The sequence below is a fragment of the Lissotriton helveticus genome, chromosome 1_1 (assembly GCF_964261635.1).
Source record: "Lissotriton helveticus chromosome 1_1, aLisHel1.1, whole genome shotgun sequence".
Classification (NCBI taxonomy): Eukaryota; Metazoa; Chordata; class Amphibia; order Caudata; family Salamandridae; genus Lissotriton; species Lissotriton helveticus.
Genome location: NC_136057.1, coordinates 271824393 through 271896481, shown reverse-complemented (window position 1 = coordinate 271896481; position 72089 = coordinate 271824393). Strand labels below are relative to the sequence as shown.

Sequence of the window (72089 nt, the reverse complement as noted above, 5' to 3'; positions counted from 1 at the left end):
TGGGAATTACTTTGAGGACCTTTTTTGAACTCCCTCTGTTTACCCTTGTCCCCCCCCCGCTCTTCTGCTGGGGACCCTGCCCACCTTTGGCGGAGTATCTCACAAGACCCTTATGGACCCTGGTACTGACCCAGCGGTCCGCCTCTACAGCAAGCTTTCTAGGATTAGTCAACTTGCTATCAATAAGGTGCTGGCATAGCTCTGGAAAACAAATAGCAGACAAGTGCTCCCTAGCATTTAAATCATAGAGCGCTTGCAAATTATCAACATTGCTACCCCTCACCCAACCATCCATAGCTCTGCAAAAGAAAGACACATAGTCTACCCAAGTGGTTCCCTCCAGTTTCTTACAATTCCTGAACCTGTCTATAGAGCTCTGGAGTTAACCCATACCTTGTCATCAGTGCTTCCTTCATGTGGGAATAAGACATTCTATGAGTACTGGGCAAGTCTAACAAAGTATCCCTACCTTCAGTTAAAAAGCTGCCCCACAACCCCGATCCCCAATCCTTCTCAGGGACCCGGTGGGCCAAAATAGCTATCTCATAGGCTGCAAACCACTGCCCAATATCTTCACCTTTGTGAAAATCTTTGATGATATCCTTGGAAATATGTATGCTGCCTTCTTAAGGCACAGATGGTGTGCTGCCACCAGATGAATTGATCTCTAAGCCCTTGGCCTTGATCTCTAACTCCCTCAACATTCTCTCATGCTCCATTCTCATTTTCTCCCTTTCCCAGGACAACCTATTACTCACAGTTTCCCTCTGACTCTCCATTTTAAGCTCAGCCAACTCCAGCTTCAGTGCCCTATTTCTCTCCCTATCTTCCAGTTGTCTGGGGGACAGGTCTTTGGAAGAGATGCTGCTGCCAGGTGGGGACGGCATCCCTCCCCTGGTTGGAAACACTGACCCATCAATTTGCCCATCTGCATCCCCAACAGGCTCCATCACAAGATCAGGGACATTTCTGGCTTCTACCCAGGCCCTCAGCGCCTTTTGGTAGTCTTCCTTTTTTAGAAATGCCTGGTGTAGAAACTTTCAAATTTCTGCAGAGATACTTAAGCTGTTTCTCAGTGTAGGTTTCCAACCTCTCTTCCTCAAAATCAAGATCCATAGATACAACAGATGCTGGTTTACTCATGGTAGTATTGGGAGTTTTCAGGAAAAACTAACAGTCCATGGGAAAAGGATTCTAAAACAAAGTATGTGGTCGTGTTTATTCTGCACTCACTAGTAGTGCACACCAATGACTGTATATGAAACACAAAAGCAAAGTCCAAATCCCACCGCTGCTACCAATATTAGATCTGGGGGTCTCTAGTTGGCAATGGTATTCACCTTTGTCCAAATAGGGACCCTCACTTTTAAGTCAGGATAAGGGGATTACACTCCTTAATAACCCCTGCTCACCGCCTTGGTAGTTTGGCACGAGCAGACAGGCTTATCTCAGAGGCAGTGTGTTAAGCATTTGTGAATATACACAGCAATACAGTGAAAACACTACAGATGGACACAACACAGGTTTTATAAAAATAAGTATTCTTTATATAGACTTAAACACAAGACCACAAACAACAAAAATCCACAATACTACACTTAAGATTACTTAAAAGGTGATTAAAGTCTCTTAGTTCAAGTTGTTGGGAAATGCGACAAAGTTCTCAACAAATTACATGGATGCGTAACGCAAAGTGAACAAAAGTCTTGCAAAAGGGGAGATGCTTCGGTTACGTGACCCGGGGGAACAGTTGCGTCCTTCCTCAATGCTTGCACAGAGTAGGGGACTCGTCGTGAGCCTTACCGGTACGGAGGTGATGCATAGATTCTCGGCCTGCGGGCCCGTTGCGATGCGCAAGATGGCGCCTTGATGCGATGCGATGATCCGGTTGCGATGCGAGAAGCTGGCGCCCTTGATGCGGCGATGCGATGGGGATGCGATGACACCCTGGCAGCCTTGCGACGACTCTGTACTTTGGAGCCGCGACAGGCCCTGCGACATGCTTCTCCGGTGATGCGGTGGCGACTCTCTTGATGTTGCCACGCTTCTCCGGTGATGCGATGGTGACTCTCTTGATGTTGCCACGCTTCTCCTGTGATGCAACAGCAGGCAGCTTTGATGAACACACACTTCCAGGGAGATGCGACAAGGGCTCGCTTCTCCGGCGTTGCGATGATTTCAGCTGCGGCGGCGACACGGTTCTTCTCGATGTGTCGCGCTCCAGCTTTCAGCGGCATGCAAGTGACTGGAGTCAGAATTCCCAGCAAGGAAATTCAGGAGGGAGCTGGAGGTGGAGTCCTTTGTCCCTGAGACTTCAGCAGAAGTCAAGCACAGTTCAAGCCCTAGGAGAATATTCTGTAGATGAAAGTCCTTACATAGTTCCTCCTCCTTTCCCTTGGCAATGAAGCAACCACTGCAGTCCAACCCAGCAAACAGCACACTGGCAGAGGGGCAGTACAACTCCTGCAGCTTCCTTGGTTCTTCTCCTTGGCAGGAAGGTTTCTTGTTCCAGAAGTGATCTAATTTCTTGGGATCAGGCTCCTAATATTTATACCCCAAAATCCTTTGTTCTCTGAAGGCAGAGAGGCCTCTGCCTAGTTCAAACCAGTTCCTGAGCACTTTGTTTACATGACTCTCTTCTTCCTTTCACTGTGCAGGGCAGAGACATCAGCCGCCCCACAGGAGGTGGAGCCAGCACAGGGGAGGGAAGATACAGCTCTGGAGCACTCTGTTGACATGATTCCTCCTCTCCTTTCACAGTGCAGGGCAGAGACATCAGACAAGCCACAGGGGGTGGAGCCAGCATTGTAGGGGGAAGGCCCAGCCCTATTCAGGTCCCAGGTGCAACTCCTCCCTCCCATCGTAATGCAGATCTTTCTATTCACCACTGGGGTGCCCCAGCCTGTCTCCTGGAATCCCCCAGCCCTGTGACTCACAAACCCAGACAAGGAATACACAACCCAGCAGAGGCAGGCTGGAATGGTTAGGCAAGCAAATACCTACTTTTTAAAAGTGGTATTTGCAAACACAGAATATTAAAATAAACTTTACTGAAAGATGTATTTTATTATTCTGAGTTCGGGCATACTAAATTCGAATGTTTACCATGTTCCCTGAGGCAGTTAGGATTATAAGCATGTAATAATCTAACTGCCCATTTTGGCCTATGAGAACAGGTAGCCTTCAATAGTGAAAAACGAAAATGGGTGTAATTCACTATTAGAACATGCTACACACATCAGAGCATGTCCTACCTTATACTTACAATGCACCCTGCCCTTGGGCCTACAATAGGGGTGTCTAATATGAAGCAAAGGGAAGGTTTTGGGACTGGCAAGTGGGTGCACTTGGCCAAGTCGACATGGCAGTGCTAGACTGCACACAGGCCTTGCAATGGCAGGCCTGAGACACACTTTACAAGCTGCTTCTGTGGGTGGCACAACCAGTGCTGCAAGCCCACCAGCAGCATTTGATTTCCATGCCCTGGGCACACATGGTGCACTGTACTAGGGGCTGACAGATAAATCAAATAACCCAATTATGGAATAACCAATAAGTACATTATTTAACATAGGGAGCATTTGCACTGTGGCACTGATTAGCAGTGGCAGAGTGCCCAAAGCATAAAACTAGCTAAAACATATCAAAACAGAGGAGGAAAACCTGCTCAAGCATAAACCACACTCCTTATATGAATGAAGTCACAGCAAACTCCAAATTAACCTGTGCTCCACCCTCTGGTAGCTTGGCAGGCTCAGATACAATGTGTAAAGTATTTCTGTAGCACTTCATAAAGTAATAAAGTGAAAACACAACACAAGAAAAATCCAAGAATCCATTGAGTAGAACTGGAGATATGCAAGTTTAAAGATTTCAGTGAAAATAGCACCAAAAAGCACAAAGCGCCAGACTGGGACAAAGTCACAAGTTCAGGCCTACAGCACTGGAGCACGGGCCGGCTACTGGGAGGAGATGCGCTGGTTCTGCTGGATCCACTGTGGGCTGGTAAAGCAGCTTCAGGCCCACTTCCAAAGCTCCAACACTGGGATGGCACGACAGATGGCAGAGTCCAGGTGCTGGGTTCAAGGTTGTTTGAAGCCTGTTATGTCCCTGAGGCTTCTGGTCAAGAACCAAGCCAACTATCCCTTAGAATCACTCGGGGTCCTGGATTCAAAGATGCAGGTCCAGTCCTTCTTACCCAGGCAAGAGGGCAGCAGGGCAGCAGTTTTTCAGAGCAGCAGTCCAGCAGTGTAGCAGTCCTTTCAGCAGCACAGCAGTCCTTCCTCCTGGCAGAGTCCACAGGTCCAGAAGCACACTGAAGAATTGGTTCTATGGGTCCATTTGTTATACCTGGTGCCCACTTTGAAGTAGAGGAAGTGTCTAGAGGGTTCTACCCTCCTGAGGTATCAGGCTCTCTGTCCTGGCCCCAGGGGTCACACAAAAATCAGTGTGAAACCCTTTGTAAGAGTGCTCATGCCGAGCCTTTGTGATGTGCAAGTGTGGTATGTAACAGCTCCTCCCCCTTGTTAACTCAGAGTGGTCTATCCTGCCAACAACTATCTTCCCTTCGTCTCGCTACCTGGGAGTAATACACAAAGACCAACTGCCAGATACAGCTATTCATGTGCCCCAAGATTAGGCTGCAGGCACCAAATGGTTAGGACACGAAAATTCCATCTTTTTAAAAGTAGCATTTTCAGAATTGTGACTAAAATATAACGATACCATTAAAGAGGGCTTTAAATTACAATTCTTTAGATACCAAACACAACCTATCTACCTACTAACAATTGGAAGCTACATGTCATTAAATATAATAAGGTAACTCCAATCTTATCCTATTGGAGAGGTAGGCCTTGCAGTAGTCAAAAACGAATGTAAGAGTTTTTCACTACCAGGACACATAAAACTCAAAAGTACATGTCCAATATTTTAGATACAATGCACTCAGCCCTCAGGGCTGTGTAGGGTCTACCCTAGGTGTGACATATATCTGTAAAAGGAAAGTTTGGGCCTGGCAAAAGGTTTATTTTGTGAGGTCAAAATCAGAATTTAAAACTGCACACACAGGCTGCAATAGGAGGCCTGAGACATGGTTAAAAGCCTACTTAAGTGGGCGGCACAATCAGTGCTGCAAGTCCACCAGTAGCATTCAATTTAATGGCACTGGGTTCATGTAGTATCACTTTACTAGGGGCTTATAAGTAAATTAAATACGCCAATTGGGTGTAAGCCAATTTTACTACAATTACAGGAGAGAGCACAAGCACTTTAGCACTGATTAGCAGTGGTAAAGTGTGCAGTCTCCTAAAAGCCACAAAAACAGGTTCAGAAAACTGGAGGGTGAAGGCAACAAGTTTGGGGATGACCCTGCAGAAAGGGTCAAGTCCAACACCAATCTTGGAAAAATTGCAGAGATTTCAAGATGTCCCATTTTAAGTGCCAATCATGTACTCAGTCATGTGCTTACATTGTATCATATACTTTTCAGTGTGAAACGTCCGATAACAGAGACAAACGCCATCATTAACGGCGTTAAGCAGCACCCTCTTATAACTGCTGCACACACAAGGCAGGAGGGAAATCATAAAGCCCTGATTTGAACAACACAATTGTTCATCTTCTATGCTGACATGAACATGCAAGGATCTCACATACACATTAAGACCCAGATTTACTAAACTTTCATGCAGTGGCAGCTCCTCCCCCCTCTTTTCTTTGAGCAGTGCAAAAAAAATGATAATAACAAAAAGTCATCATCATTTTATTTTTTCTTGAGGGACTCGGAGTCAGGTCAGGTGGGGAGTGGCTGGGCTGAGCTAGTCAGAGTGAGGAGTGGTTTGCACTCCTTACTTGATCGGACCAAACAGTCATGTACACTTACCATGTTCTCCACCTGGTTGTGTTGCACTGCCCAGTGGAGAGCATGCCCAGGCCCCCAGGCACTGCCTGAACAGCCAAACAGGCCGCTCTGACTAATCACAACGCTGGTCATGCAGCATTGTGGTTGGCTGAGAGAGCCTTGGTGCTTCTATTCCTGCTGCAGTGCTGATTGAGGACAGAGGAGAGGAGGTGGCAACCAAAAGTACGTTTATTTAATTTATTTTTCTTCCCCCACCCCACCTTCCTGCACAAAAACTATCCTTAGAGGCATATCCCTCTTTGTATGAGTGCTGCAGATGCAGCACACATGTACAGAAGTAACAAGGAGAAATATAGATATTTCTCCTCATTACACCAAGGTTGGAAAGGTGCACAATTTTCGAGCAAACCCAGGTTTACAGACTTTAGTAAATCTGGGTTTGCATCAAAATACATGGGTGGATAAATGAGAATGCCTAGCTCCATCCATATAGTGAGCAAAGTTCTATGTGGTTGTTACTTTGCAGGTTGAAAGTGCCACAAGGTCGTGCAACTAACGATTTACATAGCTTTGTAAATCCCACTTAAGCACTTGCTTTGCCTTACGTTGACTTGCGTGATGCAGGGAAAAGTTAAGTTCTGAGAAAAACTTGTCCTAAATTCACTCTACTCTAGAATCTCGTCCCATAACGCTTTGCAGGGCCTTTGGTTGGGATTGTATTATTGCCCATAACTGTGTTTGAGGTGGTCCTAGTGGGGTGGGACAACCACTGAATCGTTCAGCATGATGTGCTCTTTGTGTTCAAGGCATCTGCTTGGTTCTCTTCCTAGGTTAGGGAGGACTCCAAAATCATCACCTCTCTCAATGCTGGCTGTATTTTTATTTTCACTTTTGTGAAATGACCATATGCATTTTAGCATGTAAAGATAGAGTTACTTGTTGTTTTACCAAAGATATGTGAGGTTTCTGCTTTATTAATTGAGATGAGTGCCAACGTTGCCCACCCTTAATATTGAGTATATAATAATCTCAGTTTATTCATCAGAGACCTTTTCATTTGACATCTTCAAGGGTCATGGGCCTCTGAGATGTGCTGATACTTTGCAGCTGAATGGGAGAATATTCTGTGCTGCAGACAATGATAAACTCTTGTTGCCTGTGGCATTGATGGAGTGAGGTGGCAAACACAACATTTTGTGTACCCCTCTTGAAATCAATGTCCCATAACATTAATATTTACTAAATGCACGTTGTATGAAAATAACCAACCATAGAATAAGTTGCACACATTGTTTTTATTATACACGGGAATACTAATTTTGCTTGCATGTTGCAATAATACTAGCTAATATGTAATGTTATTGTGTTGTGAACTAATGTGCCGCTTAGATATTAGCAAAATGCTATTTAAATGTGCTTATTGTACATGTTTTGTGCAAAGAGAGGGTCGATTATGTAAGTATAAAACGCTTATAGGTGGCTTATTTGCTAGGTAACAACTAATGGGGAACATTAGTATGGTGGGAGGTAAACAGAATGGGTTTAAATTCAATAATTAACATGAATTTGTGTTTGCTTCTATGATAGTTCCAAAAGTGGCCTCTGAGGCCTACGGGAAAAATGGCTGCTGGGGTAAACTGTGAGCAAGAGCTGAACAGCGCATGTGCAACAAAATCTGCAAGTCAGAGTGAACTGCTTGTGTTCAAGGAGGTTCAAGGCTGCCGTGGCCCGGAACCTAGGATGGGTGCCAAGCATGGACGATGTAATGCTCAGAGCCTGGGAAAGATGGTTGATGTATCTACTCGAGGAAGCGCCTAGGCCACAAACTGACTTAAACAAAGACCCTTTATAAATTTGCTGAGTTGTCATGAAAATGATGTTGTAATGGTGAGATGATGCTCACCCCCCCCGAAACTGTCCAATGAGAGATTGAATAAGAAGAGATAGCTACTTTTGGATAGATTAAGTTAGAAGAAATAGGGTATAAAAACCAGTGGTTTTGTCAGGTTGGTGTCGCTTTTCCGATTTCTAATGGAGATGCTGCCCGATTGCTGATCGATTTCTGGATGTACGATTCTAAATGATTTTCTTTACTTGTTTCTTTTGCAGGACTGTTAGGCTAAGATGAGGGTGTTAGTCAGGGATGTTAGGAGAGATTGAATTTGGAACTATCTGTTCTTTGCTAAAACTTTTGCTGAATTTCTAAATAAAATGTCTATTTCTGAGTTTTTAAATAAATGATCATTTTTCTGAAATAAAATTAAAGATTTTTACTGAATAAATAATTAATAAATGCCTAAAATGTCGGACATACTAAAAGGTTTGCTTTTGAATAAAAATTAGAGAAATGAAGAATTAAAAGCTGGTCTTTGCTTCTTCCTACGCCTAATTTTCGTTCTAGCAGATCCATTGCCATTATGGTGGTGTGTCTGAATAAAAGTGTTTTACATAAAACTATGGTAAAATGTTCTAAATTTCTAGTGTAAATATTAAATAGGTTTTAGACGCTCCACCAAATGTTACATCATTTCTCCATTGCGATTCACCAAAAGCCTTGAAGCCAAGTGTAAATGAATAGAGTAAATGCGCAGTGTTATGGGCCCCACTGATGCATGATTTTGCGTGTTTTAAGGTTTCAGGGAATTGGTGAGTATTGATTAGAAATGATTTTTGGAGCTGCTCTGTAGCAGCATAGCTAGGCCTAAAGCAGCAGGGTGGCCCGTGTTTGCCGCCTGCGGCTGCCCAATCTAAGAGCGGGGGAGGGGTGCTGGCAATTCTTATGTTATGTTATGTTATGTTATTTTAATTTATTCAGCGCACCGATACTCGGAAGTGTCCCGGCGCTAGCAGCAAAAAGAGGCAGGAGAAGCTCAGATAGCAGATTAAAACAGAAAAGTTTTGAGGGCTTTCCTGAACAGAAAAGAATCAGAGGTGGCTCTAAGGGCCAAGGGCAGCTCATTCCAGGCCAGACAAGCCTTGCGGGCAAAAGAATTCCCACCCAATCGCTGGCGCTTAAACTTCGGCGCCTGCATTAGCAGCAGCGAAGAAGAACGCAGCTGTCTCACTGGGGTGTAAAAGGCGAATCTCTTCTGTAAATAACTAGGGCCAAGACCATATAGGGCCCGTTGTACAATGGAGAGCATTTTAAATTTCAGGCGAATTTCAACCGGGAGCCAATGCAGTGACCGTAGAAGAGCCCGGGCACTATGCCTGGAAGACAGCCCTCCTAGTAGTCTGGCAGCCGAGTTTTGGACCACTTGCAGTTTCTTCACAAGATAGCCTGGGCTGCCGACAAGGAGGGCGTTGGCATAATCCAAGCATAATTCCTGTGGCCGCCGCCCCGCGATGCCCACAGGTAAGAGTGGGGGCGCCAGCCGCCTCCATCAAACGCGAGCCACCTGGGGTGGACCACCCACCTTGTCACGCCACTGCTTACTGTAGCTGGTTGGCGATTCCTGCGGCTGCTGCCTCGTGACGCCCTCAGGTAAAAGCAGAAGGCGCCAGCTGCTGCCCTCAAACTCACACGGCCTGGGGATGACCACCCATGCTTGCTACGCCACTGCCTGCCGCAGCTGGTTGGATGCTCCACAGTATTGTGTGACAGCTGCTAATATGTTGTATGACACAACCACGCTTTCTTTTCCCTGGTATTCTTTAGCAACATGGTTGGAACAACGAATGTGCCTGAAGCACATATTCCATTTATGATGTAACTCGTTGCAACAACTTGCCTTACTTAGGTGGGTGCTAGTCTTTGGAATACTATAATTTACTATTCCAATTCCAGTCCCCACAACAGTAAGGAAAGCATTGGATTTTAAAGTCCAGTGCCGATTTACCTAATGCATGTCGTTGAAACAACTATGTTGTAAATGGAGTGCATTGTTCAGACGCATTCGTTGATCCGCCTGCATTGCAAAGGCAATACATTGTTCGGCGGTCATGGTATTTGCTGTTTCCCCACAAGATGCAAAGTCAAGTGAGCATCAGTGAGAGTGAATATTGCAGTCTGATCCACGCCATGGCTCGACACCCCTTTGGTACATGTAGACAGCTTCAGTCTAGACAAGCAACAGAGCACACACACACACACATGCTGATGAGACCACTAGTGGGGCAGTGGTATCTGCCAACCAAGGCCTAGTTGTGCTATATCCATGGCAACCTTGCATTTACTCGAAGACGGACTGGGGCTTATAGCTTGTGCTGGCTCTAATGCCAGCGTGATGAGAGCACCTCAAGACATAAATAATGCACTGACAGATGAACTTGAATTGTGTGATATTGCACCTCATTGGAAGTATGCTGTGCCCAGCACTGAAATGCCACAAGGTGTGGTACTTGGCAGGGCTGGCTGGTCGGTACATGCCCTGCCTGGTTGGTGCATGCCCTGCCTGGTCGGTACGTGCCCTGCCTGGTCAGAACATTCCCTGTCTGGTCAGTACATGCTCTGCCAGGTCAGAACATGCCCTGCCTGGTCGGTACGTACCCTGCCTGGTCGGTACATGCCCTGCCTGGTCAGAACATGCCCTGCCTGGTTGGTACATACCCTGCCTGGTCGGTACATGCCCTGCGTGGTCGGTACATACCCTGCCTGGTAGGTACATGCTCTGCCTGGTCAGTACATACCCTGCCTGGTCAGTACATACCCTGCATGGTCATAACATGCCCTGCCTGGTCGGTACATGCCCTGCCTGGTCAGTACATGCTCTGCCTGGTCAGTACATACCCTGCCTGGTCAGTACATACCCTGCCTGGTCAGAACATGCCCTGCCTGGTCGGTACATAACCTGTCTGGTTGGTACATGCCCTGCCTTGTCGGCACATGCCCTGCCTGGTGGGTACATACCTAGCCTGGTCGGTACATGCCCGGTGTTAGAAATGAGGGTCTCTAGTTGGCAATGGCTGGTGTCAGTGTCAAAATAGGGATCCTTGTTCCTAAGTCAGGGCAAGTGAGCTACCCCTTTGACAACCCCTGCTCAACCCTGTGGTAAAGTAGCACGAGCAGTTAGGCCAATGTCAGAGGCAGTTTGTGAACCCTTTATGACCATGCACGATAAGGCAGTAACGACACCACAAAAGGACACAACTCAAGTAGGTATAGAAAAATAGTCTAATCTAAAGTTTAACTCAAGACTCTCAAAGCGTTTTAACAAGCTACAATGCACGTAAATCAGTAGGGACTTAACAATGCAATAACGTATTCACCAGAATGTGGCACTGACTGAGTTCAAGGCCGGGGCATACGCGACCAGTTGCGCACCAGATACCTGCCGCTGGAAGGGGACTCAACACGCAGCTTCTCGAAGAAGAAGAGACGGTGACAGTTGGACTCCCAGCGACCACAAGTCTTGGCTACAGTGGTCCGCAGCGTGCACCCACAATGATTCGGGCACTCGGGGATAGGCGGGCTCGCAGCAGCATGTGGTGGCCCGGGCTGGTGATGGCGATGACTCTTGTTGTGCAGCTTCGTGGTGGGCTCACAGCGGCAGCATGTCTCTCTTAGCTGCGGCGGCCCACGAGACGATAGCGACAATCTGCAACAATGGTGAACAAGATGTAGGCACCCAGCAGCGGCAGCTCTCCCTTAACTGCAACGGCCCACAGAACAAATGACAATGAGGTAAAGTTGGCAAAGGTGCGGGCACTCAGCGGCAGCAGCTCTCCATTAGCTGCGGCGGCCCATAGGATAAATCACGATAGTGAAAAGTTGGCTACGGTGCGGGCACTCAGCGGCAGCAGCTCTCTCTTAGCTGCGGCGGGCCACAGGACAAAACACAATGATGCACAATTGGCAAAGGTACGGGCACTCAGTGGATGCAGCTCTCTCTTAGCTGCGGCGGTCCACAGGACAGATCACGATGATGCAAAGTTGGCATAGGTGCGGGCACTCAGCGGCAGCAGCTCTCTTTCTTAGCTGCGGTGCCGCACAGGACAAATCACGATGATGTACATTTGGCAAAGGTGCGGGCACTCATCAACAGCAGCTCTCGCTTAGCTGCGGTGGCCCACAGGACAAATCACGATGATGCACAGTTAGCAAAGGTGCGGGCACTCAGCGGCAGCAGCTCTCTCTTAGCTGGGCGGCCCACAGGACAGAGGATGATCTCGACCAGGCTGGCACAACGGTGGGCACTCAGTGGCTACAGCTCTCTCTTAGCTGCAGCGGCCCACACAGATTCAGCGAAGGTTCCGAAGGTTCAAATCAAGGCGGGCTCTCAGCGGCGGCAACTCTTTTTCAGCTGCAGCGGCGCACACAGATTCAGTGAAGGTTCTGAAGGTTCAAATTAAGGCGGGCTCACAGCGGCGGCAACTCTCTCTTAGCTGCAGCAGCCTACACAAATTCAGCGAAGGTTCTGAACGTTCAAATTAAGGCGGGCTCTCAGCGGTGGCAACTCTCTCTTAGCTGCAGCGGCCCACGCACAGAGTAAACAGGGGTTACAAGTCTGCGCTCCTCACAGTAGAACTAGAGCCTCCGGATTATTTGACTGAGGCTTCACCTGCAAGTAGAATCCCTCACACAGGGATTCCGACGTCTGACAGGGTGAAGTCTAATGTCCCTGAGACTTCAGAAGGAGGCGCTCTTGATTAAGGCCCTGGGGTAGTTTCTTCAGCAAGCTTGGCGAAAGTTTGAAAGTCCTTTCTGTAGGAGAGTAGGGTCTGCTTCCTATGGTCACCCCCACTTTTTGCTGTGATTCTCTGTTTTTTCGACTTTAGTGTGGCTGTGGGCCTGCTAATCAGACCCACAACCCAGCTGTTCTCTCTCTAAATTGATACCATGTACTTTAGGTACATACCTAATTGGGGATTGTGTCACCTTTGTGAGCCCCTGTATAGTGTACCATAGGTACCCAGGGCATAGGTGCATCCACGGCCTACCAGGGGCTGCAGCATGTAATATGCCACCCCTGGCTGGCCATCCAAACTGACACCACAGGCTGATCACTCAGCTTGGGCAAGGTGGTGTAATCACCTCTTGCTTAGATATAGTATACCTATATCTACCCTTATATATAGACACATATATACCTATAAGTCACTCCTATGGCAGGCCTTGACAATCCTGAAGGCAGAGTGCTTGGATTTATGTGAGAGGGTGCCCTAGCATGAGCTGAGCCCCTCTGCAGGTTTTGGAACCATCTCCTTATAGCTGTTCTATGATATAGCCATACCATATACTCTTAAGTGCATTATAATCCTCACGGTTAATGCTAACTTTGGTTTGGCTTTATCAAAACATGCTGTGTAAGGTGTCAAACACTTTGGAATACTACCACCTCCCCCCCCCCGCCAGTCCTGGCGGTGGGGGTAGCATTCCAAACTTCTAGAGGGAGAAGACATGTAGTTACTGCTTTACCCGGTTAAAGTTAAACAGAGCCTCAGCATCACAAAATGGATGCTGCTGCCACAGACACGAGTCTGACCTCCTGCAGCTGGACGAAACTCTGGCAAGGGAGGCCTGGACATTAGGTGTCCTGTCGAAGGAGGTGCTAGCACCTCCCCAGACAGCCTGTAGTGTATTGGGGCAGGGTGGGTTCAATGGAAGCATGCTTTTCCAGACACTGCCTGGGGCACACAAGGTGCTCCATGCATAGCCCGGTTCAAACCAGTTGCTGGGGCCCTCCAGCCCCGCTCTGGCCTGAAACTGGACAAAGGGAAAGGGGTGTAACCACCCCCTTCTCAGGGCCCACCAATAGGAGGGACCTAGCAGGTAACCCAGCCCCTAAAATTGGCATAAAGATAGGAGCTTAGTCTAGAGACTTTTGATTATCCTGGACTGAAACTCTGAAACAAACCTCTTGAACCTTCGACGTTCTATACCGACTAGAAGACTGAAGACATCTCCCTTGTGGTCAAGGAGTGACCACCCTGTGCAAACAGGCACCACCAGTAACTTGCCAGTTTGCTTTGTCGACGCTCCCGCCGGAACCCGAAGACTCAGCGACTAAGGAACTGGACTTTCAGACTTCTCCGACTCCGATCCACATCCACAGCAAAGCTGAGATCCGTGGCGGACACGAGAGACGTGGGGCCAGACACCCTGGACTACCTGCACTTTGCTAACAGTGCAACGACCAAGGCACCCTCGAAGTTGTGCATTGGGGTTTGAGAAGCCCCAGACCCGAGCACCATTTGCACTGAAGCTCAGCCCTCCACACTCCACGAGTGCCACGTGGGGCCTGCTCTTGCATTTCAGCTCGATGCATCTTCCCGGTTGCTAGCCCGTTGGCTAGTTCCTTTGTGGGACAGCTTGAATCCAGCTCCTGGTTGTCGTCGATGCCTCCTGGTCCTCATGGCTGCAGAGACAAGCTTCACCTTCTTCACCTGAAACACTAAACATTGCCTAGTTCCTTCCTGGTCACTGGCTAGTGACCCAGACTCTGTCCCCTCTGCTTTCAGGTTCTTCACATCTTCGATCCACCCTTGGATCCACCCGGACACTTTTCTCCTGGTCGCCTGCAGCACTTCTTTGCAGCTCTTCATAGGAAACAGCGAGGAAACTCGACACGAAAAGACACCTATGCACCCGGCTTCCCTGGGTGAGGTAACTCGAGTACTCCGGTGCTCCCATGGGTGTTGCCTCTCGAAGTGTCCTAGTTTAAAAGGGTTTTACCGTAGTCCATCCGGAAGTGTCCTTAATTAACTACTTTGTAACTTTTACGTTCCCATTATAACTCTATGGTAACTCGCAACTGTGTTTAGACACTGCACGTGTCTCCCGTGGGCCTCCTACTTCCAATCCCTTGGTTGTCCAGTGTAGCCCCAGCGAGTCCCTAGGCTCTAGGCCTATTCACTATTCCTGAAGTGGTTCTTATACCACTTACTTAGTATATGGTTCGTGAGGCCCCTAAGGCAGAATTGTATTTGTGCAACTTATAGTATGCTTAATGAGTAACTTGTAATGTATCTCGATCTCTGACCTCATAAAGAGTTCAGAGGGGGTGTGTCAGTAATAAATACATATATATTTTATATATACCTTGTGTGGTGTCCTTTCTTTAGTACTCAAGGGATTATAATTGGTAAAACAGCTTGCTTCACATGCTCTCTGAAGTTTTAGCCTAAGACTGCTGATCCATGCTACCAGTAGGATAGCTGATCTATAAGGTTGACTTTACAACCACCATCATAAGGGTCGTTTAGACTGGTGCAAGGTGCCCACTAGAATAGTGGACAACATATGCCAGGCTAACTTCTCACACTTTCCTCTGTTCACTCAGATAGAGTTTTGTCTTCACATCCAGAAGGAACACGCTTGAACAAGGTTCCAGGGCAGCATTTTAAACGTGAAAAGTCTTTGTTCTCTAAAGTCACAAATCACTCAATCCAGCCAGAACCATTTCAGTGGGGTCGAGGAGCACTTTGTTTACGAGGCAACATCCTTTCCTTTCAGAATGAGGGGCTCTGCTATCAGACACCCAGTGGGAGGTGGAGCCATCATTCACCTTGCCAGGCACGGCCCTGCTCAGATCAAAGAGTCACCCCTTCCCATGCGCTGAATGCTGATCTCTCTCCCCAGCCAGGTCTGACCCAGCTGGCCTTGCTGCTTCAAAACCAGAGGGCAATACACATACTAGCAAAGCTTACAGGAAAGCTTAGGCAAGAAAATACTGCCTTTCCAGAAGAGGCATTTTCGAACATGGGATATTGAAAGGGTCCTTACTAAAAGGTGTAGCTCAATGTCCTGAGCTTAAACATATCAAATTTGAATTTCCTATCAGGTTCCTGCGGTCAGATAGGATTATGAAAGGTAATCCTCATCCTGCCCATTGTGGCCTATGAGAACTAATAACTTCACAATAGTAAACAGTGGAATGGAGGGTAACTCGCTATTAGAACATGCTACACAGACCTAGGCATTATGGTTATCCCAATTCATACAGTCATCTTTACACAGAGAGCATTCACGCTGTGGCACTGATTAGCAGTGGCACAGCGCCCAGAGCAACTATATCCAGCCAACATAAAAGATAGGAAGCGAACAGAGGAAGGGAGACCCACGCCAATGATGCCAGGTCTAACACCCAGCCTAGTCGGTACATGCCTTGCCTGGTTGGTACATGCCCTGCCTGGTCGGTACATGCCTACTGCCTTACTAGACGTGTCTGGATGAAAGTAACTGAGAGGAATATCCAGCTCCATCATACACCTGGTTTGGATTCAGTGGCTTTGCTCCAGTCAGGCTGTAATACAGCATGGATTACTTAGATTTCCCTTTTAATTGCCCTGCGCCAGATTATTTTGCACATTGTCCCTCCCCATGGGGGAGGGGTGCCTGCTGTTTAATGCTTCATGGTGTGAAAAGTTTTCTGAACATGACTGTGCGAGATTGTCTTTTAAATCTTTGTTTAAAATGCATAGCAAAAAAAGATGAACAAATATGGGTAAATCTGCCTTGATAGTGAGTATCAGGAGAAATGAGTTCGAAACTGCAAAAAGCAGTATGCCACTTAGCAACGTAGCACGACAACCAAAACAGTACAAAAACAACTGCAATATCACAACACGAGAGTAACACAGCAACACACAACAGCAACACCACAAGACATCAACAAAAACTAACACAAGGTAGCCAACCCTTTCGATTCTGACATTGTATGTTATAAACTATTTTAGATTTCACATGTCTCGTGCACGCTGCCCGTTCCCTGATCAATGCACCCGTGTGTGGCTTCGAGGTGGCCCTCAATGCGCCTTTGGCTGAGGTCTGAGTACCTCTTGCTGGTTTATCCCCACTCCTGACCCTAACATGACTTCTCTACAGAAACCTAGACCCAATATTGGGAGCACGAAGCCCCTATGATGTCATCTAAGGTCATGAGTGGACAGGCCGGCGACCCCTCCATCGTGATGTGCTCGTCGCCAGCAGTTATGAAAGCTGTGGTCACTGGGTGGCTGGCACTGGATGGAGATTGTGAATATGAACTGATCTGAACTGGAGATATTGACAGACGTTTGAGGTGACCGTTGTGATAAAGCCTCATCTGTCCTGGTCATCATCTTCCCACAGCCAGCCCACCGGCTGAGGACATGGTGACAGGAAATCAGGGCTCTTGTCAGATTCAGAGGGCTCTATAAAATGGCGGCGCAAAAGACTTGGGCATCCTTCTCCAGAAGGGACCACTGAGAGCGCGTCTAAGATCAAACCCCGGCCAAGCATACCAGTCAGGTAACTTATTAGAAGGCTCATCTGAAGAAAGACGACTTGCCAATTGCCACTGTAAATCTATGATCTTTTTCAAATGTTTTCTCACAGTGATGGCAGTGGATACTTGCGTGCTAGAGATGTAAAAGAATGCTATTATTTGAATGTGTCTCCCTTTTGTTATTTAAGAGCTTTGCCAGATTTTAAATTAGGATGAAAAGAGGGCTCAACAAACAAAATAGGGGAAATAAGGAAATGAGAGTAAATTAGGATGAAGAGATTTAAGAATATTTCAGAAGACAAGACAGTGAGGCTGGAAGTGTAAGATCTAATTGATAGCAAATTTTCAATAAATTATACGGAATAAAGCACACCCATATCATTTGAGATTCATGCTTTCTGAGGTTACAGTGATTCAGTGTTACAAGCAAGTGACACGAATGAGGATTTTAGTATAGCAACACAGCAATAGATTAGAAAATAAAATCAACAAGCACAGATATAGAGCATGAGCAGAGAGATTAGAATCCACTTCAGAAAATATGAAGAAACAAATTTATTGGTACTAGTTGCACTTTTTAATTCAGCGTAAACATTCAATGAGGTGGGATTAAACGTTTTGTGCTTAGTTTAGCCTTATTTGTGAAGTCATTTTTAGATCTGGTTACAGGCAGTTTGAGCTTTTTATAGACTTGTCCCTTCTACAATTCTTTTGTTTTTTAAGTACAATAAAAAGGAGTGCACGTAGAGAGAGGGCTTTGAATCAGCCATTTTCAACCATTTGCTTTCATGTGTTTTTCATGTTTTTTTGCCATGGTTTGCAAGGGCTGTCCAACAAGCCCATGGCAGTTCAAGAATGGCTACTTTGTTCAATTTACGGTCCCATTTGGATTTGATTACACATCAAGTACGGGCATATCAAGAAGGGCATTATCTCCATTTTTTTGGCTTTAAAAGCCAAAAAAGCGTAGGTAATATTATAGCCATATCTACAAGGGGATGCTAACATGCATTAGCGCATGTTAACAGCCTTTTCCCAGACGCCCCACTCTGCTTCTCTAATGAGATGCAAAGTGGGCGTCACTGGGCGTACCTCACATAGGGGGACCTGTAAAATATAGCTAAGTGCACATCGCAATATTTACAAGGTGGCCCACAGCATTTTAGCAGACGTTTGTTTTTGGCAAAAACCGCGGTTTTCGCCAAAACCTAACGTCTGCTAAAATCATGACTAATGTATGTGTAACATGGGAGGAGGATTATTGTGTCACGAACACAGGGTCGGATCATCAAGCATAACGCCGTTTTGAGATGTTCCCTGCAAAACGGCGATTTCCACGCTATCGCTGGAATTTATATCGCCATTGCGCTATGTGTTGTTAATACAGCGCAAGCATGGCGATGACAAGACAAAGCAAATCAAACTTTGTTCGATTTTTAAATAAAAATTATAAAAGTGTACAAGTCAAACACAGTTCATGCTTAATAAAAATACATCATAAGTTTATAAAAATGTATTTAGTGGCCTTTAGCAATTGCAGGATGGTTCCCCACCATTGATTAAAAGTGGGCTAGGGGGCACCGCAGGGGTCGGCGGGGGTAGGGGGCAGAGAGCCTGGTACTAGACCAGCGTTGTCACTAGACACCTACAATAAAACAATTTTGGATTCAAAAATAGGGAGTCTCCCGCCTGAAAATTATAAAAATTAAAACATTCTTTGCTCAAAAAGGCAGCTCGGTGGGTAGAGCGCCTGTTTAAGTGGTGTGGAATTAATGAAGAAGTCACATAAGGACGTTCAAAAACCTTTCACTTGTCACTGTGCATGTTTGTGTAGTAAGTAGGCCTGGGCAATATTTTGATTATAAAGGCAGAATCTCGCAAAGTATGAATTTGGAGTGAAACTAAATTTCTTACATTTCACAAAATTGTGATATGTCCCGTTAGGTAATGTAAAAATGTACCACTAACCTAGTGCCACACCTCCTAGATGACTGCAGGGCCTGGGTTTAGCTTCAGAGAGAGGTGCCTCGACCCAGACTTAAACTCTGACACCATCCTGCACTGGCACCACACTGGCACTCCCTGGCAGTAATTACCCCACATTTCAGGGTGTTTGGGCCATAGCAGGAAATGGATGCTTACATCACTTTTCTGCCTGAGGCTTTGCTGGGCACCTGCTATTAACAGAAGATGGTGGAGACCTCCAGACCCTGCAGGACCACGGTGGCGGTAAAGCAATCCCTGCAACTTCCCTTGTGTTAGGGTGGCTTTCTGACTCCACCCTGGGATCTCCAAGGGATTACCAGGCTGGCTTGGAAAGAGATATTGGGATCGGTTTCTCCCATTCCAGGGCATATGTGGCAGTCTGGGAGGTCCCTTGATTCCTATCGAGGTGGAGATAGGGGTCCACCGCCATCCAATCACAACCCTTCCCTCCTGCCAGACCATGTGAAAATAGGGTTGTGGACATTACCAAGGGATTCCTTCCTGACAATGGGTTTGGGTCACAAGACATGTTATGTTATGTTATCACTATTTATAAAGCGTGACAATTACCCAAAGGTGTCCTAGCGCTGAACCACTTTTTCTCTGAGAATAAATCAAGGGACCAGGATTTCAGTCCTCTCCGAAAGGTGGTTAGGTCCGGGGCATTTCTCAAACTGGGGGGAAGCTCATTCCAAGCTTTAGCTGCGCGTACCAAAAAGCTTCTCCCTCCCCATGAAGATTTTTTGACAAGTTGCACAGTCACCAGCTTAGCTCCTCCGGAGCATAGGGTTCTACCGGGTATATACCACTGCAATTTCCGTTTTAGGAAATCTGGGCCTTTCCTGTGGAGTGCCTTGAACACGGTACTAGCAGCCTGATTCATCATTCTCCCGTTTTGCGAGCCCCTAATAGCGATTCATAACGAATCGCTATTAAGGACTTGCAAAACGGCATTCATGTAGGAATTGCATAAAGAAATGCGATTCCTACACATTCCTTATTTGCGATTAGCAAATTGCTAATCGCAAATAAGGAATAACTCCCCATTCATTCCTATGGGCCAAAAGGCCCATAGGAATGAATGGGGAGTATTCCTTATTTGCGATTAGCAATTAGCTAATCGCAAATAAGATAGCGATTTAAAGGGTGCCAGGGGTGTCCAAAGGACACCCTGTAGCACCCCTTAAATGCAAATTGAAACAGGTGTTGCGCACACACATGTCCAAAGGACATGTGTGTGTGCAACATGCAACTTAGAAAAATGCTTTTAAAAGCATTTTTCTAAGTTTTCGCTATTTACCACGAGGTTTGACCTCGCGGTAAATAGCGGGCCGAAATTGAGAATTCGCAATTCTTAAATGGATGATGAATTGCATTTAAGGAATCTCAAATAGAGATTCCTTAAATGTAATTCCTCGCAAAATAGCGAAATCGCTATTACCGATTTTTGCATTTGGGATGATAATTCCCAAATGCAAAAATAGCGCTCGCAAAGGGCCAGATTCTGAGAATCTGGCCCTTTGCGAGCTGATTTCGGCTTGATGAATCAGGCTGTAGATCCCCAGGTACAGGCAGTGATTAGCCCTGGGAGAGGCCCTTTGTTCCCTGAGCATCGCACTGATGGTGTAGCGCTGCGAGGCCCATGGGATGAGGCGCTCCTTCCCTGTACCTCGCAGTCATGACAGTGTGGCGACTGGCGAGGCCCGGGGAAGTGCGTCCCTGCTCTTATTATTTCCAGACCTGCACATGATTGCGAGGTCTTGGGCCTCGCAGCGCTACATCAGTCTTAGATGTGCGGGGCCCCCGTTGGTCGGATGGGCAGGGGGCCCTGGGCAGCTGCCCACACTGCCCATGCCTTGCGCCGGCCCTGAGTGAAGATGTCCCGTAATGGTGATTTCGAGGTATTGATTTTCTCCACTGATGTAATCACACAGTTTTTGCCACTGCCCCGTTAAGTCACCTTTCTCTTTTCGTTTTTGTACATTGCTAGTTTCTATCACAGAATGTTTGTGACGTAGATTCGCAGTCAAATAGACAATAATTTAAGAAGAACGTTAGTCTCTGAAGTCTAATTGTTGACAGGCAGGCAGAGGAGCTAGAGCGCTGCAGCTAATGCGAGCAGTTTGGAGGCAAAATATGACTTTATTTACAGTAAATTAGTGATTTATAAGGGTATCTGTTTTTCACAGTTTTTTTTATATAATAAAGTAGAATGCTTTATTGAGCAACCCCTTTGCTCTATCTATCCACTTCCCCTTCATATCGGAGTAAAACCAAAGCACTCATGAGCAGATTCCACCACTTCGTCCCACATTTAGTTCCCGTTTTACATGGAAAATATAGGTCCAAATCTGTTTTACAGATTCTATGACTTACAAGTCATTTTTCCTTTCCTTCCCTTCTTTCCTCTTAATTACTCCAAAGTATCTCCAGGGGCTACACCTCCTTTACATTCAGTCATCCACCCAATACCTCCCTATATAATGAATCTGTGCATCTTTCAGAGGCAAATTCATTTCTTGACTAATTCAAGAATCTTCGTAAATGAAGGATAACCTTCAGCTCACTGAGTTACACATGCTAAGTTAAAGGTGAGGATGTGACAAGAAGGGAAAAGAGGCCATTAAACATAAATTACCTTCCCTGGTCATTACGTAAGCAGCTACCTACCTATGTCATTATCATATGAAATCTCTTTATTGTTGCCATAACTGCACTTTCCCATTTCTTTATAAACTTTCTTGCTTCCTCAAATTTACTTATAATGCACCATTTGCCCCCTCTTATGGGGGTTGGGCTCACTTGCTACGCTTACGAGTGAGCACTCATACAGAACTCTTACGCCTCACCACTTTCAAATGTCACCAGCCGCCGCTGCCCACAACTTGTCAGCGGACCGTAGTCACTGCTCTCATTTTGTCCACACTCGACTACTGCAACAGCCTGTATTTAAATATACAGGAACGCTTCATGAACAAGTTGCAAATGCTACAAAATACAGCTGCAAGGCTGATGACGGGCACTCCCAAATACGCCTCCATCGGCAAGGAACTGACAAAAACTACACAGGGTGGCAGTCAAGAATCGAGTGCTTTTTGAAACTCTTACAGCCTGATTCATGTAGGCAATAGCGCTCGCAAAAGGGCCAGATTCTGAGAATCTGGCCCTTTGCGAGTGCGATTTTTGCATTTGGTATTCATGATCCCAAATGCAAAAATCGCTATTTAAGAATTAGCAAATATGCGAGGAATAGCATTTAAGGAATCTCTATTAGAGATTCCTCAAATGCTATTCATGACACATTAAAAAATTGCGATTTTGCACTTTTGGGGCCGCTATTTACAGAGAGGTCAGACCTGTCGGTAAATAGCAAAAACTCAGAAAAATGCTTTTAAAAGCATTTTTCTAAGTTGCATGTTGCACACACACATGTCCTTTGGACATGTGTGTGCGCAACACCTGTTCAAATGTGCATTTTAGGGGTGCTACAGGGCGTCCTTTGGACACCCCTGGCACCCTTCAAATCGCTATCTTATTTGCGAGTAGCAAATTGCTACTCGCAAATAAGGGATACTCCCCATTCATTCCTATGGGCCTCTTGGCCCATAGGAATGAATGGGGAGTTTTTGCGAGTAGCAAATTGCTACTCGCAAATAAAGAACATGTAGGAATCGCTATTTAATTAGCAATTCCTACATGAATGCCGTTTTGTGTGTCCTCAATAGCGAGTCGCTATGATTCGCTATTAGGGCCACGCAAAACGGCCTGTACATGAATCAGGCTGTTTGCGCTGTTCGAGTTTTAGCGCCGACTCTAATTCCTGTGATGAGATTCTGGTCAAATCACTTAACATTTTGCGTGCCTATAAATAGCTGCTGAACTCTCTAATGTAGCCAGAGCAGGGCTCGGGTAATCGCAGCTTAAAGGGAACATATGTGCCAACCTGTATTATTGTGGTCCTGTGTTGCGTCGATGAGAGAGGTGTCCACAGAGAAAGGCCTCGGGCTCAGCTTCCAAAAGTGAAAGCACACGAGGATTGAAGAGAGAATCTAGCTGCACCCCTCCTCCAGCCCGCCCCCTCTCTTGATGAGTTTCGATTCTCTTTCTGCCTCTCCCCTCAAAGTGGCTGGGGCAGGGCGACGCCCATTTTGCCCATTAACACCAGCCACCCCTGGGCCTGGGCAGAAAGGGAAGTATTTTCTTAATCATTCTAATTAGAAAATAAACGGAAGATGCCACTGCATTAATTTGGTCCCCGAAGTTGAGTTTTTCGTCGATAATGATGCATAGCAGAAGAGACAGGGGTTCAAGAGCCGGCCATGAGTTGAGAAGGAGCCTGGGCCCAGCTGAAGCTCATTTTGCAGTATTTTGAAGGATGGGCAGAACTCAGGCTAAGGAGGCGGATGTGACTGAGGCCAGGGCAGAGCATGGGTCCAGGGTTGAGGATAAGACACAGTGACAGAGCAGCTGTAGTGTCTGTAGGTCTAAGCCTAAGAAACACTTTTGGATTTCATTCCAGGCCAGGAGGTTCCAGATTCTGTTTTCCTATGATAAATAAGTCTCTGGTACAGGAGCAGCCTGTAGACCCAGTAGGATAGGGGTCTGTGTCATTGCAAAACCACACGTCCGATTAGGTTTCAACATTCCAAATAATGTATCAGTTAAGCACAATACTTAGACAACTCGTGCACATTAATTAATCAATGTGTATGATGCAAATATTTATACACTGATTAAAAAAGATCACTTTTTCAAGAGAATATGTTTTGGGGCATAATCATTTCTTGCAAATAAGATGCTTATAGCAATGCATTGTGTAAGTATTGTGTGGAACTGATAAATCATTTTTTTATATTGATACCTAATACCCAATACCTTGATACTTAGATGTTTTGCACTTACTATGACAAATGTCCTACTATTGCAGTACATTTTTTGCTGTAAGTACGCTGTTCCATCTTTTTCAAACACATTGACTGGAATTGGACAGTCCAGGCCTCGATCTTACGTTTCTGCCCATGTAAATATTTCCTCCATGCGCAAATAGCTTAATTTGCAAGTGAACAAAACTCTTGTAAATAGATTTACTCAAACAGAATAAATCTGCTTCTGTTGTACGGTGGTCAGAGATTTACTCCTGTTGAGGACAGGACTAAGCCTGTTTCAATAGTGAGAAGAGAGAACCCCCTAAAAGCGAGGTTTCTTTTTTTTATTTAAAAAATTAAAATCTTTTTACTGCTTTGAACATATTGATGAAGCTCACCCTACATATCCTATACCTAGGTAAGTTCTCCACAAAGGTTCAGATTTTTCTGAATATCTTCGGACATCCTCTCCATTTGCATATGAACTTCTCTTTAAGCATACTCCAGTCCATTTTCTATTTACCACATTTCCAAATTTGGATCCCTGGACACCCCCATAGTCTTGTCGTGAGTCGCCCTGCCACCATAAGCCCCCTTCTACAGAATATGTTCTGTTGCTCCTGGAAGGAGATATCTCCCCAGATATCCAATAAATAAAATTTGGGATTGAAATCTCCATCAAACTCTTTGAGCCTAGTCAGGTCTTGCTCTACCCTCTTCCGCAAAGGGTGGAAGGTGGAAAACATTCACAAAAAAGGAACTAGGAGCTTCTACAGGTCCAACATACATCCTCTTTGCAAATCAATAGACCTCTTCTGTCTCTTTCAAAGGAACTGCATACCCCTTGTATATTGAGGTGGAAGACATTGCCACAAAGTGTGCATGAACCTGCAACCCTGTCCGCGTCCCCCGGTGCAGGTACTGGCTTCCTTTCATTATATTTGATCCAGGCACTCCCAGATGAGGTTTGCCCAATCAAGTATTTTCGGCTACACTAGTCTGAATCTCGTTCTTATCGACCGCTCACTTGGTGAGCGGATCTCCTCTTCCCATTCTCCATCTTGTGATAATCCAATATTTTTGTCTCAAGTCAGTTTCAGCTTTGCAAGTTAGTCAGGTGAATCATATATTATCTTTATGTATTTGAGGGATATTGCTTTACAGGGCAGTAGCTGAAATAGTATGGGGTAAAATGCTCTTGTGGAATGGGGGAACTAAAGCTTGTTGGCGTTGTATGTATGTATATGTTTAGGTTTCTAGTAGTTGGGATTCTCAATCCTTCAAGGGAAATGGGTCCCGCTACTCTTTAGACATCCCCTAGTTTACTAATTTCTATCCTGTCCCATTTTGTGAACCTTTTCAGAGTGCCAACCTCCCTTAATGTATCGCTACAGCGGGGTTTATATGTTTGAATCCCTTCCCATTTTGGGTATCTAGTGGGCTTTTCCCATGCTTTCAGCAATGATTTCATGTGATCAGGTAAGACCATGGCTTATTTGAGGGTAAAGGGACGTTGGATAGCCTCTCGGTGTCACTGCATATCAATCTAGTCATGAAGAGGGGTAGTCTATAACGGGGTCTCAGAAGGACGAAATGGTTTTTTGAGGGGAGAAAAAATAGCAAATCCATTTGAATTTGCTATTTTTTTTTCATTTTTATGTGAAAATATCTGTGAATATATTCTTTCATGTAAAAATGAAACACAATATTCTCTAGGATTGAGTATATAGATCTTGTGAACACAATTTTAAAGAATAACTTGCTAAACATTTGAGAATTCCTAAAAGTCATAAATCTGGACCGAAGTGAAATAGTGAACAGAAGATTCTGATACAAGACTTTTTTAGACTGATTCCCTGAGTTTTTATTGCTTGTTATTCCTTGTGTTAGACTGTGTCTAGACCACACACCTACGACCTCCTAAAATGAACCTTGACTGCTTATCCACCTAATATTGGAGAGTCAAGCACACAAAGGTAGTCTATGGTAGTCAACTGCAGTGTAACAATATCTAGTGCCCTGGGGCTTAGACACTTGGATGAGTCTGGTTAAAGTGTTCATGTAACAAGTACCTGGCATGACAACTTTTACTGCTTCTGTATGTCTTTCATTCATGGCCCTCATGGATGGATGTTTATAGACAAAGTCCAGGTACCTCACAGTTCACTTTCAGGGTCTCATTGGTAGACTGGATCAAAACATGCACCTTCCTGCTGAGCGTAAGGGCTGCGAGGAATTATTAGGTATATCATTAATTAGTAATGTCTGTCAAGAGTTCCCTATAGGGGTGCACTTTGAGCCCAGTGAAGGGCACCCCAGAATGAGTCAGAGGGTAGAATAGGATGCAAAGCTGAAATAAATTAAAACTAAAATTAAATTAAAACTTTACAGTGCCTATTTCCTTCCTTGTAGGATGCATGTGATGCAAGCAGTTATCCTCCTGCCAGCCCTGCTGGCCTTTTCCATTGCTTCCAAACATCTTGACCAGGAATGGGAGATGTGGAAATCCAAGTACGGTAAGAAGGACGCTCTGCAATTATCACATTGACATCCATTTGTGAAAACGTACAAGTCAACCATTTTGAAAATGATGACGCTAAACACACTATTTAAATAAAAGGAGACACAGCTCAGCAAAACCCTAGGGCAGGATCGGGAAGGGCAGTAACCATACCAGATCTATAGGATATCCACAAGAGATATATTTGGATATGATTAATCTTGATGGGAATCATTTTCATAGTCACCGATTAACCTGTCACGGCTTCCCTCCTCCTGACTAGTGCTGGGCACACCTTCCTTATGGTGATCCCATTCACTGGTTATATCAGTTCTGCTATATAGGTACAAGCTCAGGCAATGCAAACGATTTTTTGACTACTGGTGTATGATTATTTCTTCGAATATATATTTAAGAATGTCCCAGGAATCAATGATCTAATTTAAGAAAACCATCAAACTAGCACATGGACTTACATCCATACATTGAGATGAAATCCCATTACACAAGCATGCTCATGCGCATGTTGCTTTGTCTATGAATATGTCATGATTATATCATATATCCCGTCCTGTATGTCATAGTAATCAATACACTAATTTACAACACTGAAAAAGAATGTCTAAAAAGGCAAAGTTGAAGATCATGAGGCGGATATATGTAAAGTGTACTAGATACGTGTTATACTTACCCGGAGCCTTCTTTTCTAAATCTGAAAAATTTAAAGCAGTTTTCCTAAAATGTGAAGTAAAGGTAATGCACACTCAGGCCCTTTGTGAAGTGTTTGTACATGCAATTTCAATTCTTAGAAGGATCATAAATGGTGCTATCCATCAAGGTGGGATTAGTACAAGCGCTACAGATGTCTGTTTATAAGCCAATGTTTGCAGGTTTGAATCCTGGAGGATCCATGACCAAGTAAACCAGCAGGCAGCACGAAAAGGTGGATATAAGTAGCAAATATATTCCCCGCATTCCTCCATCGTCAATGATATAGGGTGCCTGTAGCTGAAGAAGGGGTGTGTAGATGTGTGTGTGGTCCTCCTTTCTGTCCTCTTCAATGATAATGTCTCTCTGTCAAGTGTGTGTGTGGGTGTGTGTGTGCATGTGCGTGGTTGTGCAGGTGTGTGTGTGAGAGAGAGAGAGAGAGAAGGGGTGTTCCTTCATTCTTTCCTCCTCAATGACAGGTTGTCTCTAGCTGAAGTGTGTGTGTGTGTGCATATGTGTGTGGGAATGTATGTGCGTGCATGGACATTGTGACCTATACCCATCATCCTCGTAAGCTCACCACCCTCCTTTCTGGCCCCTTGGGAGACCACTAGGCAGTACAGTCACCATTCAAAAACTGAAAGTCACTGAAATGTCTATTCCAATGCAGCTATGTTAGCGGTACACCCTGAATGCAGTGGTGGCCAAAGGGACAACCACTACATATACACCTCTATGTGGATCATGCACGCCTTGCATATGCTTGAATGCCAGGTGAAAGCATATCTAAAAATATTTAGAATTAGCATATATAAAGGTTGTTGGACTCGGCCTCGTGGCGTGGTCCTACCCCTCCCGCATGGCGGGCCTGGGACGACATCGGCCCTCCGTCGACCCGCTGTTGACCCCCCTGAACACGAACCCTTGACGAGAGCAGCCCCCCTGGCAACCCACGGCTCTCCCCCCTGGGACCCCGGCGGACCCTGCTCGCCAACACAGCCGGTCTGGCGACCAGGCCAGACCACCATTTCCGGCCCGACTTCATCTTGGGCCCATCACGTCCCGAGCACGGGGCCGCAGCCATCCCTGGCCCGGCCTCAGCGAAGCCCTGACATCGAGGCACCAAGATCCTCCCAGGTGGTAGAGTGGCCACTTGGCGGAGCCCGGAAGAGGGGAGTTTCGAGGGGCCTCCAGCCATCCCTGGACGCCTGGTATCGATCGCCCTTCAGCCTCCCTGGGCGCTGGCTCCACCCCCCTGCTGGGTGTCTGGACACCTTCATCCCGGCCCCTCTGAACCCCAGGCGCGAGGGTCCGGACATCAAAGGACTCCAGTCCTATATCTGGGCCAGCCCTGGATTAGGACGCCAGTTGTATCTTGGAGTCGAAGCCCTGCTGACCTTGTCGCGGCTGATCCTGATCCGAACTCTTGCACCTGGAACCTTCGAGGCCCTGCTGACGCTGTCACGGCCTGCCCAAGCTGAACCACCTTCGAGGCCCTGCTGACGCTGTCGCGGCCTGACCAAGCTGAACCACCTTCGAGGCCCTGCTGACGCTGTCGCGGCCTGACCGAACCGAACCATCTTCGAGGCCCTGCTGACGCTGTCGCGGCCTGACCGAACTGAACCATCTTCGAGGCCCTGCTGACGCTGTCGCGGCCTGACCGAACTGAACCATCTTCGAGGCCCTGATGACGCTGTCGCGGCCTGACCGAGCTGAGCCATCTTTGAGGCCCTGCTGACGCTGTCGCGGCCTGACCCCTTGAACTATCCACGCACCAGTTGGTGCCAAGACTGTCCCGCTACCCCCTATCCCCGAAACCAAGACTTTACGGATCCCTCGATCCTCGCCTGCTAACCTGCAAAGGACTCGCCTTAATTGCTTATATAAAGATTCTTGTGAATATTCCTCCTGTGTGGTGTCCATCTGTAAGTGGTGTGATTGCTCAGCTGTTATGTTATGTTATGTTAATTGGGCTCTTCTATAGCGCAACGGCTACTCACGATGGAGTGTCCCGGCGCTTTGGCGAAGAGGACCTTTATTGGAAAGGAAACATAACTGGGATTAAAAGACTTCACAATTCATAAGTAAAAAGCCAGGTTTTTAATGCCTTTCTGAAGGACATCAGACTAGGGGCCTGTCTAAGAGCGAGAGGCAGTTCATTCCAAGCGCGTGGGGCCAGGTAGTGGAACGAGCGCCCCCCTTGTCGCGTGCGTTTGATGGATGGAACGAACATTTTGAACAAGGAGGCAGAGCGAAGAGCTCTGCTCGGTTTGTAAAGAACAAGACGCTTTCTAATATACCTGGGGCCCAAGTCATGAAGAGCCTTATAGGTTAAAGTCAAGCTCTTGAACAGCACCCTTTTGGCTATAGGGAGCCAGTGCAATTCCTTGAGCAGGTTAGAAGCACTCGCTCGTCTAGGAAGACTATAAATAGCCCGCGCAGCTGAATTTTGCACAACCTGGAGTCTCCTTACCAGATATTTAGGAAGGCCTAAATAAAGGGCATTTACATAGTCCATGCGTGACCCTACCAGTGCTTGGACGATAACCCTGCGATGGTTCACGGAAATCAAAGGAAGGAATTTCCTGAGCATCCTCAGGATACCGAAACATTTCCCTGCAAGACTGGCTATTTGGGGTCCAAAAGTCAACTCATTGTCTACAATGATGCCAAGATTTTTAGCCTTGGTACTAGCATTGGTAGGAGGGAAAAGATCCTGGGGCCACCAACTTTTCCAGTTTGGTTCAGAGACACACCCGAAAAAAAGCAGCTGTTACGATTGTAGGAGAGGAGCCTCGCCAAGGAGGCCTCCCTACGGCGCTCGGCCTATTCCATACAGAGAGGTGGGTCTCGGGGCGGACGGTCAGACACCTTCTGTCTCCCCTGGGGTCGCCTTTCCAACAAAGGTATACTCCTACTGGGTACTGTGGAAACACGACCGTTTTGGACCCGGAGGACAGATCTGGTATAAGACTGTTCTCAGTAGCCCAAGAACCATTGTTCTTAGTGACATCAGTTCTCAAATTTCTGGCCAACAAACCCCACAGTAAATCATTATTACAGATCACGTTTGAATATCAGCAGGATTAAACTTCAGCCAGTGTCTCTCTAGGTTTGTGAGGTCAGTAGATGGACCAGCTGGTATTTCATGGTCACACTCCTCTTTGTCTGTATCCATTCTCCGGAACTCTGAAAAAACAAACCCCTTGCTTCAGATGAAGGCCCCAGTGCATTAGAGATGCATGGCTAGAAGTAACTTATTAGGAAATCTAGCCATTAACCTTGGAAGAGAGTCTGTTCAAGTGTTCAAGGTAATGGTGGTGTAGACTGATATACCACCCAGAGACGCGCAGCACTGAGCTGGACAATTAGCACTTCAGTGGCACATGGAGGTCAGGAGAGATGGAACATGGGAAGGGCTTCCTAACCCAAAATGTCATCTGTTCTTAAAAAGTAGCACTTTCTTTAACTCACAAAATAAAATCATGAAAATGATCACATGGAAAACAATTGGCAAAGATCAATGCTGTGGGCACCAAGGACTGTTCATATGTGCACTTCCTCTTCTTTACAGGAAAGAAATACTTAACTGATGATGTTGAGGAGTTCCGAAGGAATGCATGGGAAGCCACGTGGCACAAAGTGAGGGATCACAACCTGCTGGCGGACCGCGGCAACAAGAGCTACCGATTGGAAATGAACCATTTTGCAGATATGGTAAGAACTGACCTTTCCTGTCCTTTATATATTGATTATCACATGCTTACCAATTTAAGGTGCAAACATATGGACCGGTAGGAGAAATACCACTGCGATCAGTAGTTAAGTGATATATTTCAGAATACAAAATTGATCTCCTATTTGTTGTCTACTGCCATCTATCTTTGCATCATTAAAAGAGCACTCCAGGAGCCTATATTTGTACTTCTTTCTTTACCCCACCACATTCCCATTTCTCTGGTTCCTTCTAAATGCATAAACTTTAAAAAGTGTGAGAAATTTCAACTCCAAAACGTTCTTGAGCTGCTTCCTCCATAGCAATCTCAATTTCATGTTGATTCATATGAACATGCAGGTGCCTTGACAATCATTATCGTTAAACTGTTGGGGAGCACCATAGGTGGATGAGGAAGGTATGAAGTTTAAGCACATGAGGCCTTTGCAGCCATACATACCAGTTGTCTTCAACAACCTGATTCTACTTTGAGATGACCAGCATTGCCCCTAGTAACTAACAGAGCATTCAGATAATCAGAGAGCTTGAAACTACTGGTGTTGCAGCAGAAAGGGATGCATCCAGCTAGGAAGATGATAGCATGACTGAGTAACCTCAAAGACACATCTAAATGGAAAGGAAGAGTGAATGATGCAGAGGAAACAATCATGTGTGACAAAGAGGGAGACGTCTGACTGTCTACGGCCGATGACTGTCTGATCGAACACTTTATGGAAGACCTTAATCAGTATATGCAGATAGACATCATGTCCTAAAAGAACAACTTTTGATCCAATGTAAATTCTACTGAGAGGTTTTGTTTTTGGCCATTTAAACATTGCAGCTCGAATCTCCAAACGATGAGGTTCCTTCCATTTACATATCAGAGGAGCTAAAATATTTTATTTACTAGGAGCACGTGGGACAGAGTGAATTAGTGACTGCAAGACACCCATGAGTGCATTGTTCCTTTTCAACTTTTTAAAAACGTATTTTATTGATATTATTCTCTCTTTAAAGCACGTCAACACATTACAGGCAGATCTCAGCAACACAACCACGTTCTTGTAAGGTGGAAGTCAACCAGAAAAGCATTTGAGGAGTCAGGAAAATTAAACAGTAGTGTGCAAAGCCTTATTATGGACACCATATTTAATATAATTCAATGCATTTATTTCGGAATGTATTTCAGAGTGCAAATAGCGGTCGAGGTGTCTTGGCGCTGGATTCTAGAAAGTCAGGATCTACTTTAAATCATTCACCATGTGCTGCACAACGAAATCTGATAGCTAAAAAGGTCACGTTTTGTTTCCTGAGTTTTGAAACATTAATACTTGATAGCAGATACCAAGTGAGGTAATATTCTTGGCTGTCTGGTAGGCAAAGGAGCATCTTTCTAGTCGTACCAGGTCATCTGAAGGAACAGTGAGGCGGAAATCTGAGGAAGTTTGGAGAGTCCTATTAAGTTGATGGAGGATAAGAAGATTTCAAGAATAAGGAAAGGCGTTGAGAGTGATGTTTCTTATGACAAATGACGTCCAGTAAAGCATCCTTACACTTGTCAGATTACAACATCCCTTTCCACACCTTGCAAATCTCTTATCAGAGGTACAATTCCCGATAATATGTTGCAATCAGGTGCCTCTGTAGGGGCCTATGTTTAAACTTCTATGTTAAAGCAAGACCTTCTTTCCCTCTCTCATCTTCCATCCATCAGAGGGTTAGAACCACCCCAATCAAGAGATATGTCCCTAAAGGCAGGGCCACTAGAATTATGTGACAGGGGGGGCAAAGTTTGCAGCAGGGTTGAGTAAATTATGCGACAAGAAAAGGCAAATTATGCGGCGTTATGTGGCAGATTTTGTGATGGTATTACTTAATTATTTTGTTGTTTTTAAACTCAACACTGTCTAGGCATTAGTTGCACCTCATTAGTACTAGTTTAGCACCCAAATATAGCAATAAGCTTCAGAACCTTCCAGTAAACCTTTAGAAAGGGCCATCCACTGCATGGCAACATGTGTCGCTGCACCTCTTAGTAGCTGTTGAACCATTCGAGCTAGGATCAAACATTTTTGGGGTTAAAATCTGTAGATTATGCGGCAGATGATGGATTATGCGACAAGTGTGCGATGGATTATGCGACAACAATGTAAAAATTGCCCCGGCTTCACAATTGCATAATTCTAGTAGCTCTGCCTATAAGCCAATATTAGTTCTAAAGTTTAGAGTCATTTGCATTTGGGCATTACTATTTCATATGTTTTTCCCAAAAGTATCATGCAAATAGACATTAAGGTATCCATCTCCATAACTAGCATCAATGTAGAAGGTTGGATTACACAACAGCTGTGGCCGCTGGTAATTTTAGTAGGGAGGGGGTGGACCACACACACACACACATTTACACGCTCACCCATGCATTCACACACATGCGCCTATTCACTTTCACTTACTCCCAAATATTCATATATACATACACCCATGTGCCAAACATTAAAAAACATTACACTTACCTGCTGAAATTAGGAGGGTTTGGACTGCCGCCTTCTCATTGGCTGACCTTAGGTGTGCGCTACATGGCACTTTGAAAAATACATTTTTGTGCAATTTTCAAAATTGGCATATGGTTACCATCGACTTGGAGTTGATGGTAATAGCATTTTCCTAAATGTATAGTTTGCATTTAGAAAAAGATTGGTACATGTACTGAGGGAATTGCAAATTGCGATTCCCTATTTGTAGTCGCAACTTTAGGTAATAGTTATTTTTGTGATTACTTAAGTCTGTGACTACAAAGCCTTTCATACATCTTGAAAGACTATTTTGCATTTGCAAAAGGCTGAAATTACCGATTCGGACCATTTGTGAATGCAAAATTGTGTGATACGAGACCCCCCTTCTGTTTCGGTATTTTTTCATGTCACATAATACTCTCATAGAATGAATCACCACCAGTGTTTATGTGGGTGCCACGATTGAGAATATTTGTTTCGGTGTTCATAACGGGCCAAGAATCAGTGCTCTGGAGTTAAAGCTAAAGGCCTTACAGTGCCTGCCACTGGGTCAAAAAGGTGCTCAGAATACATGCCATCCAATCCGTTGCCTCTCGGCAGAGCACGCAGAGCAATGGTTATCTACTCGAGTTGCAATTTTGATTCAGTGGAAATATGTGTGAAGGAAGTTGTCAAAATATTGACACATCTAAAGTAAAAGAAAATGCAGTGCTTACAGGTAAGTGTGTGTTTTGGGTGTTCGAGGTGAAATGAAAAAGATGCAAAGAAATGCAAGAAGGAGAGACTGAAAAGTAGATGCTGAAATGGAAAGACATGCAGGTGGGTGAGATGAAAAAGGGACTAAGGGCCCGATGTAGGTAATCTCAATTTACCGATTCGGTATTTAGGAATCGGTAAACATGATGTAGGTAAAAAATCGGTACCATTTACCAATTCTGTAATATTGCTTATTACCAATTCGGTAATACCGATTCGGTAATAAGGAATACCTTCCCATTCATTCCTATGGGCCTGGAGGCACATAGGAATGAATGGGAAGCCATTCACTATTACCGATTCGGTATTATCGAATCTGTAATAGCGGGAGCATATTCAAGGGTGGCAGGCTATCACATTGACACCCTGTTGCACCCCTGAATCGTGCATTTGTGCACATGTGGCGAGAGGGATTGGGGATTGGGGAGAGGGGTTGGCCTAACGGCTAGGGCGCTCGACCTCGGACCTGGGGAACTGGGTTCGAGTCTCGGTAACGACGCCAAAAACCTCCTGTGATTCTGGGCAAATCACTTAATCTCCCCGTGCCTAAAATGAATGCGTGTCCTCATGTAACGTAACTGGTGCTATGTAAAGCGCTCTGATACCTGATTCAGTTCGGGTCTAGTTCGCGCTATATAAAACTCTGCAAAAAAAAATGTGGCGCACATACATGCCCTAAGGGCATGTATGTCTGCCACATGGCACTTTGAAAAAAGCAAATAATTGCTTTTTTAAAGATATTCAGTATTTACCACCAACTTGTAGTTGGTGGTAAATAACGAATCCTTAAAGCAAAAATGCACTCACTTAAGTGCTACCTACATAGGTTTAAAGGATTCGGTTATTTACTGATTCCTTAAAATAAGGAATCGGTAAATTACCGAATCCTTATTTACAGCCTCCTACATTAGGAAGGGCTAAATACCGGTCGGTAATGGGAAATTCACCGATTTGCGGCCGTTACCAACCGATATTTAGCTACCTACATCTGGCCCTAAATGTCTAACACAGAGTGAACATACCAGACGTGACTAAGACACTCTGAAGACCAGTGGTCCTTCCACAGGCCTCGGGTACTATTTAATACACAGTCTCCCAATTTCAGAATTATAACATTTTCAATATAAATTATTTTGCCAAAATCCTTACTGTTACCCATTTACCATCAACATCTAACAACCATTGACAAAGCCCAAAGCCTGGCTGGTTTTAGGTATATGTCAGTTGTTGTGTTATATATATGGATACAATAACAGGAAATTCAGCGAGAAAGCACATTTCTGGGTGAGTGGCGCACTATGGGAATCTTTAGTTTACATGTTTAAGCCACACAGCACCACTTTTTTCATACTACTTAAAGCCCTGTCTGCACATATTTCTTTGTGACTGCTAGCAGCCCACAGCTGATGATGCTTCTCCAAGCCGCAGTCAATGCAGCATGCAGTGCCACATAGACTGTGAGCTGCACACAGTGCAAGACACTGGACAAACACTCACTTTAAAGGGCCTGAAGTTGTCACACTGTATAATTTGCACTCTACAGTAACTGTTGAATATATTTAATGCAATAAGATATGGGGCAGTTTTCAATGTGTTTCAATAATTCAAAACTACATGTTCACAACATCATTATAAACAAACTTGCTCTGTCACTAAATTCATTATTAGAAGTTGCTTTAAAATGCACCATTTGGCACTCTTTTTCCAAAAATTCACCCCTGAAGCCCACTTTTCTCACTCGGGCTCGCTCGCTTTGCTTCCTCGCTGCTTTAAACTCATCCACAACTTTTACACCCCACCACTTTGAAATGCCACCAACCACCACTGAGTGAAGGCAAACAGTTGGGGGAGAAGACAACACTAAAGATGTCAGGTCTAAAGTGGCATATTGGTGAACTGATGTGCACCCTTGGAGATTTGCATACATTGCTGCAATTTCTAATGATATGGGTGAAATATTAGCAATAGCTACATAGGAAATGTTTAACTGCGTTTCTCATATTCAGACAACACACGAACGAAACTCAAGGGGATGCTTCAAGGCTTCACGATCTGCAGAGAGACCCACGAAAGTCCAAACATACCGGCCTGCCATCGACCTTCCCAAAGAGGTTGACTGGAGAAAAGAAAACTGTGTCACAGAACCCAAAGATCAAGGCTCCTACTGTGGATCTTGCTGGGCATTTGCCACTGTAAGTATTGGTATTCTAGGTTGTGAAACATGTGCTGTAGCATTATTCCCTGGGCACAGGGCAGTGTAGTTCATAAGAGCCGAGAGGATGAGCTGCTGTGTGATCTGGAGGTGGGATGTGTCAGGGTGGCTCATTGAAAAATGGAAATATAGTGCATCATGATTGACTACGTTCTTGCACTCTCATGAATTCTATAGTTATTCTGTAGTAGAGCTGTGATGGGTCCTATATTTAGGCTGTCAGTTTGTTGTTGTTCTTTGCTTTGGTTAGTTATTTTACATCTGATGTAACGTGCCTTGGTGTAGTTCTACCACCTTTTAAAATCTGGTTGCGGTGGATCTGCAACACAATTCACACTTGCCTCAGCTGGAAGAGCTATGTTTACATTTAATATACAACATCATGCCGAGCTTGTGTTCTTGGAAGAACTTAGGCTTGTAGCACATTTTAAAAAGGTGGGGGATGTGACTAAAGAAAGTGTGTGGGGACATGATATGTAAGGCTGTTTTGCAGAAGTGATATGACCTAGGAGGGTTGGTGATCTGTTTTATTTAATGCCACTCTCACCCATCCTCTCCTCTAAGACATTGAGTGCCTTGGACAGGATGTCTCATTGGGCCAAATGCATCAACACATTATCCCCTAGACACAGAAAGGGGAAAACCCTTTGATGCATCTGGGCCCTTGTTCCTAGGGATTCTGCATGTGATCCGCTTACAATTCATTTCAAAGGCTGTTACTTGAGATGGAGCATGTACATATTAAATGCAATAGATAAATAGGAAAACGGGCATGTGAAAGGCTTAGATTAATATAGTCAGAATACAGAAGAGGAGCTCCCATTTCACCAGCTGATGTCAGTTTCAATGGGAGCATTTACCTTTGCAGGGAGGCATTAAAGGCTGCTCTGGGTTCTTACATTTAGTTGACCAGATCAGGTCATGAGTAACAGTGTTGAAGGCTGCTGACTGCTCTAATATATTCAGAGAGGAGAAGCAACTGTTGATCACATGAGAATGGAGAGACAGCCATGGCCGTGTGAGCAATGCTGTGTCCATCCCATGACTCTACCAGAAACGAAATTGCATATTATAAATGATTTAATGGGTTTTTGTGAATAACTCGACTAAAACCATCTATAGGGTGGTCCTAAACAAAGAACTATTAATTCTAGGTTGGATTTCTACAGGAAGGCGCAAACAGTGGCACCACTAATTCTCACTGATGTTTTTGCACATGCTCAATGAATTGGTGATTGTTTCCACCAATGAAGCTGGTATTAATGTTTCTTTCACACAGGTTGGAGTTCTAGAGTCTCGTTATTGCATTAAACATAAAGAGCTCTTTACCCTGAGCGAGCAGCAACTTGTGGACTGCGACTCGCAAAACGAAGCCTGCTGTGGAGGCTTCCCATCAAAGGCTTTGGAATATATCAGTGAAAACGGAATTATGAAGAGCGAGGATTACAAATATGTTGAACGTGTAAGTCTTTCATTTACAATAATGATGTAGGCCTTCTGCCTTCTGAGTTATTTGTTGAAACTGTGCTCCAAAAGAGCAATGTGTGCATCAATCATCAATTAATATAGCAATATATATATATATATATATATATATATATATATATATATATATATATATATATATATATATATATATATATGTATATGTATATATATATATATATATATATATATGGACAGCCGGAACGCGTCTTGACTATATGTAGAAAATAAATAATGCTGGCGCAAAAGTTGGTCTACGCCCGTGATTCCGCGTCTAAGCAGGAGAATGTTGAGAGTTTCTGCTGATATATATATATATATATATATATATATATATATATATATATATATATATATATATATATATATATATATATATATATACATCCATGGTGGACATTGAAGCTGACCAGTAGACGTTTGAGCACGTCATGGTTCTGGAAATGCATGAAACCTGTTCACCCATGGGCTCTTTTATATATTCAGTTTTGACCACATATGACACTACTTTTTTAAAAGCATTCTTTCCCTGATAAACAGACCCTACCGTTGCTAAAGCAATGATATCCAGCTTTCTGTAAATAGCAAAGTCATAGGAGAAATGTAACTGCACGGTACTAGGTAGATTGAAATGTAGTGTGTTGCTTTATAGGGAAATGAAGGGACACGTGCCAATTGAATTATGTTGTGTAAATTGGTAAAATGAAAAAAACATAAAAAATGCGACTTACTTTTTTAACATGGTAATGTACATGTGTAAGAAATTGGATTATTACATGGGGTGGGCAACTAATCACAACCCTTTGTCAGGGTGAACCCACCAAGTCACTAAATTACCTGAGCTCAACCCCTATGGCTCAGAGCGGACAGGATTAATTTGGGGTAATGTGTAAAGTATTTACGCAATGACAGCAACAAAATCAAATCATCAAAACAATAAAAATCCCAAAAAGAATACAGTAACATGTCATAAACAAAATTACACCAAAATGAAAAAACTGCAATAAGGGGAACCAGAGGTATGAGTTTTAGTAACAATAGCACCAAACAGCACAAACTGCCAAACTTCAGAAATATTCAAGGCTAATCACTGGTTCGGAAACTTCAGACAGGGAAAAGATAACTTTCTAAAAGTTTGTTTTTCTAAATATTTATAAAACAAAATCTGACGTAATCATTGAATTGGATTTTAATAACTACTAAAAGTTGTTTAATTATTTTTCTAGCTGGTATAATTCCTGAGTAACTGTATTGGTATTCATTATCAAACCCAGTGTTTCTCTATGGGCCAGTCAGACTTCCTAATGTGAAAATAGCTTTTTGGGCCTTGTCATTGTAGGGACATGGTAATATTATTTTTCTACATGCCACACTGGCATCCTATCTTGTGGGCTACAAGAGTTTTATTTGGTGACCTAATAATATTTAAAAGGGATGTTGTTGGCTGTCAAAAAGACTTATTTCAACATGTCGTGCTGCAGGTCACACTGCAGCAGTCATGCAACCAGGGTTGACCTGAAGCCAAGTTTGCACTGTCACTGTAGCTGATGTCACAAGTGACATTTTAACTTCCATGCCCTGGGTGTGCTTTCTACACTATATAATAGGGACTGATAGGTAGGCTAATCGTTCCAATTAAGAATATGCCAATTTAACAATTTTTAAAGGAAAGCAGAGGCACTTTGCGTATGGTTAGCAGGTGTAAAGTGCACAGCACTCAAAAGCCAGCAAACTACATTTATTACCCAGCAAAAGGTTAAAACTCTGGGGGTGACCAAGACGAAAAAAGTGGATTTCCTACAGTATGGAAGTAAAATCACCTATCAAGAGGTAAAGTGTCTGGGAAATGTAATAGGGTTCAGTCCAAGCTCATGAACAAATGATTCATTCAGCTTCTCTACAGGCAAATACCATACTGCAAATAGTCTGAGTTTATTCTAACCTAAATAGATATTGTGAATGTGCAGTGGTTGGTTTGGCTATCATAGCCTCCATCCCTGATGGCTTCAAGGGGCTAGTTGATGTTTGTTGAGATTCCAATCCCCGCTAATGTTGCCCTGGCGGTGAAATCCAAAGAGATCCCAGCTCAGATCAATGATGAGTACACACTAAAGGTACAAGTGAGCTGGCTGCTACCACTAATTGAGCATTTTGGGTTGCTTGTGTCTTGCTAGGACTTTGCTTAAGAATGGGAACTGATTGCATTATCAGGACTGAGGCTTCTTGTGGTAACACAAGCTGAATAGTGGGAAAAGCAAGAATAGACTTACTGCTCTGTATTCAAGGAGGAAAGCTGGAAGCACAGCTGGTACAGCGATGAACAGTCAGAGAGGAAATAGCCACTTTGAAGTAGCCCTGACTTGATTGTTTTGTAGAGTGACTGAAAGGGCATCTAAGAATTACACAGTCTAGTTATAGGAGTTTTAATAGAGCCAAACACTGCGACTTGGCTAAGTAGAGAGAGTACTAGGCTAGAAGAGGCATAGGGCGATATCCCTCCAGAAGATAGCAAGTGAAAACCTGTGTTAAGTCTATCTGATGAAGTTACATTGAATTTGGAAGTGATCAAAATGTCCTCAGTCAACTTTTTATACTCCTACCCACAGGAATTAAAGTTCCTCTCGCCTGAGTCTCTGATTTTGTATTCTGAGTAAGGATCTATTGCATGACACTGTGCATACTTTGAGTCTGATTTAGAGTTTGGCAGATGGGTACTTTGTCACTAATATTATGATTATCCCATCCACTTTATTTCAAGCATATAATGCAGTAGTAATATGGCAGATGAGATCTGTCACATTCATGAAGGAGTAGCCCATCAGAAGTTAGCCCTTAGTAACATCTTAGGTTTATTGTGCTCTGAATTCTGCAAACCTCAGAGATGAGACTGCTTCCATATACCTCCTCATCATAGTTGAGGAGGGAGTAACAGACTATTGCTCATTCTGTCACAAAAGATCAATCTCATGCTGCCTGATGACATAGTGGGTAACTGGTGTTGGCTTCACACAGGCAACATTTGGCAAAAGTGGTTAAAATAGTCAACTCCTGAACCTATTGCTAATTGGCTCGAGACTTCTAGGAGCTGCATCAGTAGTTATCCACACAGAGTATATTATTGGGGCTGCTTCCCAATTATTCTTAACGAACAAAGTGATGCCTCCCACTTCTCTCTAAGAGGTGGCTCCTTTCTTGCAACAATCTATCCACGGCAAGAATGTTTGCGGTACATCTGATTGTAGAGTGGCGTTATAAATCTAAATTCAATTGATCTGCACATTTATCCCTAAATGAAATGTAATGGTCTGAGATGACCAATTATGAATGGGTGTTCAAACTCTTAAGTGAATATTGGTATTGTTCAGACAGTAGCCAAAATAAGTTTCCTTACTTATTGGCTTACTCTGCTTCTTTTCTAGTGGCGAGAAAGCCTCAGGACCAGGCATGGTTTGACATTTGATTTGCAGATGGTTAAAGACTAGGATGGTGTGAACTTTTTATCACACAAGAAATGTTGACAACAATTCCTGACTATTAGCCTTCACATAATTTGTGGAGTTTCCCAATTTCCGTGTGTCTATACCACAGTTTTTTCCAGAAATTGATGTAACCTGGTAGAGTTTTGTATGGGTTTCGTAAGGGTTGAGGTTTGCAATGGACGAAAATGAAGAATGGATCAGAATTCACCTTTTACCACAGAGGTATATTTTCATTGATTACCAATATTATTAACATTACTTTATGTGCATGTGATAAAATATAAGGAGAGGTAAATATGTATAGGTAGATAGTTTGATGAGAATAATGATTCAGTTTCTTTACGGTAATGTTTATTACCCTGATTCCGTATCCTCCTCGTACCAGACTTGAATTGTGAGGCAGTTTCACCTCTGAAAGAGGTTTGTGCCACACTAGATATCAAGAATCCCAAAAAAGTTGCATATTTCTTCCATTTCTATTTGCTATTGCAAAAGGTCCCCCCACCTAACCTCCAGATTTATGAGAAATCGTAAATCTGGAAATGCGTCAGAGCGATACGTTACCCTAGGCGTGGCATAGCGAGGTGCATTCTATAACAAGCATTGGGAGAGGAAATCACCTCAAATGTGCCCCTTTCTTCACAAAAACAATCTCCCCACGACGATCGGAATCCTTGCACCATGGTGCAAGGGTGCCGGCACCGGTGCATGACTGCAATCTATACGCCAGCGCAGGGGTAACACAGAGATGCGACATATTATTTTAAATATGTTGCGTTCCTCTGCTTCGAAACTAAGGCAGCACGGCGCAGCAAAATAACTTGCTGCATCGCTCTGCATTCGTTTCTTGTAGATCTGCCCCGAAATTATTTGGCTCGACGGATGGATAAGGAAGTGAAAATATGTCTCCTACAAATTCAATGTGACAAGAAAGTAATTCTGTCAGGGCCGGACTGCCCGCTGCGGGCACCGGGCAATCCCTGGGTGGGCCGCAAGGGTGGGGGCCGGTTTTGGGCCCCTGGCGGCCGTTTTTGTTACAGGGCCGTTTTTGCGGCCCTGTAACAAAATCGGCCGAAAACCGGCCCTGGAAAAGAGCTTGGTCACACCCCCAACCCCCTCTGGGGGGCCGGCCGAGCACTTTGCCGGGACCGGTTTTGGTTCCCAGTCCGGCCCTGCATTCTGTACCAGCAAAGAGATTATTGTTTGAGCTGAGATCACCTTGAAGTTAACCACCAGTACACATTGATTCAAGGCTTTCAAGTATAACGTCGGACAAAGCCTTCTATCATGTTTGGGAACACAGGACCAGAAAATCCTTTGCCTCTCTGCTCAATGCTATTGGAAATAGCGCACCTTTGTCCAGTAAAGCTTGTATAGATTACAGCTTTGCTTGAATTCATGATCCATCTTTTGGCAATGGAGTAGCAAGGAAATGATCCTTTGAAAGAATCTTGATGAAGGGAATCGGATAGCCTCGTTTGACTAAATCCAGGACCCATCAGTGACAGAATTCTACCTCTGTGGATAAAATTGTCTCATGCTTGCTCCTACCCTGGAATAGTCATTTCTGTAGTCGATCTTGAGAAGTCTGTATTGATCGTGCCCCCCTCCCAACCCCCTCGCCTTGGGACAGGGTGCGAAAGGGATGTTTATTCTGGAAGGATTGGCTTGGTCATTTTGAAATACAGGATTTCTTTCCAGTTGTGAGTTGAAGAGGCTTATGATTTTTTTCCTCATCTGCTACCTTTTGAGTCATTTGATCCAATTCAGTACCAAATAGCTTCTCACCAGTAAAAGGCAATTTTTGAATACTTATGTATGTCAATACATTGCGCCAAGCGACAAGGTAACAGGAACAATGCAATACACAATTTTTAATATTAAAAAGCACAGCTTACATCTCCTCTGCTAGGACAAAGAACACACAGGAGCTTTGGTAACCGCAATTAGAGATGGAAGAAATAGGCAACCAATTAGAGTGGTGAAAACCTCTGTTAGAGGCGGAACCGCCTCACAAATCAGGTCTGGGGAAATGAGGGCAGAGATGAGGCAGTAATCTAATGCCTCAATAGCAAATGGATTGTCAGATGTTCTTCATTTTGCCTGTTTTTCACTGTGATCGGAGAAGTTCATAACGGATAAAGTAGTGGAAAGATTAACTTTCATTGTACATGACAGAAAATTAAAGGATTATTGATCCCCTAAAACAGTTTTTATTCTTTCCGGCAGGCTGAGAAGTGCGCCTACAAACAGAAAGAAACTATAAAATTGAATATGTCTAAATTTTACGTCCTGCCCGAAGAATCCAACATTGCTGCCGCAGTGGCCTTCGAGGGGCCGGTAACTGTAGGATTCGCTGTGACCGAAGATTTTCAGTTGTTTAGCGGGGAAGGTAATATTTGTAGTTCTATGTATCACATGACCTTTATAAACAAGGGATACTATTTTTTGTTAAAAATGTACGTAACCTTTCAGTGGCCTAATGGTTTCACATTTATTAACAGCTATTGTTACCAGTGAGCTTTTTGACATTCACATATGGCGCAATCCGTAGTTTGTGGAAAGGAACACTTCACATAGTTATGCAAAACTGGCCTCTCCTTTGGGACCTCTCTCACAAATGACGGGGGGTGCATAGTAGGGAGTGTAGATGGACTGGCCTTTCTTTCGAGGCCTCTATCTCAGATGACAGGTGTGCACAGTAGGGTGTATGGAGAGTGACAGGCCTCTCCTTTGAGACCTCTCTCTTAAATGACGGCTGTGCGTAGTAGGGTGTGTGCATGGACTGGCCTCTCCTTTGAGACCTCTCTCAGACGATGGCTGAGCATAGTAGGGTGTATGGGGAGGGGCAGGCATCTCCTTTGAGACCGCTCTCTCAAATGATGGGTGTGCGTAGTAGGGTGTGTGCATGGTCTGGCTTCTCCTTTGAGACCTCTCTCAGATGATAGGTGTGCATAGTAGGGTGTATGGGGAGTGACTGAACTCTCCTTTGAGACCACTCTCTCAGATGAGGGGTGTGTGTATAAGGTGTGCGGCTGGACTGGCCTCTTCTTTGAGACCACTTTTTCAAATGACGGGTGTGCATCATAGTAGTGAATAGAGATGGAATAGCCTCTCCTTTTACACCTCTCTCTCTCAAATGACGGCTGGGCATAGTAGGGTGTGCGGATGGACTTGCATCTCCTTTCAGACATCTCTCTCAGAGGATGGGTGTGGGTATATGGGTGTGTGGATGTACACATCTTCTCATTTGAGACCATTCTCTAAGATGATGGGTGTACGTAGTAGGGTGTGTTGTGGAACATGCCTCTCCACTGAGACCCCTCTATTATATTACAGCGGTGCGTAGTAGGGCGTTAACACTCCACTCAGAACTCTTTCCAAGGTGATGGGCATAAATAGTAGACTATGGTAAACACCTTCTCTATTAAAACTCCTTCCTACAATAAAGAATCTATGTACTAGAGTGTATTCAAAGATCACCTACTCTTTTCTATTGTTCACAATCCCGTGAGGGTCTCGCAAGATTGTAACTTTCTTTTAAAACAAGGCGTACAATATGAATTACTACTAGTATACTGTATTAAGAAGTCACCTACTCCTTTGTACTATTCACAATCCACTGAGAGTCCTTCGAGTCCGTAAAAAGTTTTAAAAAACAATATACATTTATTTTTAACACAATAGTTATCTCTTAGAGATCTCCTCTCTAAATCTAGGGGGATAGGATGCCTTTCTGACGCCTGCTTATGTAGCTGTATGAAGTCATTTCCACAAAACCTTTACAGTAAACAGTAATGGGGCCATTTCATTTCTAAAATTCCAACAGCCAGCCAATCAGAGTGGTCACTCTCATGGTACTCGCTTCCATGAGAATGTGAAGCCACACTGGAATAAAGAGCCTCTCGATCAATCATGGCTAAATTATTTATTTTGCTCTCTCGAGGGACACCCGCAAGACTCTTGCAAACCCAACTCCCAAAATATACAATTATTGTTTACTCTTTAATTTCTCAAAAACTACTGGATTTACACCAGAACACAAAAAGCACATTTGCGGACCAACATCTAGCTTCCAGACAAATTTGGTGTAATTCCGTACAGCAGTTTTTGCTGAAATCCGTCATCTAGAAGCAAATGGAAAATACCTGGGGATTTTGTGTTTTGGAACCCCCACTTTTATCTCACTCCTGCCTGATGGATCACCCTGAAACTTTCCATGCCCAAACTAATCAAACTGTAGCCTCTTTTGGGAAAGTTTCATGGAGATTTGTCAAACAGAGCTAAAACTATTATCACTGGAAAATATGCTTTTCCTACGTACAGGAGATTCTAACTTTACCTACCATCCCAAAGCCGTTATTTACCCCAGGGAGCCCGCCCTGGGGATGAAAAGTGCACAAAAGGAAAGGGGCCACATGTTCTGAGGTTGCACAATGTATTTTTTAGTTGATTGGGTTTGAGGTACACTGTGAGCTAGCAGGACTACAGGCAACATATCCTGAGGGTGTGCATAGGATCAGTTTGGCATCATCCTGATGTTTATGTTGTCCACCAAAACCAGGAGTATAAAGCTTTATGACATGGCACCACCAACATTCTAGCTTGGGTTCTTATTTATTGGGTCACCCGAGTAGTTTTTTTTTGTATACTCAAAGAACCCTACCCACCTTCTGCCCGAAGATGCCTTAGGTGTTAGGGATAAATCCTCCACAGCTGAGTAAGTAATGCCTATGTATTAGCTGTAGGTTGTTCAAGCTTGTTTTGCGCAACCATGAAGGGTCGCATGCAGAATGGAGAATTCCACCCTGCGGAAACCTACATGCAGTCATTCGGTGACTTCACAGCACCGTTGGCTGAATTTCGAGCTCTAATTCTAGCACTTAAAAATACAGATACTGGATTCCCCACACTCATAGTGTGTGATTTGTATCATTGTGTCCAGTCTTACAACAAGTACTTACACTATTGTAGCCAGAATGGATTCAGAGATTCCAAAGAGTGCACTGTGAGAAAGTGGCTCTATATATACTGGACCAGAATAAGGTACAGTGTGTATAGAGTCCACAAACCCCAGAGGTATAACAGAGGTGAAAGCCAGGTGAGACCTTACTCTCTAAAGTGGTAGCTTGGTCGAGCAGTAAGGCAGTACCAGAGGACAATGTAACGCATTTGTTGTACACACTCAGTCAGCAAAAGGTTTCACACACTCAAAGACTGAACTCCAGGCCAATTGTTTTTATATCAAAGATTAGGGGCCAGATGTAGGTGGCCAATTACCGGTCGGTAACGGCCGAATTCGGCCGTTACCGACCGGTAATTGGATTTTGAGATGTAGGGCATGCATTTACAGAATCGGTATTTTACCGATTCTGTATTTACCGATTCGGTAAAATTACCGAATCGGTAAATACAGACTCGGTAAAATACCGATTCTGTAAATGCAGATGTAGCTGGCACATGTCAGAGTGCCACAGGGCTTTAAGAATCGGTATTTTACCACCCAATCCAATTGGGTGGTAAAATACCGAATCCAGGTGTGCATGCACATGTGTGCATGCACACCTGTGCCATGTAACACACAGACATGCCCTTAGGGCATGTCTGTGTGCCACATGGCGCACATGCCTATTTGTGGGGTGCCAGAGGGTGTCAAAGTGACACCCCTGCACCCTTGCTAAAATCGGTATTTACCGATTCTGTAATTACAGAATCGGTATTGCCCATTGATTCCTATGGGCTGCAAGGCCCATAGGAATCAATGGGCAATACCGAATCGGTATTTACAGAATCGGTAAATACCGAATCTTAACGATTCGGTATTTACCGAATCTGAGATACCTACATCTCCCCCTCTCTATTTTACGACTTCTTAAATACCGAATCGGTATGATTCGGTATTTAAGAAGTGGTAAAATAAAATTACCTACATCTGGCCCACAGTTGTTTTATCTCTAGAACCAACAGGTATCAAAATATACTGTTCTCAATATGAGAGGTCTCAGGTGAGTACTTTGCAGAAATGCAATAAACTTTGTAAACACAATAGGTACAGGGATTGCAGTAGGCAACACAATTCTACACACAATTTAGCATTGAGCTCAATGGGTTTTCTCATATAAACACAGTTGATTACTTTGTAGATTACTTTGGTAGTTCCAGGACTGGCTCCTAGATTCAGTCCTGGGGTCTAAGCTGAAAACAGTTTAGTAAAAACGGTTTAGGTATTGCAGTGATTTTTCAGGAATATAAAGCTATTTTAAAAGTTCACACTTAGAAACTATTCAACAGAAATCTGGCAATGTTATCCAATGGGAGAAAATTCAGGTTGCAGGTAAAGTACGACCTCGTTACTTTGGTAATCCAGTACTGGGCTCCTGGGTCCAGCACTGGGGTCTCAACTTAAAACAGGTAAGTAATTTTGTTTTAGTATTTGTATGATTTTTAAAGAATATTTCAAGTTTTCAAAAGTAGATAGAAGAAATTTCATAGATAAGCAGGCAATGGATTCCTATGGAGAAAATTAAGGTTAGTAGTAAACCCGGTAAGGATTACTTTTGCGGTTCAGTACTCGGCTACAAGGTACAGTACTTCGGAATTCGGATTTCGGTTGATTTTATATGAATAGTTTAAGTTTCCAAAACTTCACACTTCGAAGATTTTTCGAGTCAAACCAGTCAATGTTATCCAATGGCAAGTAAGTGAGTTACCGGTTTCCACGTGAGTACTCGACTGGTGAAGTTGTGGTTCTGAGCATAGACTCAGGGGTCCCCCAGGGTCAGGTAGGTACAGTTGGTACACCCTCAGCGGCGCAGGGGCGGCCGGGTGCAGAGGTAGTTAGGCCCAATGTTATCCAATGAGGGACATGGGGCCTCCGGTTGGTGGCTGCTGGTTAGCAGGCCACGCGGCTGTGGGAGCTGGGCTCCTAGTCACTCGCTCAGGGCAAAGGGGGAAGCAGGATAGGGCAAAGTTGGCACAGCCAGCGGTAGTCGGGAGGCTGGGTGCAGGGTGCTTTTGAGCCGTCGGGCCCTCACTGTTATCCAATGGGAAAGGTAAAAAGGGAACAAAGGCTGCAGGCTCGGGGGTGGAGACTCTCCAGGGGCGACCAGCACTTCGAGAGGTAAGTTGGGATCTTGGAGTACAGGGAGGTACCCCGAAGGGAGGCACAGGGGGCTGTAGGGCGCCGGGTGCCGGCGTGTCTTTGGGTGTCGGAAAAGCTTACCCTCGCTGGTCGCGGGTGGGGTGGCCCCTGGTTCTGAGTCTGCAGGTATCGTCTGGTTCGTCGAGGAGGGTCTTTGGGCACTGGACTTCGGGTCCCAGTCACTGGGGGGACGTCCTCGTGGTCTTGGATCACTCAGGCACGGGCCGGGCTCGGGGGGTGCAGAGTGGGCTGGTCCGGAGCTTCCTGGCTGGCACCAGGGGGGTTGTTGCAGCAGTGCCTCTGCCAATGGGAGTCCTAGTCTTTAAGAGGGTCAAGGCAGGCAGGTCCTCTGGGTGTCCCAAGGTTGCTGTCCGCAGAAGTCGCCGAGATTTAGGCAGGAGCAGGTTCCAGGATCGACAGGCCGGTAGGGCTGGGGCCAAGTCAGTTGTTGTCATCCTGTTGTTAGCAGCTGCACGGCGGGTCTTCTTCCTCTTGGTCTTCTTTCTTCTTTTCTTATAGGGATCTGGAGAAGGAAGGTTCAGGGAGCCCCAAAATACTGAATTTAGGGGTGTTACAGGTAGGGCAAGAGCAGGGACGAACAGCTCCCTGTCCTGGGGTCGGTACACCCCCTAGCCTGCTCCTCTCCTGTGGGAGGGGGCAGGGGCCTAACTGTGATTGGGCAGGGCTCCCCGTCTTCAAGATGGCCGGAGCCCAGGGTCGTGCTTCACCTCGTCTCCCCCACCCGAGGGTTGGGGTTGGCACAGGCTGGCACACCCCCCGTCCTGACATAGTTTTTCCCGTCAGTCTTGCCACCAGAGTGGGGGTCAGGACTGGTGGGGCCAGTTGCTGGGTACAGCAAATGGTCTGGAGAAGCTCACAGAGAAGCTTCCCCCTGCCCATCCTGGTAGAGGAGACCTAGCACCTTGCCCAGGATGTGCATTGTTGCAGGCCCAGGAGAGTGGGGGCTCTCCACCCAGGGGTACAGCAACATGTCTGCTGTGTGGCAGCCTCTGCAGCCACTCAGCCCAGATGTGGATTGTAGGTTAGGTTTTCATGGGGCATCTCTAAGATGCCCTCTGGTGCATTTTACATTAAATCCCACACTGGCATCAGTGCGGGTTTAATGTGCCGAGAGGTTTGGTACCAAACGTGTCAGTCTTCAGTGTAGCCATTATGGTGCTGTGGAGTTTGTAATGACAATCTCCTAGCACCATATACTCTTAATGGCATCACTGCACTTACAGTGCCCAGGAATGGCCTTGGGTACTGTAGGGGCACAGGGCTCATGCACCTGTGCCCACACCTCTGGCATAGGGCACCCAGCTAGAGGGGTGACTGAAGTATGCCAGGGCAGTGGGTTCTGTGGGCATTTGGGCATGGCACACAGGGATGTGTGCCATGTCGACTCTTTGTTTAGTTCTGCACTTAGACACTCAGCCTGCAAAGCCAGTGTGTGGGTGTCAGGGTACAGGGCCCCTGAGGGTGGCACAATAAGTGCTGCAGTCCTCAGGGGTCTTCTCTGGTCACCATGCCCTGGGTACCTAGGGGACCATTTATTAGGGGCTGACAGGTGGCCAGAGATGCCTATTGGGTTTTAGTTTCAACATAGTTTTAGGGAAGGAACACAGGCCCTTGGTACCTGGTTGGCAGGAACCCAGGGCACACTCAGTCAAAGCACATCAGCAGTTCAGAGAAAAGTGGGGGCATACCAATGCAAGAAAGATGGCACTTTCTCACATGCACAAAAAAACACAAGATGCTTTGAGGACAAGTGGTCAAGTGGCTAAGCTAAAAGCATGCTTACCACAGACTCATGTGATTCACACTTTGAGTCATCAGTGTGTAGGAGTACACGTTGCAGGGAATTCCATGGCTGACGAAGCCGCAGAAGCAACAGTATGAAAATAAATGAAGACATCATGGTGGCTGTCAACGCAGTACGTGATGGCATCTACCTGCCGAAAGGATTTCCAACTAAATACTTATGCCAGTAAAGTGCTTAAAACATCCATTTGCTAAGGTTCCTGGAGAGTAGGATCTAGTAATATCTAATTCAAACTGCAGGTTAGGTTTAATCCTAGCAGCACATGAGGGCTTAACAGTTGCACCTGCATGGTTGGTGGCTACAATGTCACTATTGCAGCAACGCTATTGGTGGCCAGGTCCATACAAACAGAACAAGGAGTTTGTCCTTAAATGTGACGTCTGCTAGCAGATGAAGGGATTAACCATAGCATGTCCACCACAGAGACCTCTATTAATCTTCAACAAGTCACTTGTTTATGTTCATATGGATCACTGCGGCCCCTTACAATCAGATGGGGCTTACAAATACACCTTGGGCACTGGATCCCTGCTCTCGATTCCTGGTGGTCTGACTACAGCAATTAGCTGATGCCTGAAATGTTATACAAGATCTGCAAGTCTTCATTGAGACATACGCAGTTAGCACATTCCATTCTGACCAGGGTCCGGCTTTCGCCTTTAAGGCTTACACAGACCCCATAGGGAAACTGTGGCTGAATATGCAGTATTCTTCCCCCTATCATTCTGAGGGAAATACGGTAGTGGAGAGGAAAAACCAGAACTTATAGCAGTCTTTAACAGCTAGGGCATTAGGCTCAGATTGCATTTGGGTCCATCGCCTATATGGGGTCCAGAAAGCCCTAGACAATCTGTCTATAAAATCCCTGGGTGGTCATACTCCCTATGAGATACTGTTTGTGGTTAAAATGTGGGTGCCTGATTTCAACAGAAATATTGACCTTTCCAAAAGAATAAATTCCCTTTTCTTGAAAGCCAACAGTTCATGACATGATTATTTACTCTGAGTAGGAAAATAAGAACTCCACTTTTACAATACCACAGGTACAAAAGTTAGTAATAACATGCACATTGCAGAATGTTTATATCCACAAGATAATCAATATTTATTACTTCAAGCATACATGAATGATATGCCCACTAACTGGTGATAATTATCTTTAAATTGATCAGTTAGTATATGTTGTGCAGATTAGGCATGCAGAGTAAATAAAAGGGAGTTGCAGAAGTAGAGGCTATTTTGAATTTTTGTGTTTAGTCGACATCTAACTTTCTAGCATGTTTTTCGTAGGGATATATGATGGAGACTGTGCAGAAGAAGCAAACCATGCCATCATCATTATCGGTTATGGAACGGACGACGGTGAAGATTATTGGATAATCAAGAACAGGTGAGCTTGTGTAGCACTGAAATCCTTTGCCTCTTGGACCAGGATGATTGCCTCTCACTGGACCAGTTCCACAGCTAAACTCCTGTTCCACTCTAGCTTTGTAACAGGTTCTTGATAGATGGGAGTGTGATTACATTTGTGGCACTTTGGGTGATGGATCGGTCGCATGAACTGCTGCACCAAAAACCTGTATGAAGGTCTCAAAGTTTGAAGAAACAGGCAAAAGATAAATGATTGTGATCCATGGACATTGCATGATCAGGCTATCCATATCAACGAGGCTAGCTGGAATCCCTTCTTATCACAGGTTCCATGAACTAAATTCTGCTAGCTAGAGAGATCCTGAGCAATGGAGTAGCGCACCTAGCAGCTTATGGGCCTTGCTATTGAAACTCATGTGTTGGATGTTAAATGTAGTTCATCATGTGGGGCATAAATGAGTAGCTTACTGCCACAGTGTGTTGTTTTCAGAACAACTGAAAATTACTCTTTACACTGGCTGCCTTTAAAGGCCTGAGTACACTTTCAGCTATGTTGCTTGTTTTTGAAGGCCAAGAGTGTAACTTTTAATCCAGGGGCATCCGAAGGTCAAAGGGTCCGTTTTTCCTCACATGTACTAAATTCCAGAGGTAACTGTAGGTGGGAAGTACAGCACTGGCCACTGGAATGTTCTTAACCTATCCATCTGTGGTGGCTTCCTGAAGGCTTTGAAAGATTATTTTTGTAGTTTGCTGTTTTCCTGCCCCTTCCTCTTCCTTGGGTCTGTGTTTAGATGCACACTGATTTGTACTATAATTGGCATACCTATCTCTGTTACCTATCTCTGTGTACAGCAACGGTATTCTTGGATATTCAAAGTAAGTCCAGGAGGACCAGATCCATGCCAGATTTTCTATATACATTTTCGAAAAATGTGGGAGTCGAGATAGGTGTTCTGGTAAAGTCTTAACACTGGGGCTAGAAAAGCTTCTTTTATCTGGATTACATGATTTGAAGCTTTAGAGAATGGATCTTTTGGTCACCTTTAATTTTGGGGAAGCTATAAAAAAAGGAAAACAAGGCTTGAGATCTAATTTCGGTGGTATAACAGAGTAATCCTCTATGTAAATCTCAATGACGGAATACAATCCAAGCATATCTTTAAGATGTCCTTATGTCGTTATTGTAAAGGTTTTGCTGTAATCAAAATGACATTGTAGTAAGTTATTAATATCATTACTCTTACTGCTTACAGCTGGGGGACCGAATGGGGTGAGAATGGCTTTGCAAAAGTTAAACGTAATGCCAACCAATGTGAAATTGCTGATCAAGCCGCCACTGCTGACATCATGTGACCCCATCAGGAAGAATAGCAAGTTCCATCATGTTCACAAATTCATTACGAGACGAGAGCTTGCTCCATGACCGAACCATGTTATCATTGTCAGGCATTCACCGGCAAAAACATTGTGCGTCCACTACAGAAGAAATGTGCAAATCATCTGTAATGCAATAAAAAATTTTTTTTAATTTAAACAAATAAAAAATGGGAATTGTTGTTTTATTACCTTCATTAAACTGGGGATATTTTGGGGGGAGATGGTTAAGGTTGTGGGTGGGGAGAGAGTGGTGGCAGTTCCCGCTTTAATGAGTGAGATGTCAAAATGTATACCTAGAAAATTATACAGACTGTAAAAATATGACGTCAAAAATAAAATAGGACACAATATCAGTAATGCATAAATATCACCCTACATAAATTTTGTCAAGATACATTTTTTCACGTTTGAAATGTATACATTTAGCCAAAATCTCGCCCCGGAATATTTGAAAGAAAGTGCTCCGTGGTGGGATTGGGTCTAAGACAAAATGTTTGTAGGGAGATTTTTAAAGGGTCGATATGTGTGTTGGCTGTATGTTTGAAGTCTCTATTCATGCAATACTTTTTAAGATATGGAAAAATAATGCATCATAAAGGACAGTACAAAAATATGTATCACAGTGATAATCCACCTATCGGATATCCACAGATGTCACACTATGAAAAAGGCTGAAACTGTGGATGTGTAACTAGGAATGGTACTATATAACTCACAATTCCAAGCTAAAGTTCAGGATAATTTCTTCATCTACAAAAAGAGTCTATTTTAGGGGATTGCAATTTGTCTGGAAACCACATGGAGGACATCACTTGGAACCCACAAATGAACCAGAGCTTGATACTTGTGTCTTCTGAACATCTTTGGAAGATACTTGTTAACTTTATCTGACATGTTTATGTTTTACCGTTTGGGGTTCATGAAAGGTTTTTTTAATCAAAATGAACAGACTATTACGAGAGTCCAATATACACACAAAGAAAATATTTTGATTTGCAAGATTTAGAATATTAATTAGGTGTGTGCAAATGCGCAGGTCTTAGCTTTCACACACTTGGTTTTTGGGGTTGTCCACTAACACAGTAACACATCGGATATTGCAAAGATTGCCTTTAAATGAGAGAGCAAAACAAGGCAAGATAAGTATGAAACAGCTCTTTGACTTATAACTGAGAGATAAAATGATGCAATACCGCTTCTTACGGGAATTTGCGCGACAAACTTTCCTAGTGGAAAACAGGGAAATATCCCAAGGCTTCATAAACTGCAAAAAATTAACTTCTTTCATATATCAGTAGAATAAAAACCTTCCCCCAAATATTAATCATAGATTAATAGAAGGAGGTAATTGCGAAGCTCCGCAGGATCTTGTTTTATTGTGAGATTTCTAGTACATGAGTTCTTTCTTGAGAAACTGTTAACCTGTTGTCACACCTTGAAGATCTGACTTTGCCTGGCAAAAGATAATCAAGTGCCTTAGAGGCACAGATAATGTTATAAGAAATATTTGTATTATGTACTTTGCGTAGAATGCACCGTTCTGGCTAAATGCTTGTGCCTTTGCAAATCTTCATCTTCTACAGCTCAATGTGAGATACTATTAATAAAAAGCAATGTTATATTTTAATGTTTCGCCATTTTTATTTTTGATGTCTTTTTTAAAAGCTTATTTCTAAGGCGGCGTAGCCATATGTCACATTTTACGGTCAAAATAGGAGCAGTTACTGTTTCAAAATGGGTGTGTCACACATTCACACATTTTCAGCTAATAAGAAACTGCAACATTTCACTGTCTTTAAAGTTGGTCAGAAAACTACCTGTGACTTTTGCCATTTAGGAGGATGTTTATGCGATCTTCATTCGCAGATGGAAACTAAAACAGTTAACCTATATTTTACATCATTAAATAATTTCCAAAACACCATTGGATGGCTACTGAAGAACTTTCAGGACTTAGACACCTCAACTCCGCCCATCTGGCCACTATCCCACAGATCTGAAAGACCTTGGCTGGAGGAAGATCCTTCTCATACCTCACGGTGTAGACCTGGAACACCTTGGGCCTCAATTATGAGGCTGTGCATCACTTTTACGCCACCGGTGCGTCACTTTTACGCCAACGGTGCGTCACTTTTTGTGACGCACCAGCAGCGTAAAAAATGTGCCTTGTTGCACCATATTTACAAAGTGACGCATCTAGGTAGATGCATCACTTTGTAATCCCCTGCGCTACATTATACCTACGCCAGGTATAATGTATGCAGAGGGGGCGTTCTGACGCAAGAAAGGGTCATAGAAGTGACACAGTGAAATCTATGAGATTTCACTGCGCCACTTCTAGGACACAAATGCGTCAATTTCCTACACCTGCCTCACAGCAGGCGTAAGACTGACACAGGCCCTTTCACATGGGGCTTGCCCCATGTGAAAGGACACATTGCTGGAGTTGCGTCACATTTGTGACACACTCCAGCAATGCGTCACTTTTGCGCCATACAGATACGTCAGAAATACTGACGTATCTGTAACTCCTTGCGCCATGAAGGGTCATACTGTAAATATGACGCATCATTGGTGGTGCAAGGAGGGCGCAGTGAAAAGTGACGCATCGCTGTTTTCACGCAGCGATGCGTCACTTTTCATAAATGAGGCCCCTTGTCTCTACACCTCAGGCAATCACCATCACTGCCTCAATTCAGGAAGGACCTCAAGACCTGCCTCTTCAACTGATCTGCAGAACCCCCCCGCCCCCCTCTCCCGAGTGCCTTGAGACCCATACGGGTGAGTAGTCGCACTTTATAAGAACCCTGATTGACTGATTGATATGTATACATGCAGAAGCATTCCGAGAACACCGTATGTTTTAAATGCATACATATGCCAGGCGATTTTGTGTTTGATCACCAATTAAATAAAACTGATTTAATATTTTAATAGAATAACACATATATGTTGACCAGGCTCAAAGAACATGTCTGGTTTGAAAATAGAACAAATTCAATGTGAAAGAAGACGATATATCTAGAATTCTGAGTGATGCACTAGTACATAATTCCTATGTTGAAACATTCAAAATACAAAAAATGCCTTCTGTCTTTCAAGCACAGTCTGATGTCTGATTGCCCCCTTTCTCACAGAAGAATACAAGTCATTTGTATAATTCATAAGTTTCTAGAAAGGCCTGGAAATTATACTTAAATAAGCATGAATGAATGAACGAACAAATGATACTTCTAAACAGCGCTGTATCCCCTAAAGAGGGGTGTGCTGGCAAAGAGGTAAACTCATTAAGAGGACACTTTACAACTGCTGAAACAGCCAAGTTTTTAAGACTTTCTGAAGGAGGAATAGATGCACGCCTGCCTCAAGGTGACAGAGAGGGAGTATCACACCTCAGAGGTGTGATAGAAAAAAGAGCACCCTCACATGCAGCACCGCCAAAATTTAGAACCTGGCTCCGGAGGAGTGAAGGATATGTACAGGCATATACAAACAGATTTTCCCATAAAGCTATATAGGACCAATGCTCTTTATGGCTTTAAAAAGTAGGCAGAGAGCCTAAAAGTGAATCTCTGCCAAATTGGTAGCTAATTAAATGTGGGAAGGAGAGACGTAACCGAGGTCCTGCAGGAAAGAGTAAGAATGGCATGGGCCGCTGCATTTTGTACGATTTGTTTATCGATGAGGTGAGCTGGCAACTAGGTGAAGAGCATTGGCACAGTCCAGGCGGGAGGAATTAGGGGCATGTGCCATCGTATTACAAGCAGAAACTAGCATATATGGAAGGATTTTATGAATGACCTGGAGCATGGTAAAGCACCAGGAAGCTAAGGTAGTGATGTGTGCTGCAAATGAAATGTCAGTATCAGAGAACACGCTCACATTTCTGGCAGAGAGAGTGGGAAATGGAAGGGATCCAAGTTCTTGAGGGCACCATTTTGAACACCAGCTGAAACTATTCCTTCCAAAAAGTAAAATCTGTTTTCTCTGCATAAAGATTCAGAAAGATTAAATTGATCCATTCAAAGATGAGCAACATACCAGTAGAGAATCTGCTCTGGGTTTCCCCAAGACTGTTGGAGTTGGAAATGGCAATCTGGATGTCATCTGCAGATGTCATACAGGAGACAAAAAAGGATCTGATAGCCAGGATGGCCATGTATACAATTATTAATGAGGGGCTCAGGTATGATCCCTAAGACACCCCACAGGGAAAACTAAAGACATTGGATATGAATGTGCTAGAAAGACACAGTTCGCTCTTTCAGGAATAAAGAAGGTAATCCAGATCCGAAACACAAATGCTCACTAACCTCTCCCTAGGCACAGGGTGACCAACCTTATGAAAAGCAACAGAGCTCTATTAAGATCAAAACCACCCTGATCCAAGATGATTCTTGTTAGATCTGTCAGCCTTAAGGAGGTCTTCCCCCAACTTTTTGCCTTCACCCTCTTATGTTTCTGAATTTGTTTTTGCTGGCTTTAGAACTCTTTCACTTTACCACTGCTAACCAGTGCTACAGTGCGTGTGTGCACTATCTAAAATATGGTCAAATTTGCTTACACATGATTGGCATATTTAATATACTTATAAGTCCCTATCAAAGTAGTATACAATCTACCTAGGGCCTGTAAATTAAGTGCCTTCCACTTAAGTAGCCACTTAAAACGTTTCCGAAGTCCAAGTCCCCTTGCCAAGCCTTAAACTCTCTTTTAGTTATATATTAGACACCCCAAAGGTAGACCCTAGGTAGCTGGTAGGGCAGGGTGCATTTTAATTAAAAGATTGGGTCATGTACTTTTAAGTTTCACATGTCCTGGTAATGAAAATCTCAAAAATTCGTTTTTCACTACTGTGAGGCCAACCTCTTTCCTAGGATAACATTAGGTTGCCTTATTATATTTAAGTGCTAACTTTGATTAGCAGGAAGTTGGAAATTCATTTTTGCTGTCCAAGAAATTGTAATTTAAAACCCTCTTTAATGGCAAAGTCAGATTTTGAGTTACAATTTTGAAAATTACACGTTTAGAAAGTTGGCATTTTCCTGCCCTAACTGTTAGATGTGACTGGATGGGCCATCACTGGCAGAATAAGGGAGTGGAGCTGGGCACAGCCCCAGTTGCAAATCACTAGGCTCTGCCTTGCCTTCACACAATGGACTACAAACAGTTTCATTGTTTAGCAGCCGCACTACAGCCAGGGCAAAGGAGACAGGAAACTCCAAGCACTTCAAAGTGAATTTTGTAGAAGCTTCTCCTATTTCAAAGAAGGCTTCAGGTATAAAAATAAGACCCTCAGACTCACTCTTCAGTTTATTTTCTGCACCTGCAGTCTCATATGACTGTCTGCTACTGTGGCCTGCTGTGCACTTCAGATGACTGCTTTGCTGCACCTGTAACAACTATTCTGCTGCCTGAAGCCTTCCTTGAACCCCTCAGAGGCCTGCCCTGCTGTTGAAGCTCCTTTCCACTTTTTGAAACCAGAACTACCATAGTTACTCTGATGGCTAGTTAGCTGGCCTCCTGATCAGAGCCTCAGGGACAGAACCATCTCCAACCATCTTGCACCCGCACTAGGACCCAGCCTTTATGGATCCCAACCCTCCAAGTGGTGTCCTCACAGTCCTGGGGCCTTAAACGTGGTGCTAACGTTGCCCAGATGGCCAACATCCAAAACCTGCCACTTAAACATTTTTGGGCAAATAATTGTTCTGAGAACCGACAGGAGACCAGGACCAACCTGTTCATGTAGCCACCCAAGGTGCTTCGCTGGTCGGGCTGACTTTGCTGCAGCACTTGCTATGCTCTTCTCCGCAGCAGTAAATGCTGCTTAGTGGTCCTTCGCAGGAGGTGTATCCAGCCAAGTGGAACCCTCGTCGACTACAACCTCCAGCCTCAGAGATTTTCGACTTACAAAAAAGAGACTATGTCTGAACGTGGAAATCTTTACTGTGACTTTGCCCATCGGCTCCCCCATGATGATGCATCCTCCTCCTCGGAAACCATCTTCAGCCTTGCTTCACTGAACTTTTACCTTCTCATACTTTTTGTCGAAATTTCTTCTAAGTTCGAAGGTTAGCGCCGAGCCGTCCCAAGTCACTTCATGCATCCAACTTGCGCTCCATCATGGTTGGCAATATTTTTTTACTTTGACCTGGTCCCGCGTGACTAGATGTCCGCGGTTGGTGCTTTGATCATTTAGGGGCTAGTTTTTACCTTAAACTTTAAAAAATCATAACTCCAGTTCTACTGATGGGATTTTTGTCATGTTGATGTCAAATATTTTATTAAAATGTACTATATAATTTCTTACATTGGTGTGGGAGTTTTCCTGTGTTGTGTTTTTACTTTATTACTGTTTGTTCACTGCATAAATACTTTACACATTGCCTCTAAGTAAAGCCTGACTACTTTTGTGCCAAGCTACCAGAGGGTTAAGCAGAGGATAATGTGTTGATTGAAGTGGTTTATCCTGACAGGGATTGCAGCTGTTGCTTGAGAAGGGTTAACAGCACACTCATCCAACAACCCAGTTTCTAACAGTTCTGATGTCCTCTACTACATCAAGAAGGGCTGTCACTGTACTATGAAAAGGTCTTAGACCATTCTGGCCTTCAACCACTAAGTGGTTCTTTTCCAGGTAAGATGTGAACTGGGAGTTTGAATAGCTTGTTTTGATACAGGAGCAGAGAGATAGGTCTGCACTTAGCAAGAATGGTTGTGTCTAAGGCAGGAGAAGCCCGTGCAGGTAAGAGTAGTGGGGTGGGGTCGAGAGGGAGTCGACAGACGACGACAAGGGAAAATGACATACTTATTACATTTTCCGTCATCGTCTGTCGAGATTACCCCCTCTCCACCGCTCTTACTTGCACTGGCCTCTCCTGGTCTAAGGATGGATTCCAGCACAAAATCTATGCTTCAGAGAAAACAAAAACCCTTACACTATGGTGCAAGGGTGTGTGTATTGGTGTGTGGCTGCCAAAGGTGCACCAGGGCAAAGAGAGAGAAAGAATGCACCATATCTTAATAGATGTGATGCATTTTGTCTCTCTCCCTTTGAGACAAGGTATAGCAACATATTTGGTGTGGTTTTGCCTTGCATTAAAGAATAGGAAGTCTGGGCCTCAGTCAGACACAGTCGCACTCACTTCCTGTCACTGGTTCTCACTCACAGACACATGCTTACACATACAGACACAAGCTCACATATACACACACTCTCTCTCTCATTTAAACACACTGCCCTATAAAAGCATGTACACAACATACATTAAAAAAGGTTTTACTTACCACAGCTTCTACCAAAGGTCCAGTTCCATCTAAGTGTGCTCTGTTTTTATTACACAATTTGTGAATGATACAATATAATTCATATTACTATAAAGAAAAACGAGCTGAAAATAAAGATTGTGGAGCTGCCCATGTATTCTTGGGTATACAGCCTTTACAACGAAACTTTTACAACAAACTAAGATTACAACGCAACTTTTACAACACAAACCATTACAACGCATAGCGCTGGGGGACGCTCTAGGATAGGGAATAGGTTTAATGTACTATCCAACACCTTCCCTACTATCCATAGGGACTGGAGTTGGAATAGTAAATTAAACTATTCACTATCCAGCGCCCAAAAGCATTATGCGTTGTAATGGTATGCGTTGTAAAACTTGCGATGTAAAGGTAGGCGTTGTAAAAGTATGCGTTGTAACGTCATACATCCGTATTCTTGGCCTTGATTTTGCCACCCTGAGTACCAGGGGTCGCAAGAGGGAAGACTTTAACTCAACAGTCAAAATCTTTTACAGTAAATCAATCCTATAGTGTGTATTAGCTCGCTCTACTGTTTAATAAATAATGTGGCATGTGTAACCAGGCCACTTCTTTGTGACACTCTGAATGTATACGTGGAGAAGTGTGGCTCAATGGTTAGAGCAGGCAGACCTTGATGCAGAGCTCTGGCCAGGGACCAGGTTTCGATTCCCGCCTCGGCGGGTCTCCGGCTCATTAATTCCCCTGACTGGATATTCTCGCCTCAGTACCTGTTCTGATCATGGGTCCCACGCTGCAACTCTGGGCAATAGCTTGCTTAGTCTCCACAACAGCCCCAAAAGCACTGGGATGCCTGGCTGCACCTGGGGGGTGCCCAGGAGTGGGCATTTCCCAGGAAAGCCAGGAAGGGTTCCTAAGCAGTATACAGACAGCGCCGGGACACCTCCGGTGGAGGTAGCTGTGCGCTTTACAAATTCCGACATTTATGTACATTTACAATGTATAATACAAATCCGTTGTTCTCTTAACAGCTCCCTAAAAGTGACATTATTCTATTGATGGGGTGAACTAGAGGGCTATTTACAGATGTGGATTTTTACTCAGGATACCAGGCTCCTGCTCGACTGAAAAACATTTCAGCTTTGCTGATTCAATAAGCCTGGAGTCAATGGCATTCGAGGCTTTGTCGGTATCTCATGTTGAAGGATAACTTTGCTTGTAGAGCCGACCTAGGCAGATCATCTTGCCAACACAATAAGGAAACCAGTAACGACATATGCTCGTAACAGTTCAGATGGTGATAAGTGGGAGAACATGTTCCTCAATGAGGGAACATGGGCAGGTGCGTAACAGTGGAGGACTGTACTTGACGAACAAGACATTCACCTTCGGTAATGCCTCATCTGTTAGAAACTGCCTAGCCACAGATTCCTTACCTTGGAATTATCCTAAGGCATCAAACTGGATCCAGACATTTTTCTTGAGCAGGATCCCAACACGACGGTGGGAGGCGTCATCCGCATCAGCCGTGTCGGAAGTGATGTGCACTGTGCCCAGAATTCTCCAACGAGTAGCTCATGAACTACCGGTAGCTCGCCAGATAGCTGTAGGTAGCTCTCCTGTGTGCAGCCAAGCTAACTAGTTCAGAAGCTTTTCTTAAGTTGAATTCATATATGGAAACCAACATTGAAAAGAGTGTATTTGAGACAAAACTGTATATTTTCAGAAAAGATTTTTTGAGAAAAATGGCAGAATTTTCAACATTTTATTACAGCTGATATTTGACTGAAAAAAAAGAGGGAGGCCGGGGGTCGCAAGAGGCAAGCCAGGGGCCGGAAATGCCGTCCATGGTTAAAACACTTTTGCCCTCCCAGCCCACTTTCAGAAGATTTTTGGCACCTATCCTTATACACTCAGGCTGTTGCTGCTTCAGCGATAAGAAACCTGGGTGTATTGCTTGAGCTGAAGGCCTCACTAAAAGGCAGGTCAAGCATCTGCTTTGATCTGCTTCTTCCTTTTGAAGATGCTCAGGAAGATTCTACCTTTTTATTTTGAAGGTTTACTTGGTGGTGATCCAGGCCTTAACGTTGAGTCACCTGGCTACAACAACTCCCTTTGCTTGAGCACTATGGACATCAGAGTCATTAAACAACTGCAAAGGGTCCAAAAAGTGGCAGCCAATTCGGGTCTGGGGCTCACATGCTTCTCCTCTACCTTGGTGCATCCATTCCAACCCTCCTGATGCAGGTGGGAGATTACCGATTTCAAGGATAGTCTCCAGCACTCCTGATTCCTGCATGCAGAAACCAGATTCGGATTACCGATTCATGAGGTGCTGGAAACAAGGAAAAGTGAAATATTGATGCCTGTCACCCATGCTCCCATCTCCCCCTCTAAGAATTACCTCCGACATCAAAGGTGAACGCTTTGTGTTTCATTTTTGGAGGGGGTGATTAGAGCAGTACAGGAGGCCTCGGCATTTTACTTTTGGCAGTTTTACATAGCGCATACAAAAACAGAGTTTAGAACTCTATTTTTGTTTGTGCTATGTTATTAAACTGACAAAAATGATATGCTGATTGTCTGTCACCAAGCAGACCAATAGACCTGCTTCAGGTAGATTGCCTTCTATTTCAATATGATTCAATAGGAAAAATATGTTCTCACATCAAATTTGTTTTTAAATCTCCACACTTGCCTGCTCTAAATGTTGCCATGTATGCCAAAGGCTCTGAGGGACTTTACACTGGCTTCTGGCGACAAGGAATCTCTTTCTGCGTCACTTTTTAAAGAAGTTCAGCACATGGGCCCGCACTATCTGAGAAGAAATTGTTTAAGTTATGCTATGGTACGCTGTTTTTGATCCACAGAGGCCTCCTTGTTTACTATACTGAGAACCTGGTGGCAGAACCTTCTCGTCAGGGAGGTTAAAGTCTGGAAGGAGCTCCCCCGCACTCTTTGAAAGGCCTCGTAATTACTGAACCTCTCTTTTCTGAAAATATCTAAACTACATACGATGTATTTCGAAGTGAACAATTGGATACACTATTTATAATTATTTTTGTAACTTTTTTATGTAATTGTAACTGTAATTTCAACAGTAGTCTGTCATTTTTAGATTTCCGCTCTAGACAGCGGGCATGCTCTGTCTTGAAAAGAGACATGCTGTATCTACTTTTTGGGTTTCAGCCCGCCCATAGGCTTGCCATTTGCTAGTTCCCACATTGCTCCATTATTCCTTTGCCCCATTTTTTCATGGCATGCATGATACATGCCTCTCCCAGGGTTTAGCTCGTCTAAGAGCAGGGACCAACTATTCCTAAACATGGCAGTGACCATTGTAGGGCATGGTTTCGGGGCTACTTTTTTATTTCTTTAAGAGTGCACTTCATAATAATAATAATAATCCACATTTGTAAAGCGCACAATCACCCGTAAGGGTCTCTAGGCGCTGGGGGCCGTCGGGAAGATTAAGCAACCTATTGCCCAGAGTCACATGGTGCTGGGCTAATCTGCTGCCGGTGCCGGGGATCGAACCGTGATCCCCAGATTCCGGAGTCAGTCACCCTGGCCACGGCGCCACACCTCTTCCCTAGAAACAGATCTCGATGCCCAGCCCGAATGCAAAAGGGACAGGGAGCCTTCCCCCCACCCCATGCTCGGACTTTATCTCCTTGGTTTTACTTTTACATGAGAGATTGGTGGATAACCGAGGAGGGCCATCCTGGTGCCCAGTGGGTCGTACACACAGGGAGAGACGAGTTATTGGCCAAATCGTCAACCACTGAAACAGAACAAAGTTTCAGTCCTGTGTTACCAACTTCAAACAGTGCACTCCTGAGCACATCGCCGTAGACTCTTCAGGTTTATGTAGAAAAACTGCTATTTTTTCAGTCAGGCACATGGCACTTCTGTTACGGGTGGGTTTGGTTCCTGATGTTCTTGAAGCCTTTTTTTCTTTCCTTTGAGTCATAAACCATTTTTTGCCCTGTGGGATTCAGCCTGTTGGCTCCCGTTGTTGAACTCTTTGCTTTCTGGTGCTTTTGGACCTTTGAGGTCCCAGATGTATTGTACTCTTTTGTTTAAGCATATGGTGCAACACGAGTATTTATTTATTTATTTATTTTCAGAGTTTTGTATAGCGCGAACAGGATCCTTACAGGTATCAGAGCGCTTTACATACATATGAGAGGAGACACAGTAAAGAAAAACTTAATAAGGCATATTGTACATACATATGAATGGAGAATGCAAGAAGGTCCTTTGTGCAAAGGAGCGCACAATGCAAGGTAGTAGAGTGTGATTGTGTGGTCGATTGAGGCACTGTAATACAAAGGGGAAGCAAACAGGCAAACAGTAATTGCAAAGTTACTAATCAAGTGAATTAAGCCATGAGGATAGATTTGACTTCTTTTTTGAAGGATGCAGTGGATGAGATGAGGTTTCTGGTGGGAGGGCGTTCCAGATCCTGGGGGCCATCCCTGAGAAAGAACACTTGTAAGTTTTTTTCTTGTGAAATCTTTGTGGTTTCAAAAGGAGAGTTTCTGTTCTTCTTGTGGCTCTTGAGCCTCCTGAGATTGTCAGTTTCTGAGCTGTGTAGCTGGGCGAGCTGTGATGTAAGGCCTTGTGAGTAATGCATGCGATTTTCAAGTGTATTCTGGCTTCGAGCGGTAGCCAATTCAGAGATTTTCAATCCGGAGAAATGTGTGAGCGTTTTTTTGATCCAGTTATGAGCCTTGCTGCAGCATTGATGGAGGCTCTTAAAGGTGCGGTTGTTGATAGCGGGAGGCCGCAGAGGGTGGTACTTCCATAGTCAATCCGAGGGATAACTAGCACTTGAACTGCAGTTCTAAAGTCGTTGGCTGGGAGGAAGGGTTTCAGCTTTCTCAAGGTATTGATTTGGAAATTAGCTCCCTTGGTTTCATTGCTGATAAGTTGTTGCATATTGAGATTGGAGTCGAGGGTGATACCTAAGGATTTCGCAGAGTCTACAATGATAGGTTGGACGTTGAATGCAGTGAGGTGTTTCAGCCAGTCCTGGGCAATGGGGATTTTGGAGGGGGGTGCTATTAGGAGGAATTCTGTTTTTAGAGCATTACGTTTGAGATGGTTCTCTGCCAGACATGTTTGTGTGTCCTTTAGTGTTGAGTTGAGAAGTTTGAGGTCTTCAGGGGATTGTAGTTTGAGGTAGAGTTGGGTATCATCCGCATACATGTGGAATTGCACATTAGAGGCATGAAGCAGTGTGGTGGGTGGCTCCATGACTAGGTTGAACAGGGTCGGTGATAAGGAGGAACCTTGCGGGACGCCAAGTGTAACTGGAACAGTTGTAGACATAATGTTATTAGTTTTGAATTTCTGTGTCCGGTTATGAAGGAAGGAGGTGAACCATTTGAGTACTGTCCCAGAGATGCCCATTCTGGTATTCAACAGGTCGAGTAGGTTCTCGTGTTTGACCGTATCGAATGCGGATGAGAGGTCAAGTAGGATGAGGAGGCAGGTGCCGTTTTGGTCTAGAATTTGGAGTGCGTCATCAATTATGTGGGTCATGGCTGATTCTGTGCTGTGGCCTACACGGAAGCCGGATTGGTGTTGGTTAAGGAGGTCAAAGTGATTGATGTGTTTTGTCAGTTGGAGGTGAACACATTTTTCAGGCAATTTGGCTAAGGTAGGGATATTAGAGATGGAGCGATAGTTATTGAGGTCACTAGTGTCTGCTGTGGGTTTCTTTAGTATGGGTGATACTTGTCCCACTTTGAGGGAGTCTGGGATAGATCCTTGTTGAAGAGAACTATTAAAGATTTTGGTCCAGAGCGGGAGAAGCCATTGGCTAAAGTCCTTTACCGCGTTTGCAGGTAGAGGATCCGAGAGGTGGTTGGAGGGCTTTAGGGTACTTAGGATCTTGCCTATAGATTCTTCTGTGTATGTATCAAAGGATGCCCAAGTAGCATTGTTTTTTAGTTTGATGGGTGTTTTGCTGATGGGGTTAGAGTATAGGTTTAGATCCGAGAGGAGATCCTTCTTAATGTTGGCTGTTTTTAGGTTGAAGAAGGTAGAGAATTCTTCACAGGATGGTAGCGTGCTGGTTGTGGTATGCACCTGCTGTGGTTCGTCTTTGGATTGGGTTTTGATTCCTTCAAATAGCTTTTTGGGTCGTTTTTTTGCTTGGTCTAGTTGATGGCTAAAGAAGTCCGCTTTCGTTCATTTGATTTTCCTGAAGTAAGCATTTCTTTTTTTCTTTAGAGTATTGAGGTGCATTGCTGATGGAGTGGATCTCCAGTTGTGTTCTGCGAGTCTCATGTCTCGTCTATCCTTGTTAAGCATACCGTCATTCCATGGCTTTGAGCTTTTGGCGGAGACTCCCTTTAGCTGAAGGGGGGCAACTTCGTTGATTATCGTAGTCATAGAGTTGAGGTAGTGATCGGTAAGCACCTGGATGTCGTCATTGCCAATGGGGTGTATGAGTAGGTTGTAGCTGGGGGATGGTGAGGAGATGGGATTGAGATTCCTCAAGTCTCTTTTCCAAACCTTGGGTTTGGTGGATTGGGCTGGGTGAAGTTTCACCAGTTCATTGATGAAGAATGTGATAATGTGGTGGTCAGACCAGTCACAAGGTTGGATTGAGTCTAGTTGGGTGGTGTCACCTTTGGAAATATTGAGGTCAAGGATAGAGCCTTTGTCGTGAGTTGGGCTGTTGCATATTTGGGTGGGGTCTACAATGTTGAGGAAGTTTTTGAGGCTGTTAACCACCGAGTCATTGTGATCATTCCAATGAAGGTTGAAGTCACCAAGGAATATTTGTGTGTTTTGTCGACCCGAGTTAGTTGTGATCATGTCCATGAGGTGTTCAGTGAAGGCGAGGTTGTCACCTGGTGGGAGGTAGATAATGTGTAGAGAGCTTACTGGATTGCCCTCGCTATTGACGTCGAGGCAGATGTGTTCACAGGAGGAGAATGTAGGGGAGATGGCTCTGGTTACTGAGAGGCTACTGCGATAAATACATGCTATTCCACCTCCTATCTTGCCGGTCCTGTCTAGTCTGATGATGTGATAGTTAGGGGGAACTAGAATGTCGATGAAGGGGGATGAGGATTCTGGTAACCAGGTTTCGGTGAGTATGGTAAGGTCAAGGTCGTGTGCGATAATGAGGTCGGCTATGTTAGAAGCGTGTCTGGGGGCAGATTTGCAGTTAAGTAGTCTGCATTTGAGCCGTGGGCTGAGGGGAGAGGTGGAGGGGTCCAGAGTGAGGGTGACTGTTTTCAAATTGTTAGAAACTGTGCCTCTGATATTTTGAGTGGGGGGCCTGTGAGGGTTGGAAAGGATGGCTGGGATGGGAAGGTGAGTGGTGAGTGGTGAGCTATTTTGAGGGGGGGGCTTTGAGGGTTGGAATGGATAGTGGGGATGGGAAGATGGGGGGTGGCAATGTGGGTAGTGGGAGCGGGTTCGTAGGAATGTAGTAGGACCCGTATTTCATATTGTGTCCGTGGATTGGTGCAACGGAGAGGGCGGTTGGAAGAATTAGGAGCAGAGAAAGAGGTCCAATAGGGGGGGGTTGAGTTTGAGTAAGCGTGTGGGATGGGTGGGGTGCTTGCGGGATAGCACTGTACTAGGAGGGGAAGGGAGCCTAAGTTGACTTGAAAACAGTGCCTTGAAAGTTTGAAGCTCGTCTTTGATTTGGTGAAGGGTGGACATGATCTTGTCGAGAGTGAAGTTGGGAACAGTAGTGATGGGGGTAGTCCGAGAGCCAGGGGTAGGTTGAGGAGAGTCAAATCGGTACGACGGGTGTGTGGATAGGGTATGGGTGGGGAGTGGATAGCATGTTGGGTATGAGTTAGACGTGGAGGACGTGTAGTTAGGTGTGGAGGACGATGGGGTGGGTGGAGGAGGGAGAGGTGGTGGGGTGGGGGTTTCCCTGGTGGGTACACGGGTGACTATCGTGATGGGGAGAGGGGGGAGTGAAGCGGTAGGTGAGGGTCGTAAAGGAGAAAGGAGGACTTGGGGTGGTATGGGAGGGTGGGGTGGTGGTGAAGGGGGGTAAGGTGTGGAAGGAGGGAGTGTGTTGATGTGAGCAGAGGAGGGGGGCTTAGGTGAGAGAGGCGGAGGGGTGGTAAAGAGGGAGGGAGTGCCAGGTGAGAGAGGGGGTGCGTTGGTGGTGTGAGAGGAGGAGGTGAGCTGGGTGTGGGAGGTAGCGGGTTGGGGATGTGGCAGGATGAAGGTGTGATAGATGTAGGAGGCATGGGGGTGGTGATAGAGGAGAAGGGGCTGGATGTGAGAGGATGGGGGTGGTGATAGAGGGGGGGCTATGTGGGGAGCGGAGATGTATGTTGTAGGGTGGGGTAGAGGGCTTGAGAGTTATGCCCGACTCTGTGAAACCAGGAGTTAGGGGTGTTGGGGGTGGGCGGGTAGGGAGCTGAGTAGGTGGATGTGTGTGAGGAGGAGGGGGGCTAGGTGTGAGAGTGGGAGAAGCAATGGATTGGGTGTTGGGAGTGGGGGTAGGTTGGGAGGGGGTTAGTAAATTGGCAACCTTATCTTTAATGGTGGGAAATAAAGTATCAAATAGATTAAGGTTACGATCTGTGGACTGGGTGAGAATAGTGCTATTATTGTAAATAGTGATGGTTGCTGTCGCTTGGAAGAATTGTGATGGGGTAATAGACATCATAAGCCCATGTGCGGACTTCCTCATAGAGGAGACCGAGAGTAAGGCAAGGAAGGCTTGCCTCCATTGTGCTCTGCGTTTAGTGTAGAAGATGATGTCGGTGGTCATGTGTCCAATACGAGTTGAAAAATAGGGATCTGCAAAGGTGGTTTCTGGGTGGGATTTCAGAAAGTTGTGTTTGAAGGCTTTGGCAGATTTTTTTGAGAGCTTGGGGGGTAGCTGATTGTGTATGTGTGGGTGCCTCAGAGTTCCATGGTGGGAGGCGTGGGTGAAAGTGCTGTGAGTGTGTAGAGCTGTGGAGGTGAGGAAGCAGCCGGAGGGAGTGTGACTGGGATGTTAGGAGTGGTTATCCTACGACTAGTCAATACTGGTTGGAGAGGGGCGATACTATAGGGAGGGAGTAGGGAGGCTAAGAGGGGGGAATATCAGTTGAAGAGAGTGTTCCGAGCTTGCCTGCCGAGAGGTGAGTCTAAGAATAGTCGGAGACTAGTCCTGGATGGCCGATAGCTTAGGGAGGAAAAAGGTAGTGGCAGTGTGGTCCTATGTCTGTTTCAATGATAAGTCCTAATTCTGTTGTGATTTGAGAGACATTTGAGCTGGAGAGAGTGTGAATGGGATGTCTGAGGAGGAGCTGTCCTAGGGCTAGTCAGTGCTGGTTAGAGAGGGCCGATGCTATAGCGAGGGAAGAGCGAGGCTAAGTGGGGAAGTAAGAGCTGAAGAGATTGTTCTGGGATTGCCTGCCGAGAGGTCAGTCTAAGAATAGTCGGAGACTAGTCCAAGATGGCCGACAGTTTAGAGAGGAGGAGGTAGTGACCGAGCAGTCCTATGACTGTTTCAATGGCAGGTCCTATTTCTGTTGTTATGATAAGGGAGAAGTAGTGGCAGTGTAGTCCTATGTCTGTTTCAATGATGGTCCTATTTCTGTTGTTATGTTTTGGGAGACAAAGAGGGAGCTGGAATTGACCAGAGGCTAGGGCTGAGCTGTTGTTTGAATATTTTATGGCTCGGCCATTTTGGGCAGAGGCCAGAAGGAAGAAATCAGTAATTTTCATTTAAAAAAAAAAACTAGAGTGATCGAAAGTGAACTTACTAGGGTGCCACCGAATCCGGTAATAGTGATCTTAATACTGCTGTTGCTGATGCCATTGAAGACTGTAGTTGCTGGTGGGGCAATGCTAAGCCGGATTAACCACTGCGGAGTTATGCGGTACAGCAGGAGGCAATGGTGGATTTTCTTGGGGGGCAATTGGGAAAGCGGCTTTATGCTGCGCTCTGAAGCTTACTTGTATAGTATGCGTGCTCCCTCCCCTTCCACATAGTAAATCTCGAAGCAACGCTGTTACTGGGAACTGCCCTGTAGGAAGGTGGATATCTAACTATGGTTACCCCCAACTTTTTGCCCAGTGTTTTGCTGGTTTTAGACTTACTTGGCCTGGGATCCTGCTATTCAGGACCCCAGGCTTCCTGCTCTCTCTGTTAAAATGGACTCCATGTACCTTAGGTACATATCTAATTGGATACTGGGTCACCTTATCAGTCTCTGTACAGAGTACCTTAGGTACCCAGGGCATAGGTGTACCCAAGGCCTACCAGGGGCTGAAGCAGGTATTATGCCACCCCTGGCTGGCCATCTAAACAGACACAACTGGCTGGTAAGACAGCTGGGGCAAGGTGGTGTAATCACCCTTTGCTGTAGATATAGTATACCTATATCTAACCCCAAAATGGACACATATACTCCTATCAGTCACTCCTATGGCAGGCCTTATCAATCCTGAAGGCAGAGTGCTTGGAATTATGTGAGATGGTGCTCTAGCATGAGCTGAGCCTGTCTACAGCTTTCGGAACCAAGTCCTTTAGCTGTTACCATATACTCTTAAGTGCATTATAATCCTCGCGGTTATTGCTAACTTTGGTATAGCATTATCAAAACATGTCGAGTAAGGTGTCATACGAATTGGAATACTATCCCCTCGCCAGTTCTGGTGACGGAGGTAGCATTCCACCCTTTTAGAGGGACACGACATGTATGTAACTGTGAACCCCGGTTAAAGTTAAGCAGAACCTCAGCATCACAAAATAGATGCTGCCACCACAGACACAAGTCTGACCTCCTGCTGCTGGGAGTCCTTCCAGCGAGGGAGGCCTGGACAAAGGGTTTCATGCCTTGGGAGGTGCTAGCACCACCCCAGACAGGATTTTGTGTATTAGGTAGGACAGGCCTGAAAGGAATGAGACATGCCTGGGGCACACAAGGTGCCCTGTGCATACACCGGTTCGAACCAGTTGCTGGGGCACTCCAGCCCCAGCTCTGGCGCGAAACCGGACAAAGAATAGGGGGTGTAACCACCCCCCTTCCTGGTCCCACCCATGGGAGGGACCTAGTCACTAGTGCAGCCCTTTAGGAGAATAAAGGTAGGAGCTGGTCCCATTCCAAATTAGATTATCCTGAACAACTTTACAAGAAGAAACTCTGGACTTCGAAGTTCTGCTCCACAGAAGACTGAGGAATCTCCCTTGTGGGCAAGGAGTGTCCACCCTGCAACTGCAGGCACCATCAAGCGTCCTAGTGGTCCAATTTGTCGTCCTTCCTACCGGATCCAGACTGCAGAGCCCGATGAGACCCGGATTCCCACATCTGCAGCACAGCTGGGACCCGTGGGTGCGACGAGACACGTGGGACCGGCCATCTTGAAGAGACTACACTTCGCTTCCAGCACGACTGCTGAGGTATCCTCGAGGAAGTGTTTTGGGGATTGAGAAGCCTGCCTTTGCCAAGGCCTGTTGACTCCAAATCCGGATCCGACACCGCCGACAGCGAGAGCCTGCGTGGGACAGCTCGTGCCTCCATCCTGGTCGTCGAAGACACCTCCTGGTCCACGTGGCTGCAGAGACAAGCGTCCACTCCTCACCTGATCGCGACGACAGCATCTGGTTCCCTCCTGGATCCACACCGGTCACTGGCTAGGGACTTTGAACACTGTCCCCTCTGCTTTCAGGTCCTCTTCTTCCTCGATCCACCCGTGGATCGCACCGGACATCTTCCTCCTGGTCGCCTGCAGCATCTTTCTTCAAGGCTCCATTGACTTCGACGCGGAAACCCGACACACTTTGACACCTATGCACCCGCAGCTCGTGGGTGAGGTAACAAGAGCATTTCGGTGCTCAAGGGTAGATTGACTCTCCTAGTGTCCAGATATCCTGTCATTTTA

General features: G+C 44.9%; 1 protein-coding gene across 1 annotated transcript; it reads left to right on the top strand.

Moving 5' to 3' along the window:
- The first annotated feature begins 16891 nt into the window (after nucleotides 1-16891).
- LOC144792020 (cathepsin S-like) lies at nucleotides 16892-54573 on the top strand. The gene is made up of 8 exons (XM_078666908.1): nucleotides 16892-17033; nucleotides 26274-26377; nucleotides 30644-30786; nucleotides 36063-36248; nucleotides 37548-37730; nucleotides 43462-43624; nucleotides 51489-51588; nucleotides 52823-54573. The coding sequence occupies exons 2-8, from the start codon at nucleotides 26275-26277 to the stop codon at nucleotides 52920-52922; spliced, it is 978 nt and encodes a 325-aa protein (XP_078523034.1). The 5' UTR covers nucleotides 16892-17033; nucleotide 26274; the 3' UTR covers nucleotides 52923-54573.
- Nucleotides 54574-72089: the final 17516 nt, after the last annotated feature.

Excerpts from the sequence above, each read along its gene's own strand:
- LOC144792020 (XM_078666908.1), top strand. The coding sequence starts at position 26,275 with ATGCATGTGATGCAAGCAGTTATCCTCCTGCCAGCCCTGCTGGCCTTT. Across the intron at positions 37,731-43,461 it reads ATTACAAATATGTTGAACGT|GCTGAGAAGTGCGCCTACAA; the intron begins GTAAGTCTTTCA and ends TCTTTCCGGCAG. Across the intron at positions 43,625-51,488 it reads TCAGTTGTTTAGCGGGGAAG|GGATATATGATGGAGACTGT; the intron begins GTAATATTTGTA and ends TGTTTTTCGTAG.